At 34.2% G+C, this 72,089-nt stretch overlaps 1 non-coding gene across 1 annotated transcript; it reads left to right on the plus strand.

Annotated features, from left to right (window-relative positions):
• Positions 1–20,321: 20,321 nt before the first annotated feature.
• Positions 20,322–20,395, plus strand: TRNAR-UCG (transfer RNA arginine (anticodon UCG)). Its single transcript has one exon. It is a non-coding gene; the product is annotated as a tRNA-Arg (tRNA).
• Positions 20,396–72,089: the final 51,694 nt, after the last annotated feature.

Raw genomic sequence — 72,089 nt, forward strand, 5'->3', positions numbered from 1 at the left:
GCCGAAGCGTCCAATAAAAACATATTGAGAATCCTAAAGAAGACAGTCAATGATGCCGGTATTGGCATGTTCAATTGAATCCAGCATTATGGGCATATCGAACTAGCATTCGAACCCCTACAGGTGCAACTCCTTATTCATTAGTCTATGGTGCAGAAGCTATCTTACCTATTGAGGTTGAGATACCATCATTACGAGTTTCCCTACATAATCTCATCGATGATGAAGCATACAGAGTATCCCGTCTTCAGGACTTAGAGTTACTTGATGAGAAACGACAAGCTGCATACAATCACCTCAAAGCCTATCAGCAGTGCATGAGTAGAAGTTACAATCACCGAGTTAGATCTCGTACATTTGAGGTAGGTGATCTTGTTCTTCGAGAAAATCCTCGCAACCAACCAAACAGAGAACATCAAGGCAAGTTTGAATCAAACTGGCTGGGCCCATATGTTGTCACTGCTGTATTCGGGTCCGGGGCATATCAGTTGGCTACATCAGAAGGAGAACCGCTTGCAGATCCAATCAATAGCATGCACCTCAAACGGTTTTATACCTAAGGTATACAGAGCATCAGGCTCCCCTACATATCAAGAAAATATCAAAAACATTCAGAAAATGTCCTGAAGAAAATACAAAAACATTCAAAAAAGTAAAGAAAAATCATGCATCCAAACGGTGAACAAACACTCCGGTGGCACCTTGGGTAAGTACGGTGGTGAAAACCTGGCAAACAGGCGCCACTCGTAAAAACAATGGCTCCAGTATCTTTCAGGCTCATTGCGATCACATTCATGCACACACACATCCATCCATCCAAACTATGGCTTGTTATTTGATCTGCAATTAAGAAAGTACTCCACGCGTCTAGCATCCCACCTTTTCATAGTCCGGTCTACAAACTGGGGGCAATACCCTTACCCTCGTGATAGAAGTGGATTCTACATTGTCTTATGATTCATTCAGTTCTTCATTCAAAGCAATCATCAAAATACCAAAAACATTCAAAAATGTCTCAACACAAAATCCAAAAACATTCAAAAATATCTCGCAAAAATACCAAAAACATTCAAAAATGTCTCAACACAAAATACAAAAACATTCAGAAAATGTCTTGAAGAAAATACCAAAAACATTCAAAACAATTCAAAATCCAAAAACATCGGAAAACCCATCAAAAATCACACAAAAACATGGCAACACCTTGTACATATTCATCCGATCAGATGCAAAACAAACATTGACAAACTACTCACACAATGACCATTTACCAATCAAACCAAAACAATCGACATCAACAATCCAAACCTGTCTTTAACCAAGGATGTATCCTTCCTTACCAAAACAAAGACAAGATGACGTTTTCTTTGACACGAAAATTCTGTTAAGCTATCAAATACTTGGTTGATTTGTGAGTACAATCGTTTGTTTATCTGTATCAGAATCTTGCAGCATTGTTTTATATCGTTTGCGCATTATTTCCGATGAAGTTCTGGGGCATGTACTAATGGTGTCTACGTGGGAAGTTCACTAAGCTATGTGATCATAGGCAAAAGTAGTCATAGATCACTACGGCTTGCTGACTACAGCGTATATCTCGACCATATGGGCATGAACCATTACCAAGGATCCTTATTCTTTATTCTTTATGCATATATACTGTTTGTTTACAGGTACAATGCTCATTCTTTGGTTCCTCTTCCTCCAAATTGGATAAAGGTTTTATTTCTTAGTACGGTATGCACTTGTCTCAGGATCTGATCAGCCTAAGGTCAAGGAGGACGATCCAAGTCATGCACAAAAGGAGATAATCCTTGTCTGTTCCGCAAGCAATACTCTGGTCGACTTGACCCTTATATCAAGTCGTTTGTATTAACTTGCTATATTAAAATCCATGAAAGAAATACTCAGGTCATCTTGAATTATTGTGTCAAGATGCTTGTATTCTCTTCCAACATTTTAAAGCTCAATGATGAAAATAGAGCACTATGGATCGTCATTTCACCTCATTTGTTTATATCTTGCATTCCGTTGCATATCACCCATCCGTTCATTCATTCATATGTAGGCTTTTACATGTAAAAATGATTAATAAAAGCTGGTCTTGGATACAATCACGACCGCGTACTCTGATACATCATCAATGCATCATGCAAAGTCTTAAAACAACCTTGCATTCCTCATAATAATATCATCATTGCATTTAGGTGCATCTTGCATTATGTCCATTCATGTCATTTTTAAAACTTAAAACATTGCATATAGTTCATTATTGACATTCGTTTTCATTAAACAAAATCATTTTCATCATTGCACCAATCATAAATAATTAGATTCATTCATGGGACCAAATTGTCTTTGATTGTTTTAAATCATTTACTAAACATTTCATCCAGTGTAAATTATCCATTATCATCTTATCAACTTATTATTACACACATCCATTTATCCATTTAGATACAAAGTGCATGCATTCATTCATTAATAAGCATCTTATTATGTTCATTTTAGAATTCATTTCACATCGCATTCATTATCCTCTTTTTAATTGTATTAAGGTACAGTTATTACGAATATTAGTTATAGTATCATCCCACTTTCATATTTAATGCATTTTAGATTCATAACACCATTTGTTTACAAAACATTGGTTTATACCATCTCATGTAACCCTTTTACATATGCATTCATTTAAAACACATTATCCTAAATAAACACTTGTACTTTACATTTGTTTATCCATCTGCATTCATTTCGACATCATCATATCAACATTTGAACTTAACCTTTTGTTTATCCATATGCATTCACTTAACATTTTGTTTATCCATATTACATTCATCTAAACACATCTAGATGCATATCCATACATAAAATCATTCATCTAACCATTGCATTGACATCATCACATAAATCATCTCATCATTACATCGCAAAAGGAAACATCATACAATCTTGTTCATCCATCAAAAACATAAGCATATATCATCCTAGTATATTTATACATAACATCATTTATTCAACCATTGCATTAAATCATCTCATCATTACATTGCAATAGGAAACATCAAAAATACTGTTCATGCATCAAGCATAAGCATATATCATCATCATGGCATTCCATACATAAAGCATTACCTCACAAATCAAATACATCATATATATATAAACCTGCATTCACCTGTCAGTATCTCACATCATAAATCATCATAAAAACATGCATAAAACGAAACATCTCATCAAATGCATACATGTACACATATACATCTAATTAATAAATCCTCATCATGCATAAACATCCATACATCATCACATGCATATCATCACAAATATGGGATCTCCTCATATATATCATCTCATATATCAGAGTACAATGAAGTTTACAAAATCGGCTACCACAGAGCCATCCAAGATACAGTCCCAAAAATAGACAATGATACAATACATGTATGCAAAAATGCTCTCTCAGATGCCGCTCTGGCCAGATGCTGTACCAGCACCACCCCTACCTACTCCACCACTGGTCCCAGCACCACCTGATCCATCTCTCCGTGGAGGCCTCATCGAACCCCCACTCCCTCCTGCATCTCCTGATCTATCCCGCCTCAAAGGACCCATCACTCCCCCACTGCTCTGCATCCTCTGTGATCGCTCGGATCTCGACTGTCGCATCTGGGTATAACTGAGAGCTCGCTGACTGAATGGAACCACCTGCTCATATAAACCTCGCCAGTACTCTATCTCAGCCTGCGCTCGCCCAAACTGCCTCATAGTCTCCCCTGACGGACCCTGTGCTCCTGCTCGGACTCTCTCCTGCAGCTCCGCCAATCTCTCCACTGCAGTATCTCTCTCCCACAGCACCACTGTCAGCTCTGACTCACGTGCAAATAGCTGCACATCTCTGGCTGCTACCTCCGCCTCTAATCTCTCTACCCGGGTCTGCAAATAACCTATCATGTGCTCCCGCAGATCCCCAGTCACTCCCTCCCCCATGTCCATGGCTGCCGCACCTGTATCACCCCCTCCACTAGGTCCCTCCTCTGCACCACACTCCTCTGCACCACACTCCCCTGCACCACCCTCTCCTGCACCTGTATCCATCGGGATCTCTCTCTCCATCCCCCTCCCACTCAGCTGCACTCCTCCCTGCATCAAAGGTCCCTGTGATATCTGCAGTGGTAACCCCCCTCTCCCTCTCCGCTGTCTCGGCATCCCCATCCCTCCTCCACCTCCTCCACCTCCTCCACCACCTCCTCCTCCCCCACCACCTCCTCCTCCTCCTCCACCTCCTCCACCACCTCCTCCACCATCACCCCCTCCTCTCCGTCCCCGTCCCCTCTCATCCTCAAATGCTGGGATCGGCTCCGCTGGATCTGATATCCGTCGAATCGGGTGCGCCGCCCGATACTGGGTATACTCTGCTGTAACCCCTGCATCAACGACCCTTGGTCGTAGATCCCATGGCCTCGCCTGCAGTGTCCGAAACTCTGCCAATGCCTGATCATACGGTAGCACTGGACCCCATGCATACCGCTCTCGAATAACTCGAGCATACTCTCCCGATCCGCTCGGCAGACCCTGCTGCCGTCCAAACTGCCTCATCACCCGTCCTGGCACCTGTCTCTCTACGTGATAAGAGGTCCTCCCAATGAGGAATCAGGTCATAAAGCAATATGGCAATGCCTCTGCATCATCCTCCCATGGCTCACACTCTAAGTATGGCCGCCAGATCACTGCATCTAGGTCATCCAATGCCCGCCGCCACCACTCTAGCTTCCCCAAGTGGGGCTGGCTCATCATACCACTATACATAAACATATAGGGCTGGTCCACGGCTCGAAATCTCAGACTCACTGGTCGAGTCACTGGTAGATGCTCCCATGCCCACACATGCAGCAGCGTCATGCCTACTGCAAGCGAACCTCTCCCCCGGTACACTACCTCGTGTAACTCCTGGTACATGTGCGCTAGCACGCATGGCCCCCAGGCATATCGAGTCCCCTCTGTCACCATCATCTCAATCACCTGTCCCCATCCGACCGCCAATCCATGTGACCGCCTGTCTAGACACAGAAGCCCTCCCACGATCCCTGACAATACTACTGGAAGGGGCTCATATAGTGTCGCTATATCCTCCCATGCGATCGAGCCATCATCGATGTATACATCCTCATCAAATATTCGCTGACAGGACACCGTCCCCCAAGATCGATCATATGTCACCAGCTGCCCTCGAATCGGAATCTGAAGAATACGCCACACGTCCTCCAAAGTCACCGTCATCTCGCCCTGAGCCAGATGGAACGTGCATGTCTCACTATGCCATCGCTCTGCTAAAGCTGTAATCAGGCCATGATTCATCCGAATCACGGGCATATGCATCACCTCATAGAGCTCAGTCGCCGCAATGCAATCTATCTCTATCTGAGTCAAACGATCTCGCAACCCCTGTGTCGCGGGGTGGCGCTCGCGTAACTGCAACACGTGCAGATCCTCCTGCACATAGACGTTCATCCCAACACCATCAGTTGTTTTGTTATCAAACTTTCTTAAGTTTAAACCTAGACTATCATCAGATACTTTGATCAAGTATCTTCGGGTCTCAACAGGTAAGCAATCATGGCCGCCTAGACTTCAACAAACATTTATCCTAACAAATGACCTAAGTCTCATCGGGCTGCTATGGTTCAAAACAACTCCCACTTCACCTCACCATCCATCCATAGCTAGGCATCAGGAGATTTGTTTTGTCCGAAACTGGGGCATCTTGTTATCCTAAGGCAAAAAGCGCTATTTAATCTACAATAGCGCTCATTCTGAACAATAGCGCTCAAACAGCCCTACAATAGCGCTACAAAAACAAAAGCGCTAAAACCATTCTACAAAAGCGCTATTACAAGCCAATAGCGCTCAATTAACTACACCATAGCGCTAATTCATCAAAAGCGCTAAAACTGCTATACAATAGCGCTACTAAACATCAATAGCGCTCAATTGACCCTACCGTAGCGCTACTTTATCAAAAGCGCTCAAAATTGCCTACAAAAGCGCTAAATACATGCAAAAGCGCTAAAACTATCCTACAAAAGCGCTATTGCGGCACAATAGCGTTAATTCATGGAGCAAAAGCGCTAAAAACCTAGTTCCAACGCTCTTGCTCCGACTTGACTTGAACTTAGCTAAAAACATACCAAAAATGCATAAAAAGTGAGTTTTCGAATTTGCGTACCGCTGGTCCATAGTCGGCTGGGCGCTGGTACCGGCGGACTCGCTCAAATCGGTGCTCGGTGATCGGAAACGGCATCGTCGCTCCTCCTTGCTCTTCCAAATGTCACTGTCAGAGCTATAGTTTTCAACTGGTCGCGGTCACAAATGATCCTACTTTACCCCCTTTCACTCCATTTATACCCCCCGCCGTCACCGTAACTTCGCTCCGCTCATCGCCGTGGTCCCCGTGAACTTCCCGAGCCCCCCATTTCTCCATGTTTCCCCCAATTTCTTCTATTTTTCCCCAGTATACCTAATTTCTTCTATTCCACCACCCTGCCAATTTTCATTCTTTTTCGAGAGATCGCCCGATTTTTCAAAATTTTTCGGCCCATCTCTCGAGGGGGCATACCACCCATTAAATTAACATTTTAATGGGGCATTTCTTCACACCAGTTTTTCTTTCTTTGAAACGATGCGATAAACTGCACCGTCTCAAAGAGGGGCAAATGTAGTCACATAAATCTGTCCATTTTAATTAAATGAATATTTCGTATTTATTTGATTAAAAATCCACTAGCCACCAGTTAATTAAATTAATATTTAATTAATTCATCCCCAAACATTCTTCTATTAATTAAATAAATTATTCAATTTATTTTAATCAATTCATTAAACCAAATACAAATCAATTAAATAAATAAAATCAATTTATTTAATTAAATCCCCCTATTCCTCTTTTAAATAAATTAAATAAAACATTTATTTAAATCATTATCCCCACCCCACTTGCATTTTCCTACAAATGCAACTTGCACACATTTATTGGAATAAATGAATTTTTATTTTAATAAAATCCTATTTTCCCTCACCCACCAAATGCACTTGCAAAATCTAATCCCCTTCTAGATTCTTCTAACCCCTTCCTAATTAGCCTAATCCATCCTCTAATTATTGTCACATTCCTAAGCAAAATGGAGTCACTTCTCAAATGGCCCAAAGTCTTGGATAACCATTGAAGGTTTTCAGCCTTCAACCACCAAAAACCCCAAAGTCTTTGAAAACCATTAAAGACTTCCAACTTTCAACCACTTAATCCCCCAAAGTCTTCAATAACCATTAATGGTTAATTCAACCCTCCCACATGGTTAAAACATTTGTTTGACCCAACCTCTATCCAACCACAAAGGTCTCATCAAGCATTTAATACTTTGACCATGATTATCTCTTAATCATTTGCACAAAGGTTTATCCTTGGATTAACTCCTAATCCAGTGGGTAATCCTAATTTAGGCTTGACCCTTAGCCTTTAGATAACCATGAAGTCTTCTCAGGCATTCAATGCCTCCAACCTCTTCTCTCAACCCAATCCTGTGTTGACACTTGTCACTATTTTATTGGTGTCAATTGTGCACATGGATCCCCAACTTTCAAGCTTGACCTTTGATTAAACCCTTCAATCCTGGCCATCCATTGCTCCATTTTTCCTATAAATAAAGTCCATTCCTTCATAATCCAGATCCTGAAACTTGTGTGCATCTAAGCTATAGACATTTTAGAGAGCATTTTAGCATAAACAATCTAATCTTTTGTCTTTTGGTTAAAATATATCATTTTAGCATTAAGATAGCTTTTCATTTCATGTTTGGAGCTATTCTACAATCTCAATCCTCCATAAGCATCCATAGTGCAAAAAGATGCTGAGAGCTACACTATTTTGGAACTTGGAGAGGAGAGGAACAAGGGAGAAGAAGCTAATCTCATGCTAAGAGACAGTTGGAGATGTCTCATTGTCTTACTTCTTTAGTTAGATTCATTAGTATGTGTTTTTAGTATCTCTCTTGGAATGCCTTCATTTGTGTTTAGTTTTTGATTGATTAACTCTAACATCTTGTGTGTTTTGTGTTGTTTGATCTTAGACTAACCTCGTGCCATTTAGGAGGGCATCAAAGGGTTATGATTTGCAATTCAAGAATGGAAAATGTAAGATCTTGAGTAGCTCTGGAACTGAGATTGCATTAGGTACAAAGACTAAAGATAATATCTTTCACTTGAATACTGGTGGTAAAAGTTACTTGATTGCTCAGATTGATGAAAGTTGGTTCTAGCATAGAAGGATGTGCCATGTGAATTTTGAATACATCGTCAAGATAAGTTCCACTCAAGCAGTAAAAGATCTTCCTAAGATTGTAAAGCCTTCTAATTTTGTATGTAAGGAATGTCAGTTAGGGAAGCAGACAAGAATTTCTTTCAAGAGCAAGCATTTTACTTCTAATGGAATAATGGATCTTGTGCATACTGATCTGTGTGGCCCTTCTAGAGAAAGAAGATCGTAGGGTGATAGGTACTTCATGTTGTTGATTGATGACTATTCAAGGATGACGTGGGTTACTTTCTTTAAGGGAAAAGTTTGAAGCATTAGAGAAGTTCAAGATTTTCAAAGCTATGGTTGAGACAGAGACTGTTCTGAAGCTAAAGTGTTTAAGATCTGACAAAGGTGGTGAATTCACTTCCGATGAGTTCAATTATTTTTGTGAAGAGCATGGGGTGAAGAGACAGTTATCTACTTTGCAGACCCCTCAGCAGAATGGTGTTGTGGAGAGGAGAATAGGACAATTCAAAAAGTTGCTAGGACTATGATGACTGAAGGAAATGTTTCACATATCTACTAGAGAGAAGTTGTGAGTACTATTGTATACACTTTCAACAGGGTGCATATCAAAGGTGATACTGGTAAGACTCCTTATGAGTTGTGGTTTGGTCATGTTCCTACAGTTAGATATTTTAGAATTTTTGGTATTAAATGTTATAGCAAAAGAGATGAAGATCTAGGGAAGTTTGATGCTAGAAGTGATGAAAGAATATTTCTTGGTTATTTTACTAAGAGTAAGGCCTACTGGTGTTATAATAAAATATTACAGAAGATAGTTGAAAGTGCAAATGTGAAGGTTGATGGAGGAAATGAGAGACAAATCATATCTTGCGGATATGATTCAGATGATCAGGATGTCAATGCAAATAAAGGAAAGCAAGTGAAGACCCAAAATCAAGTTCAAATTGCTCCGAAAAAGCCCGAGAATGAAGGAGAAGAAAATGCTAGTGTAGAAGAAAGAGGTCAAGATTGAGAATCATGAAAATCCTAAGACTCCTAGGTATGTAAGGTTAAATCACTCAAAAAATCAGATCATAGGTGATAAGAATTAAGGTGTGATGAGTGGGAGAAGAATTGTTGAGGAGTATTGCATGATTTCTAAGATTGAAGCTAAGAATGTTGATGAAGCTTGTAAAGAGGATAATTGAGTTAAAGAAATGGAAGAAGAGTTGAATCAGATTGAAAAGTATAATACATGGATTCTTGTTCCCAGACGTAAAGACAAAAATGTAATTGGGACTATTTAATGGATGTTTTCAAATAAATTGAATGAGCAAGGTTAAGTTGTTAAGAATAAAGCAAGACTTGTTTGTAAGGGTTATTCTCAGATGGAAGGTATTGATTTTGAGGAGACTTTTTCTCTGATAGCTAGAATTGAAGTTGTTAGATTATTTCTTGCTTATGCTACTTACAAAGATTTCAAAGTGTATCAGATGGATGTCAAGTCAACCTTTCTTGGTGGTGAGCTGGAAGAAGAGGTCTATATTGAGCAACCAAATGGTTTTCAGGTTACAGATCAGAAAGATATGGTCTGTAGGTTGAAGAAAGCACTGTATGGATTGAAGCAAGCTCCAAGAGCTCAGTATGGCAAATTGGATAAGTATTCGATGAAGCTTGAATTCAATAAATGTATTGCTGATAGTAATTTGTACTTCAAGATTGATAATGATAACGTCTTGATTCTTGAAGTTTTTGTTGATGATATTATTTTTTGTGGAAATGATGGTTTGTGCAAGAAGTTTGTTGATGATATACAAAATGAGTTTGAGATGTCTATGATTGGTGAGATGAAATTCTTTTTGGTAATTTCCAGTCATGAAGCAAAATGTAAACCTCTATTTCTAACATACTTTTTTGCATGCCCATCCTCATTTTTTGCATGTTAAATTATTTTTTCCCATTTTTAGTTATTTTTAGATATTATTTTTGCAAATCGAGCACTACATGATAAAAATCTAAAAATCAAGGGCATTCTAGGCATTGTAATAAACAAACTTCAATAAAGTTTCATTATGGGGGGCATAAGCATCTAGTTTGGTTTCATAATAAGTTGTATGAGAGTATAGTCACATGACATGAATTTTGATTCATTCTCCATCTTGATTGTGCATGAGTCATGGTACTTTAGTCTCTCTTCACTTTATCATGTTAGTTAATATGAAACATCTAATTTAAATTGTCAGTTCACTTTTGGACACCTTGGGAATGAAGTAGGTGAATCATGGGTAATATACAAATATACCATGATTATAAAGTCTTTCTTTCAAGGTCTAGAGTGAATGTACAAAAGTAAGTTCAAAAAAAGAGAATCAGAATGAAAGTAAGTGATAATTTTGAGGTCAAGAGAAAATATAAGAAATGAAGTGTGAATGGGGCTAAAATTAGAAAGATTAGTCAATAAATTTAAAGAAAATAGTGCTAATAGGGACGAAACATTGTTCTGGTAATAAGTCAAACTTGAACCATTGATTGGTTGGTCCTATACAAACCAACAACTTAGTGGCAAAGGACTCCAATAGAAAATGGAAGGTCCTAGGTTTGAGTCCTAGTTGATCAATGAAAAACTCAACATGGTATCAAAGCTAAGCTAGGCCAGGAGTCCCAAGAAACTAATGTGGCTTAAGGTGGTGTGTTGGTAATAATAAAAACTATAATGCCCAAAATTTCAAGGCTAGCTTTTATCTATAATGATATTGCTAAATGGTTATCTTGTTAGTATGACTATGGTGATGTTATTATCGTCACTACCATTACAATGGAATTGGTAATACTAACATTGGTGCATATGTTATTTTTTTTTGTTTCTCAATAAAAGGCCGAAGCCAAGAATAGTATTGAAAGAAAGCAGAGACAATACAAAATATCAAAATATTATAAAGGTCTGATACAAAGTCCGACTCTGTCGATAAACTAAGTCAAAATTTCAAAGTTTTTAGAAGATTAAGAAGCTAAAATACTAAAATTAAAGCCATTTCTAATATTAATTCTATCAAAGTAGAGATTTTGATCCATACTCAAAGAAGGACCAAATTCACAAGGGAGCTTAAGGACATGCTCTTTCAAAATTCTAGTGAGGAAGGGCAACCATCTTTGTCTTTGTAGTTGAAGGGTTCTCCTATTCATCTATTTCCAACTCTTATTGTTCCTTTCTCAAGTCTTCACTTCTGAGTCCATCTAGACCTTCCGCATGCTTGTATTTCATAATCCAATCCACCATTTCATTGAAGTAGTCTCCAATTTCCTTGACCAGGAATCCATCAATTGTGAAACCCATTAGCCTCTTCAGAAATTCTAAATTTCTACAAATGGAGAACTTTCTAACTTCAAAACTCTCAGAATCCCAAATCATCAGGATTGGAAACCTAGGAGTCATCTTTCCTGATATCATCCTCATCCTATAATGCATTGGATATAGAATAGTGAGGTTTTTGTCAATAAAATGCTTAACAACAATGTCTAGATCTCCTATAAAGGATTCATTGAAGAGCCGCATAAAGGATTAATCTGTGGGAGTAAATAAGCACCTCCATAAGCCGTTAATCTGAGACCCACCTTAAAAAAAGAATCTTTCTTTTGCTCGCCAACAATCTAAGAAGTGAATCCATTTTGCCTTGCTTGAAAAACTATAAAAATGCTCTTAGAGAATTTTACCATTTTTATAGGAGTCACTTCGATAGGGAATATGGTCTTTTCATATACATTTGCTGGGTATATGAAGCCCAATAGCCACATGGTTGTCTTCCCTAGAAGACTCTTCATTTCATATTTGATATGTTTATATAAATGGCTGTGTGCAGCCCATACAGGATGTATTGTGTAATTGGATACTTGTTAATAAGAATTCTCCCTACATTTCTAGTGGACGTAGCCACTTAGTGGTGAACCACATTAATCTTGTGTCTTGAGTTCTTTGTTGTGTCTATTATTCTTTTTGTTGTTTTGTGCTCATTATTATGTGTTTTCTCTGCTCGTTTCTGAACTAACAATTGGTATCAGAGCCACAATTGGCTTGAGCAGAGATGGGATCCGATTGGATAGTTGATCCTGGATATGGGTGCCCTTACTTTATGTTTGATCCCAAAGATGGCTGCTTTTATGTTATTGACAAATAGGCTAAGGTTTCAGATGATAAGGCCAAAATAGATGATGAAGCCGAATCAATCATCAAAAATTTTCTTGGTAGTCTAGACTTGGTAGAGAGTGATGTCCAAGTGGAGGATGAAACCAAACGTTATTGGTGGGATGGTTGGAAAAAGGAGGAGACTTATCCTAGATATGGGTGCCCTTACTTTGTGTTTGATCTCAGAGGTGGGTGCTTTTATGTTATCAATAAATAGGCTGAAGTTTCAGATGATGAGGCCAAATCAAATGATGAAGCCGAATCAGTCATCAGACAATTTCTTGGCAGTCTAGACTCTGTAGAGAGTGATGTCCAAGTGGAGGATGAAACCAAACGTCATTGGTGGGATGGCTGGAAAAAGGAGGAGACTTCGACTAAAGAAGAAGAGGGTTTGTTGTATTTGCTATTTGAAGAAGATACTGGTTTGTTTCCCTTCCAAGATGAGAAGGATGCCTCCCGAGGTGAGGAGGATGTAGTCTCAAATCTAGCGAATGAGGATGACCCTGAAGAAGAATAGGCAGATTGCAAAAGTGATGATTTATTGCTCTAGATTGTAGAAATAGAGGCGGAGTGGAATGCATTGATTGCAAGTACTGCACAAGTTTCTACACAAAATACAACAAATTCATTCAGTGAGGCAACCGTGAGAATTGGGAGTGATGCTTGTAGGCTATTCACACCTATACAAGAGTTTTATATTTGGGTATTAAAATTTGATAATGGTGATCTTCTAGATATTTTATTACGGGGGAGCACAAAAGCAAGAGAATTTGACGAAGGAGTGTATTATGCATCTGTTGATAGTAGTGTTCTTGATTATGGATTAACAGATGAAGTAGTTAGAGAATATGTTTTTAACTCTGATCTGACTTGGAGAAGATTTCGCACTGTTCATGAACAGAGTTTGGTGATATTAAAATCTTCTCAAGAGCTGGTTGTAGTATGAGCCTTGGAATGGAGATGCAGGTAATGTTACAGGCTGTGCCAGTTAGACTTCACGGGGGAGATTGTTGGGCATATGAAGCCCAACAGTCACATGGCTGTTTGTCTTCCCCAGAAGACTCTTCATTTCATATTTGATATGTTTATATAAATGGCTGTGTGCAACCCATACAGGATGTACTGTGTAATTGGATATTGGTTAATAAGAATTCTCCCTGTGTTTCTAGTGGACGTAGCCACTTAGTGGTGAACCACGTTAGTCTTGTGTCTTGAGTTCTTTGTTGTGTCTATTATTCTTTCTGTTGTTTTGTGTTCATTATTATGTGTTTTCTCTACTTGTTTCTGAACTAACAACATTGCATTTTCATCTAGAGAGATCACCTTTCCTTCTAGCCCACACCACTTCAATTCCATCTGCGGGAAGGGTCACCTTTCCTTCTAGCCCACACCACTCTAGGTTGTCTTAACCCAAGAAGATTTTGCTTTGCAGCCAAGTCAAGTTTTCTGATGGATGTCGATTCATCATTATTTATCTCTCCCTTTACTTGCCAATGCATCAAAACTAGTCTTGTCACTTGCACGACCTTTCATTAAGTTTTATTGTTTCTTGGGGAGACAATCCTATCAAGCCATAAAGAGTTTTTTATATTACCAAGCTCTGTTTGGATATGCCATATACTTCTCCAAGATTGTACTTATTCTAGCTTCCCCCAATTTGAGAAACATATCCGTTGTAGATATCCATCCTTTTTGACAGTTCCATATCCATTGAAGATATCCATCCCTTTCGCTAGACCATTTTAGGAGTTCTTTAATATCTACCTGCAAATAATCTCATCCTCATTAACTATATATGTGGTATCCTTCCCCTAGAACTTTGAATTTGAAATCCAACCCTACTGATTTCTAATAGCTAATAGACAAATTCAAATTCAAAATGAAGGATTGCTTCCTTTCTAGGTTCTCGCCACAAATTTGAAATCCCTTCCATCTGCTCCTAGATTTAAAGCCAAATGATCTGCTATACCATTAGCCTTCCTATATATATGATTAATAGTGGCAGCTTTAAAAGAGTCAATCAAAACTAACGTTCTTCCCAATACTGCATTTAGCTTTCAATTAGGAGTAGATCTCGTTCTCAACACGTTAATGACCACCGCAAAATCTCCTTCAATTTCAATATTTGTAAATTTTAACTCTTTGTAGAGGAGTATTTCTTCCTTCAATTATGCCATGTTATTATTGTCATTCTCTAAATTTTTAGTTGTCTTTCTAATACCTTTCCATCTTTATCATGAATTGCACATCTAGCCCCTGAAATACCCAAGTTTCCCCTAGATGCTCCATCAAAGTTCATTTGGTTTTGGAGGAATCCAAACACTACTCTCTCTCACAATCCTACTCCTTTTACCACCCCTTCCAACAAAAGGTGGTATCTTTAAACCATACCATTTCATTCTAATCTTCCCATCCCAATTTGAAAATTGGACATCCTTAGGTATATGAAAATCAAAACTGTCATTGATAACTTCCACAGCCGCAGCTTCTATCTTGTTAATAAATGAATTCAACTTCATTTTTTTGCAATGGAAAATTCTTCTATTTCTTTCCTTTCATAGTTCCCATAGCAACAATGACGAACTAATAACCCAACTATCACCATAAAGGCTCTTCTTGTTCATTAAAGGCCACTCTTTTAATAAACTTAGAATGTCATTTGGTAGAGCAGTTACCCACCCCAATTTTGCGCATATCCATCTGCAACATTGTTGTGAAAATGGGCAACCCAAAAGGATATGATTTACTGTCCCTTGACCATGTTCACAAAGAGCACATGTAGATGGGCCTTTAAATCCTATTTTCTGAAACCATTCTACAGTTAAAATTCTAACTTGAAGGGCAACCCATGAGAATATCCCTTCTTTTGGAAGACAACTTTTATGGCAGTACAGTTGTATTGGAATTTTAGTTTTTTGAAAGTGTTGTTTTTTGATTATTGAAAATTATAACCATCTTTTAAATTATAACATCTAGACTTTGCCCCCACCCATAACAATTTATCTTGATTGTTTTGAAAAGACAATGGTTTTCCATTTAGAATGTCTTTTAATTGGGATAGATCTTCTTTCAAAATAGGAAGATTATCAAAAGGCTTCCATTCCCAATCTGCAGAAGGTTCATTATCCACAAATTTTACATAATCTCGGACAAAGGATCCTCATTCTTATTCAAAGTGTCCCCTAAGTCTTTATGAGTTAAATACATTATTAATTGTTGGATAACCACCCCAAGAATCCTTCCAGAATAAAGCACTTTGACCGTCTGCAATGTCCCAAGGCAGTTGATCAAAGATAACATCTTTGCATTCTAATAGGAAATTTTGTACTCTTGATCCTTTGAGTGGGTTGACTGCTCTACAGATTCCACCGAGACTTGCATCTTTGAAATATTTGCCCTGAAGAATTCGAACCCATTTAAGATGAGAGTCCCTATACATTTTACACACCAATTTGGCCCCCAAAGCCTTGTTTTGCCATACTTGATTTTTGAGCCCTACACCTCCCACTTCCTTAGGTTTACAAATTTTGTCCCATGCTATCAAATTCAAATTCTTTTTGTCATATACCCCTTCCCAAATTTTTTTTCTGAATTTCTACACTAGATTTGTATTGGCTCCCACATGGATAGAGAAGCAAGAAATAAAATAGATTGGTAATGTTGTTAAAACTGATTTGAATAATATAACTCTCCCTAACCAAGTAAGCCATCTATTTTTCTAGGATGACATCTTCTTTTCCAACTTTTCTCCTATTATATTTCAAAAATTGGTAGTTCTTGTTCTTTTATCTAGTGGGAGACCTAGTAAAACAATTACATCTAGATAAAGCTTCAAGACCCGATGGATTTCCAATGGTTTTTTTCATAAATGTTCGCATATATTGGGTGTTGAGTTAGTGGAGGCTATTGAGTCAACAAGAAATGGAGGGAGGTTCTTCATTACCTTAATCCCAAAGAAGAACTCAAAATGCTTGGATGACTACAAGACAATTTTCCTATGGAGTACCATTTATAAGATATTAGCTAGATCCATGGCTAATAGGTTGAAACAATTTTTGCCATATATCATCTCTAAAGAATAGACAAGGTTTGTGCTAGGGAGATCTATTATTGATGGGGTAATATTAGCCCAAGAAGCAATTCACTCCATTCAACTCTTAATAATCCAATACTATAATCTGATAAGTCCGCACCATATTATTATAATGTTTTTATTGCAACATGATTATGTGTAGCAACCTCAATTGCATTAGATTCTCTACTCGAAAGACTCCATTTCCACTTTCACAAAATGATGGTTCCATTAATTTTTTAATGTCATTATTAGTCTACTTAGTCCATTTCTACTCATAACATCAATCATTAAATGTGTATACCTTTATATTGATTACATTATAGTAGACTCTCGCAAGAATAACATAGACTATGGAAAATGATGTCACAACAATATTAATTATAACTTCTTATTTTAAAAAAACTAATATTTACATCTCTTAGAATAATATATCCTAACCTTAGAATATGAGATCATATTTTTTAACCTCTATTTGAGTGAAGTAGTGATGCCTATAAATTACACCTGAGGAAAAACACAACTATTTTGGTGATACCACCCATGTGTCACGATGTAATGCCTAAAAGTTTAGTAACTAAAAAACCTAATTATTTATTTTATTTTATTTTATTTTATTTTATTTAAGGTGTTGATCTAATCCAGTTATCTCAAACTTGATTGATCCCTTTTTTTGTGAGGATGTGACACAGAAGGGCTTTACCTTTATATATTTACAAAATCCTAACTATAATACTTATACAAGTTCTAGTGTAGATTTAGAATTCTATAATGCCTTTAATAAGGATTGAGTGATAGCTCCGATATCTACTTAAATGATAACAATGAATTTATATTCTAATTCTTACATAAAATTAAAGTAATCTCATTTCTCTATGATTGAAATGGTAAATTACTTATGAACCTTATTTGTAATGATTAAAATTTTGTCATGAAAAATTGGCCTTTTTTTCTTTTATTTATAAATATTCTTTTCTTACAAAATACATTATACGTTTACTCTTTGTAACCATATAAAGATTTTATTTGGTATCTAAGACACTAATTATCTAATAAAAATATAGTATTATAAGATTATAGCATTTTAGATACACCATAGTTCATTTTGTATTTAAAACACTACTAGTAACTTGCCCAAAGCAATAGTTTCAATATTTAAATATTTCATTTATATTTTATCTAAATGAAAAAAAGAAAGGGTGGTATCATTTACATCCATAACAAAATTATCATATTAATAATGCTTCATATTAATATTTAACTTATCTTTATTGGATGATATTATAAAATTTTCACTATCGTTACAAGATGAATAGTCCTAGCACTGATATTCTCATTATAATAATCCTCTTTATAAAAATGTCATTATGCCATCATCAAGGTTGGGTAAAATTAGCATTACTCTTAATGATTCAAAGGTACGAGCCTAAATTATTATTATCATTGTATTTCCTATGCATCTATTCCCTTAACAATCATATTGCACTATCTCCATGTAGGAATATCATGGACATATAAGTGAGTACTAAAATCATTCTCCACAATATCATTGTCATGATGGTATTCTTGACACCGCCACTATCTAATTAGATGGTATTTCTTTTGCCAGACTAATATTAAAACATATTCATGAATAAAATCTAAAGATCAAGTATGATCCAAGTCCTTATCAACCACCATAAAAGAACCTAGGCAATTCCTAATCTCCCTCAAAGTGGACTCAAACCAATATTTTGACGATGGGCTATATAACCTAACCCACATTGGGGTGATGGTAGATTTTTTGTTTAGTGAATCTTGAAACCCAATCCTTGATATAGGTCATAGCCCATGGGCCATCGTTCATAATCCCCTTCTTCTAATGAACATTAACACATTCACTAAGAAAAAAACCTTTAGGCAAGTTCCTAATTTTTACTCGTGGTCCCTAGTTTTCTAAACACCAATTGGAGTTTTTTTTTGAAATAGACCACAAATTCACCCATTTCAAGAAAAAACTTTTTCTTTCAAATGTTGAATTGAGTTTTCTAAATTTGTCATATCTTGCAATTGAATAATCCTTTTTTCATTACCCCTTTTCCCCAAGGGAATTATATTAGCTCTAGTAACAAACCACTAGAGGGAAAATGATCACGATGTTGACCATGGGAATATTTTTATCAGAATACTTTTCTCTTTTAAATTCTAAATTATATATTCTAGGAAGGGTTTTTATGGTAGGATTATCATGTTGAATCCAAGGCCATTTGGGATTAAGTATATTTTTTTACTTTGAAAACCTTCTTGCATAAAATTTGAGTGAAGTTAAAAAATTTTCCTAATTGAATTGATAGGAGGATACTTCCTCTGATCTCCATATAATGGACCACCCTTCAATCCTCATTGATTCAAAAACTTGAGAGACCTATATTCACGGTCATTCCTATTGTGATTAGCCTTGAATTGCTCCACTATTATTGTCAAAATTCTACCATTGATTTTCCTTCTCTTTGCTTGAGGTTTCTTCCACTATTTATGCCACTAGATTCTATTCTCTATCCTTCTTAATGAATTCTTTTTTTTTTTTGAAAATTTTAATCGTTTACATCTCTAGTTTTGATCTCTAAATGATAGATAGTCATGTAACATTTTATTTCAAATTTTATAAATATTTTAATAATTATTATTTTAAATTAAATTTATTAATTATTAAATTTTATATTAATATAATTATTCTTACTCTAAAAAACTAAGAAATATAATTTTTATGTCTAATATTTTTAAAAAATAATAATTATAAATCAAAAGATTATTAAAGGGCTATTTTAATCTTCAAATCGTTTTGTGTGTTCAAGACAAATACTAACTTACTTTTTTTTTTGGAACAATTACTTATGAATTTTGAATCACATGTTGCTAAGTTTTTTAATAAGTGTTCTTACTAATATAATCCAGATATGAATACCATAGGAAAAATAAAATTATGAAAATAAACAATTTATTAAAAAGATATAAAATAAACTAGTAAATTAGGCATTAAGAAATAGATAATCATTTTTCATGTTTTAGTTATAATGAAAATTATTATGTTAAATATATAAGAATTAAAAAGAAAGGGATGGACGTTTTGGAGTTTTGATGTTTCTAAAACTTTCTTAATATTTGGAGAGTGTGTCATAGCATTAGTAGAATTGAAGAATCTAACTTAAGCCTTATTATCTCTTGCACTTCTACAAAGGAGTTGTTTGCACAACCACAACCATTTCTCACCTCCTCCTTAATGGCTACTACAATTAGACACTTCAAGTAATTATCTCTTACCCTAAGTAGTGTTCAAACTTTATTATCGATGTCCTACTCTTTGAATATGATGTATTCATATCTTTTCAAAATTTGGAATGCTTAGGATGGTAGGATGACTCCTAATCCTTACTTAAACGAATTTTTAGCCTTCTAAATAATTCACATATTCTTCCTTTTTTAAAATAGTACTTGTTTAAGTGCTATTTTTACCTTGATATATAAAACACTAAAACAAAATTATATTGTACACAAACCAATTTTTTATTATTATCGAACATTAAAATATATTTAATTAATGTCACATATTAAAGTATACCCCAAAAAAATTAAAAAAATAAAATCAAATAAAAATGAAAACCATAAGGTGAGGAGAAAACTATAAATTAAAAAGCTTGTATGCATTTATGGAATATCGGTGTTATTTTGAATTCTACTGTGATTGTCTATATTCAAGAATTTATAAGACGAAATTTGCAACAAAATTAGTTGACCGCATAGCGCAGTGGATTAGCGCGTTTAACTTCGGATCAAAAGGTCGCGGGTTCGACTCCTACTGTGGTCGGCAAGAAAAGTAAGTGCGTTATATTTCACAATAAACGTCAGGGATGCAAAATTTGTTTTAGCCTGCCAATTGCATTTTCCAGTGTTTTTTCAAATCCATTTTCCATTAATTCTACAAATGAGATCACATTTGTTCGAGGCAATCTGCTTAAAAGTTTCTAAGGCATTTTTAAGTAAAATCATTGTGTACAAATAATGGTAGCGTCATCAACTCAAATTTTTTTAAACCGTTTTGTGAAAAAGATCAGATCACACACTGGCTGGTTGAGACATGGAAATTAAAGAAATTACTGTCATGGAAATTAATATTGAAATCCATATTAATCAGATCTAATAAGAAGCTCAAGAGATCAAACATCAAGATCAACCAAGCCCCTTAGCACTAAAGATGAACTTGATAAACTAATGGTTGTAAGGAAGGATCTGTCACATCAAGTTGCTAAGAATAAGAACGAATTATATCTTCCAACAATGTTGTCACACACTTCAATGATAGTCAAAGTTTGCATTGCAAGATCTATAATTAGAATTGGTCTAAGAGGCCTAGATAGAATAAGAAGCGGGTCCATCAAAATGTGTTGTTGTAACCAAAATCCAATAAGAGAAAGAATTCACAAATGAAGATGGTGTCCCTGAATATTATGAAGATGATGATGTGAACCAACTTGATGCTTATAAAGAGGACGAATTCTTTCATGTGACCAAGACAACCACCATATCTAGTATGAATTTTCAAACCAAAAAATTAATCAACTTGAGGAACTCGTGCAATAGAGGTATAAGAGAGCAAAGCCCGCCAATGAAGACATTAAGGATCTCATTGTGGTAGTTGCTTTGTATGTCTAAAGTGAAACCAATTGAGAAATATGAAATTACTACCCAAAGTCACATTAGAAACAGATTTGCACCTAATGTATCAATTACACATAGAAATAAAGGAAAATAAAAAGAGGATAGTGCAAAAAGGAACATAAATAAGACTATAGGAAGGTCACCACCAAAGAAAATGTGCACATGTCAAATGCTTCTTTGCAAAAGATGGAGTGTCTTAATATACCATCCAAAGGTTGTAGGAAGAAACACCATGCCAAACAAAATAATGAGGATGTTGCATGATGATCCAAACATGACTAGAGGAAGTGGAGAGCTATAGTAAGAGAAAAGGCTATTTCTAGTACTAATGATCAAGTAATGCATGTCAGCCTTGATACTATTAAGTTATAAATGTTCCATTGTCTACTCATTTATTGGGTACCATCCGATTGGAATGGCATTACCTTTGAGCAAATTAAAACTTCAAGTGTCAATGAGAGAATTGCTCGGGTACCCTAAGCATAAAGAGAGGGTCCTATTTATACCAATACCCCAATTATACTCAGTCAATCCAATGATTACCCAAGTGATCTTAAGGATAACACAGAAGTGGAGGCTAATGTCTAGGAAACGCCTAAAGTGTATCTTGGCATGGTGTCTATAGGTAATCAACAAATTGTAGATCCATTTTATACTTCTTTGCTAATAAAGGGATATTCTATAATAGCATTTTGGACTTGAAAGCTTCTAGCAGTGTAATGTACAATTATAAATCATGAACCACTTGGGCTTGGAAGTATTCAACTCTTATGACAAGTGTTACAAAATGGAATCTTGAAAGGTGAATGATAGTGGAATTGTCAATGATATTGAAGTGCAAATTGTCACATGCGTAGATAAGTGATTCTTGTTAGGGATATAATCATAGTTGCTTGCCCAATTAGATGGGGTACGCTGTTGTCAAGAAAGTGGGTATCTTCAATAGGTGCTATCATCTAGATAGACATATTATATCCTACCATGCAATTAGAAGAATGAGAAGTCTGATGGCATGGGGAGAAATATATGTTGAACATTGCAAAAAATATTGATGTTCAAAGCAAAGATGATGTATGTTATCTAGAAACTAAGCTAGGTTATTGTGTTGGATATTATAATAGTAACATTAAAAATCATGTTGATCCTATTATTTCTCCTTGACCTCAATATTTCTAAAATAATGATGTGGAAGTTTTATTGGTGTCATCTGATGGCACAATTGAAATTTCACTTTCAGATTTAACTTTGAATGCACCAATAATGTGGCTAAGTATGAGGCCTTGTTTCTTGGTTTGAGCGTGGTCTCCAAATATGGGGTCAAGTGCATAAAAGTCTACGGTAATTTGAAGCTAGTAATTTCTCAAATAAAAAAGTCATACATTTTCAAAAGATGCTCATATTGTACATGAATATATTATGGGGTACAATTGCAATGTTTGATGTCTTCAACATCAAGTGGTTGGTCAAATATGAAAATATAAAAACTAACTCTATTGTTGTATTGGATTCAAGATTTGATACTTCTTTGGTGGCATCCCATTGTTAGTATCATATGGAAGCTCTCACTAAGCTGAAAATTCCTAATTTTATCTACAATTGGCAAGTATTCAATGATGATATGAAAGAATGAGTTCGTAAACTCCATCACTCACTTTGAGAATTGGCTTATTGATTGGCAACTCATGGTATAGGAGAAAATTGGAAAAGAGGCTTTCTTTAGGAATGAAGTCATTCAATTGAAAATCAATACCATCCAAGAGGCATTCTTTACCTAGAAAAGCTATTTGATAATGATGACTCCTAGATGACAAGAAGTCAATATATCGACAAGGAAGATGTAGGTGTGAACTTAGGAGCTCAAGCATCTCCTAAGACGATCTATCAGGATAATTTTTTTATTGAATTGTTGAAAAGATATATAAAAAATGTTTTCCTTTTTCCTATGACGAGTTGAAGACATACATGTAATATTAACTCCATCATAAAATTCCATTAGTACCTAGTGCAAAGCCTTTTAAAAAAAAAGAAGCAAAGACCCATCAACCCCATTCTAACCCCTCAATTGCAAAAGGAGCTCATAAAGTTCAAGAGTGTGAAATTATCAAGTCGATCAAGCATTCAAAGTGAGTTTCTAACCTTGTCTACATAAGAAAGAAAAATGGAGACATCAATATTTGTGTGGATTTTAGAAATTTGAACATAAAATTCCCCAAGGACATTTATCCACAAAAGCCATAGTACTCACATTACATAATCCAAAATCTCGACTTATCTTAAGGAGAATGCAATCCACAAAATCAATCTACTAAAGTACAAAAATCATCATCCAAATCAACTATCTTAACATAAATATTTCCTTCCTTTTCTAAATCAAATAAATTAACATTGAACAAATCTTCCTTTTACGTTCCTCGATTACGGGAAATCAATGGGCTAAAAGAGTTACAACAAGATGCATCGTCTTTCACTACCTAGGTTAAACATAGTAACACCCTTATTCAACTTCTAGGAACCACTATTCCAACATGCATTCATACAAGACAAGATCTTCGACTAAAATCCTTATCCAAAAGTATACATATCATATTATACAAACATCATAACTTACTCTATCCTAGCATGAAAACACTTATTTTACATCAATATGCATCATAAAAAATATATGGACTTGTCTACTACAACATCCTAAATATACACACTTCCTTGCATTACTAGGGTAACCACAACATACTCTCAAATTAAACTCTAAATTCAATTGTAACTAATATTTTGTACTACCTCTAAGGTACATAAAGCAAACACATTGAATGAATAAAGGTTCATGGTATAAAAATCACATAAACAACAACACCAAAACATCAATCCTAAAGCACAATATAGCCTTATTCAAAAGAGAAAATGAATATAATTACCTACATCCAACCATCTAATGTCTACTTAATTTAATTAGAACCATGTAGGCTTTTCAAACACTTAACGAAACAATAAGTCTGCAAATCATTAATATTTATCTAAAGCTTATCACACAATTAACTAGATCCAGTTCATACTTCTTCCTAATACACCTTATGATTTGGATGATTACAAACCAGTTTTCATCAGAGAAAAATACACTTATTTCCTTAACTAATATCAATACTATTTGATTACCCCATTATGCCTAGATCCACTCTTTGCGGTGTTCTCCCTTAACACACTATCAGAGGTTCAAGTGAACATGTTAGATATAACACTTAACACTTCTTAGTATCATGACCGGGTTGACGATTCAATATTGGCAAAAGACTTTGGGATCATGATAAGATGGCAAAGGTTTGGAGGTATCAATTTGCTTGATGGAAGTTTCAACACATTATTATTTATCAATTTTGACATTATACCACATGAAACGACTTAGACAGAGGAGTAAATTCTCTTCTAAAGTATTTGGATAAAGTGGCCACACCTAATGTTGTGGGTGCCACTTGAGTATTGATGTTGTCATTTATCTTGATGTATCCCTTGTTCGGTTTAAACTTCATAAAAGATTGTTGAGCACTCTCATTCTTATCAACCAGAGCCATTGAAGGAGATTATTGAAATTGACTCACATGAAGCTAATAATTATGAAGCACTGAGAACAAGTACATAAAAGAAGTAAACTCAGAAAAGAGAAGGTTATCCCTAATGTCTTTTTGTAAACTAGCAATAAAAATTCTTTAAAAATCATGATCGGGCATAGGATAAGAAATTTGAGAATACAAATATTTATATCTACCAATAAATCAGTCACTTTTTCTTTAACACCTTGTTTACAATGAATCAAATCAATCAAAGTAATTGTAGGACCAATATTATTGTGAAATTGTTGGATAAAAACATTAGCTAATTGTTGAAATGATGCAATAGAATAAGGATCAAAGAACAATGCTATTGCAAATCTTTACCCCTAAAGGTTCGAGCAAACAATTTAGCCATAGGTCTTTGATCATGAACAAAGTCACTACACAAAGTTTGAAATCTTTTCACATTAGTCAAGGGATCACCTTTTTCATTGTAAAGCTCCAATTGAGGGACTTCCATATATATTTAGGAGGGACAACATAGACAATGTCATCAAATAATGAGCTCGCTATGTAACACCCTGCTTTGCATATAGCTAATACAACCCTAAACTATTACATGTTTTTTCAATTGTTGGCTTTAGAAATAGAATTGAGGATTAAACATGAGATGATTGTATGAAATTATTTGTAGTATTCCCTAGTAAACTTGATGAAAAAAATAATTTAAAAATAATATGACATTATTGTGGCCTAACTATGCTTTTGAATGTGTTTGCTCTGTGCAGGAAAGTAACCGGACTTAGGGAGAAATACATATTTCAAATTAATTTCCTCTATGAAAAGTTATAAGTTCAACTATATTGTTTACTTTGAAGGAAATGAGGATTTACTATTAGATATAGATCTTTTTATGAGGTTTATTATTGTGGGTCCTTAATGAGTATTTTTTAGTCAAATTCCATGTTTTAATTACAAAAATAGACCCCCAAGGTCTATACCCTTGAGGTGGGGGCCTACTGGGCATACAATAAAGACCCTAGGACTTGATTTCACCCTCCAAAAGTCATCATTAAGATGAGTGACGAATTTGGAGGATAGATGAGTTGAGGGTACCTACTCCATCCCCCATACCTCATTTATGAGGGAAGACTTTGGGGAATGGGGTGTCCTAATTGTTGTCCCCTATTAAATGAGCAAAAGACCTCATGAAGGAAGAGGATAGGAAGGTGACAAGTGTCACTTCCACATCCAAGCCTTCCAGTTTAATCTCCCTTATATTGATTTTTAAAGAGGGAACGGGTTGTTACCCATTTCTCCTTTATGCAATAGAAATAGTGAAGTATGCAAGTAAAATGAAATAGTGGAGAGAAAGAAGGAGCCCATGTATATAAAGATGGAGATCAAATGCATAGATTTAGAGAGAGAATTTTTCCTACCCCTCTAATCCTTTTAGTCATTTGTCGCAATGTTGGGGATTGTTTGTAGGGTATTTTGGTTGAGTATGATAAGTGAAAAAATCTATTTAGGTGGTGTTATTATGAGAAAATAAATTTTAGGAATATGGAAAGCTTATAGTTTATGTGAGTAATCTTGATATTATGTTATACTTAATCCTTTGAGTTGTATAAGAAGACCTTGTGATTTTGGGTCTGTATGAAATTTTTGCTCGGGGGTATGGCTAGAGCCCACGAGGCTTCACAATGCCATTAAGGTTGGGAGGAGAGAAAGACTAGATTTTGTGTTTTTCCATTGGCCTTCCTCATTCAAGATCATATGAGTAATTTGGAATAAAGAAGCTTGAGAATCTCATGGTTATTTTCTTCTATTGCATGCCTCCAATTAGAATCCCATTGTTGCTTTTCTTAATATAATAGCTTATTAGTAATTCTATTATGCTTTGGTTGAAGAGTTTATTGTATAATAGAGAAAGCAAACTATGTAAGCTCCTATATTTTGTCTTGAGAGCAAGTTTACCACTAATGCACATTCTTTAATTAATTTACTCAAATATCTATTTGTCATGTCATGGATGCATAGTCTCACTAAACAACAAAGTGATGAACATTGTCATGTAAATATTGAAGCTTTGATGAACGCAGTAATTTAGTATAGTATATTGTCATGAAAAAATATATAAAGTTTTAATTCATTTTGATAACATCTTCCAAATGTGGGTTTAAGTAACTAATGGCATGTTCCCATGCGTCTGCTTAGCTTATTTTTGCTAGCAGTCGTTGCTCAACTTTTTTAGGAAATAATTTTTAGGAAATATCTGTGGAGTTGGTGGCCCCATAAATATTTATTTTTCTGCTTATTTTTTAAGAGAAGTCTTAACATTGGAATTAATAATATTAGTAATATCGACCATAATCTTCTATCATATCGCACTAATATCACCATGCTAAACTTGTAGATAAGACTTGACAGCACCATTTATTGGTGAGACGACATTGTCAACAACTACGACTAAAAAATTGGAGTCTTGTCTTGTAAGTAGAAAGGAAGTACAGAAACTACGACTAATCTTTTCATTGGAATTGTACTCTGGTTGGGCCAGGCATTCGACCATCACCTCACACCAGACTGCATCCGCATTACATAAATCGTAGTTATTTCATTCTGTAGGGAGATGGTCGTTAATTAATGAGGTAATTGCCTCTAGGCATGCAAATCATGCCATCTCACCGTTTCAATTCATGCCCTATCCTATTACGTAGAATTCGCACTGTATTCATTGCTTCTTTTATTATGCCTTCGATATTATTAGTGTCATCATCTATATCATCACCTCGATTTATGTACAAATATAAATGACAGGGGACATTAAGACTGACCTACTGAAGGGAGCCATTCCCTTGTTGGTGAGCCTAATAAATGGGCCTGTCTCCAACATTCTCAACCATTAGATAAGACGTCACCTTCTCTGGTCTTGAGTACAATCATGACCAGGTCAGACCTCCATTTCAAACCTTGCTGTCAGGCATGGCACTGGCGGCGCTGGCTATGCAGGGGAAAATTTGCACCGCACGGCCAGCGCCTTCCTCTATGCATTGCACGACCTGTCAGCAGTCTGCAGTGCCTTTAAACGGAAAACGCCCACTTGCACCCGCCGGAACTTCCAACCGTTCTCGCCGTTGAATTTTGTTTATAATGTTTGATTTTATATTTTAATTTATTTTTAATAATAAGTTGTGTTTAAATTTTTTTTATTTTTTTATTTTTAATATAAATAGGAAGTTTTTAATAAGCATAATTTTTTTTGAATTTATGTATTTAAATTTTTAAATGATAAATTATATTTTTTATTTTCTTTAAATAGCTTTATTTATTTTACTAATTATTATTTTATTAATATTGAAATTAATATAATAGTATTACATAAATATAATTTAAATAATATATTAATTGACATCATTCTTTAAATCAATGAAAATTTCAAATTAATAGTGTTTATAGATAAGATTTAAATGTATCTTTAATAATGTAAACACATATTTTTTAATCCAAAAATATCCATAAAAATAATTTCCTATGATTTTCTTGGTACCTTAGAGAGAATCATCTAACTTGTATGTGTATTATGATGGAGAGGTTCCAACATATTTGAAAGCATTGGTTGAAAAGTAAAATATTTTCATACTTAACATAATAACAAGCTCATTAGTTTATTTGATTATGTGGTAAAATGATAATAATTGAAAAAGTTATTTTTGTTTTACACTAAAAAGAATATTGTTATTCATATAATTTGACGTCATTTTTTGAGATGTTAATTTTTACATTTCTTGTTATTTTAAATATGATGTATCCATATGAAACACAATAGATCAAATGTTGGATGGGAAGTGAGAGACAACATAAACATACCACATGACGATGAAGAGATATAATATACAAATGAAAACTTAAAGCATCATAGAGCTACCACCATGATTGGAAATCAAATCCATTGCAAATGCACATATCATTCATATTAGTTACAATCACAATATATGAAAGCTCACCCAAATGGGAGAAAACCATGGTGTGAGTAGTAAATCACAAAACTTGTACTCTTCTGGAGTATACCTGGTGAGGAGCCATCCATGTTAGGAGATTACAAAGACATTATTAGGTGCCACCCAGTTAAGGGATTTTACAAAAGGGACCTGTTAAAGTCCGCCTGGTTAAGGGATTTATGTTACAATGGTTAGAAGGCAATAAATGAATGATCTGTTGAATTAGCTACTGATAGCTTGATCAGATTTCAATATGAATCACACTTTATTCACACCGGTTGTGTCTTCTCTGCACTGCACTGGTTTTCTTCTTACACCTTGGGCTCTTCACTCAGTCGGTCCTCTGTCCCTCAGCTCTGCACTCTGTCGATCCTCTCACCTTCGGCTCTACACTCTGTCGGTTCTCTGTCTCTAGGCTCAGCTCTTAGTCAATCTACCTCAAACACCCTCAGCTCTACTAAAACCTTTTAGCACTTCCTCTCTCTCTTTTCTTCACTTTGGATCGCCTTACTTTGGATTGCCTTCAACAAGGTCTACTTGTTGCAAATTTCACGATCTAGTCTTTCTGAATGAATACAAAAACACTTTATACATTTTCTGCCGACACTTTCAGGTGATCCCTCAATCAAAGCAATCATAGATTTAGGAAGATTTCAAATTCAAAATCTCCCACTCTTTCTTTGCGCGCCTTACAACATTTTCGCCAAGTGTTCAACAAAATCTGCCACCGCATCTTCCAAAGATAGTAACTTTTGGGTCGTATTCAGTCAATTAAGTGTGAACCAGAAAATTCGCAAGTAATCATGCTTGACTGCATGATAACTGAAGTTGACCTTACCAACATGTGATTTGGCATAGACACAAACTCACCAACTCATCTTTTGCCACCGCAACTGAATAACCGATCACCGCTCTGAGATTTATGGTGAACACCTATCTTCCTTCTGTCATACCGGTGTACCGGTATGCCACTGCACTTCTATATTACCAGTTTATTCTTTGATTGCCAGTTTGTTATGCTAGCATCGAGTTTCTTCCCCTGTTTGCCAATGAGGATTCGATTTGCATACCACCTCAAGTTTTCTTGCCTGAGTCACCTTTTGTGACTTCATCATCATCAGAGTGACCGATCTTCTTGAATGACAGACCAGTTGGCTTAGTCTATCTTTCCTTGAGCTGATTGAACCTTTGGTCATTTGTTACCAATGTTGTTTCCATGTGTTTGTAAGTCATCACCTTTGCTTACTGAATAACACCACTCTACCGATACCACTTCACTGATAAGTGTTAGACATCAATGACAAATCTTAGCACATATACCGGTTCTCTGGATTGACCGGTTTTGTCAATGACCCAACAATTGCAGCTTTAGATGGTCAACAAAGCATTCGAAAAAAATGCAACAATTTTTTGTTGATCTTAATCAAACAATAACAATAATGGACACACTACAAAGTGGAACTGGTAAGTATGAAATGAACTTCAATCAATTAGGAGTCTTTAATTTGAAAATTAATTCGATGTATTTTGCATTTTTTGATGATATTTATATAGATAATCATGATCAACATTTTTTTGGTTATCATGTAGTGTATTATAAAAAAATGTATTAATTTTGTAGTACTTTAACTATATTTTAAAAGTAGATCTTCGAGGGAGTGGATTGTGGAATTAAGATGAAAACATCATTTGTATATTGTACTTTTGAGTTAGACTACTATTGTATATTTTAAAAATTGGCTGACTTTCTTAAGACCACGATGGTCACATTTCTTATTATGTACATAATATGACATTGCAATGATATCTCCTATGCTTACATTTGACAATAAATTCGGTGGTGTGAGCTTTCATATATTGTGATTGTAACTAATATGAATGATATGTGCATTTGCAATGGATTTGATTTCCAATCATGGTGGTAGCTCTATGATGCTTTAAGTTTTCATTTATATATTATATCTCTTCATCGTCATGGTATGTTTATGTTGTCTCTCACTTCCCATCCAACATTTGATCTATTGTGTTTCATATGGATACATCATATTTAAAATAACAAGAAATGTAAAAATTAACATCTCATAAAATGACGTCAAATTATATGAATAACAATATTCTTTTGTGTAAAACAGAAATACCTTTTTCAATTATTATCATTTTACCACATAATCAAATAAAGTAATGAGCTTGTTATTATGTTAAGTATGAAAATATTTTACTTTTCAACCAATGCTTTCAAATATGTTGCAACTTCTCCATCATAATACACATACAAGTTAGATGATTCTCTCTAAGGTACCAAGAAAATCATAGGAAGTTATTTTTATGGATATTTTTGGATAAAAAATATGTGTTTACATTATTAAAGATACATTTAAATCTTATCTATAAACACTATTAATTTGAAATTTTCATTGATTCAAGGAATGATGTCAATTAATATATTATTTAAATTATATTTATGTAATACTATTATATTAATTTCAATATTACTAGAATAAATAAAGCTATTTAAAGAAAAAAAAATAAATTATTATTTAAAAATTTAAATACATAAATTCAAAAAAAATTATGCTTATTAAAAACTTCCTATTTATATTAAAAATAAAAAAATAAAAAAAATTTAAACACATAACTTATTATTAAAAATAAATTAAAATATAAAAATCAAACATTATAAACAAAATTCAACGGTGAGAACTGTTGGAAGTTCCGGAGGGTGCAAGTGGGCGTTTTCCGTTTAAAGGCGCTACAGACTGCTGACAGGCCGTGCAATGCATAGAGGAAGGCGCTGGCCGTGCGGTGCAAATTTTCCCCTGCATAGCCAGCGCCGACACTGGCTATGGGGCTCTTTAAACAGGGACGCGTCTATTCTGACTTTAAAATGGCAGTATCGATTGACTAACATGCGTGTTAGTTGTATGTTTTACACCATCGATTTTGCAATTAACGACTGGGATTGACTAACATGTCGTTATCACGCTGTACGAAAGATCTGTTTTAGAACCAAAATAACTTCAGCCTTTAAACAACACCCCATAGCCTCCCTACGACCTTATGCCTATACAGTGCACCACCCCCTCTCTCTCACTGGAAATGCCCAATTACGGGTGGCAGGACAAAGGTTTTTAAAGTGGAGGGGGCACTGGTCCGCCAACATGTTAGCGGGCACCCCCCACTTTAAAATAATTGTATTTATATTTTCCTTATAAATTTTATTTAATATTTTAAATTTTATTTTATTTAATAAGTTTTTAATAGTTTTTATTTATATTTTATTTATTGTTTATTATATTTTATTTATATATATATATTTTTTGATATATTTTAAATATTGTATTATTTTATATTATATTTATCTAATTTAGAAAATTACTTTAAAATGTTTTTGAGGATTTTAGTTTTTATATGTGAATAAATTTGGTTAATTTAAACATATAAAATTTAAAAAGTCAATTTATTTATTTTATTATGAAATTGATATTTGAAAATTTAAAATATTTTCTATGTTATGTATTTGAATTAGTTTAGTTTTTTTATATTATTTTTAAAACAAATTATCTATGAAAATGTAAGTATTTTTTAATTAAAAAGATTGATATGTGAGAGTGAAGTTAGTTAATTTAAATGTATAAAATTTGAAAATTTAATTTATATTTTTTATTTAGAATTATTTAAACAAAATCAGACAACAATTATTTTATTTGTGAATATTAAATGGTGTAATCTTTCTATCCCTCCATCCCCATCTTTCTCTCTATCTCTCTCTCCTATCTCTATTTCCTTGCATCTATCTGTATCTCTCTCTTTCCCTTTTATCTTTCCAATTAAATCTCTCTGATCTCTCCCTACACTTAAACACACACACCTCTCTCTCTCTCTCTCTCTCTCTCTCTCTCTCTCTCTCTCTCTCTCTCTCTCTCTCTCTCTCTCTCTCTCTCTCTCTCTCTCTCTCTCTCTCTCTCTCTCTCTCTCTCTCTCTCTCTCTCTCTCTCTTCTTTGTGTATTACTTATCTTTATAACCTTCTATATTTCTCTCTTATCCCATCAATTTCTATTTTCCCATATCTCCATCATCCTCTCTATCGATATAAAATTATATGTATATCTATCTACTTCTTATTCACTCCATCTCTTGCTCTCTCTACCTCTCTCTATATCACTTGTTATATCTTTATCTTTCTCTCCACCTCTCCCTCTATTATTGTCTCTCTCTTTCCCTTCTATCTTTCCAACTATATCTCTCTTATCTCTCCCTACATTCAATATATCGATCTCTTTGCTTGTCTTCTATCTTCTCTCTATTTCCCTCTCTCTCCCTATCTCTATCTCCATCTCCATCTCTCTCTCTCTCTCTCTCTCTCTCTCTCTCTCTCTCTCTCTCTCTCTCTCTCTCTCTCTCTCTCTCTCTCTCTCTCTCTCTCTCTCTCCTTTGTGTATTACTTATCTTTATAACCTTCTTTATTTCTCTCTTATCCCCGAGCTATTTCTATTTTCTCATATCTCCATCATCCTCTCTATTGATATAAAATACTCTCTATATCTATCTATCTCTTATTCACTCCATCTCTTGCTCTCTCTACCTCTCTCTATATCACTTGTTATATCTTTATCTTTCTCTCCACCTCTCCCTCTATTATTGTCTCTCTCTTTCCCTTCTATCTTTCCAACTATATCTCTCTTATCTCTCCCTACATTCAATATATCGATCTCTCTGCTTGTCTTCTATCTTCTCTCTATTTCCCTCTCTCTCTCTCTCCCTATCTCTATCTCCATCTCTCTCTCTCTCTCTCTCTCTCTCTCTCTCTCTCTCTCTTCTCTCTCTCTCTCTCTCTCTCTCTCTCTCTCTCTCTCTCTCTCTCTCTCTCTCTCTCCTTTGTGTATTACTTATCTTTATAACCTTCTTTATTTCTCTCTTATCCCCGAGCTATTTCTATTTTCTCATATCTCCATCATCCTCTCTATTGATATAAAATACTCTCTATATCTATCTATCTCTTATTCGTTCCATCTCTTGCTCTCTCTACGTCTCTCTATATCACTTATTATATATTTATCTTTCTCTCTCCACATCTCCCTCTATTATTGTCTCCCTCTTTCTATCTCTATTTCTCCCTCTCACCCCCTCTATCTTTCCCAGGTTATATCTTACCCTCTCTCTCTCTCTCTCTCCCTCTTTTCCTATCACTCCCATGATCTATATCTCTTTGATTCTTCTCTCTTCTGTCTCTATTTCTCTCCCTCACTTTCCCTTAGTGACTATCTATTTATATACATCCACTTTTGTTAAATGTCCTACCAATTTTTCTCATAAATTACATAAATATATACAAAAAATAGACAAATTTTCTTTTAATTGGTCTTCCATACCTATTTGGTGTAACAATTGCACACCAAAGCACAATTTTGCTAATAAATATGATATGGAGGTGCAAAACACATAGTTCATTAGAGGCTTATGCCAATCCAAGCTAATTGTAGATACAAACTTAGATGTGATAGATAGGGGAAAGGACCTAGTAGTTGAGCACCCTAACTTCGTGCTTCTCATAATCCTACATAGAAATTTTAAAAATTACTCCTAATTTTTTACAATGGTTTACTTGGCAAGCCCCCTTCTTATAACTAAGGTTTTAGAGCCACATCATCAATATGATGCATGTGCATCAACATGCTTTTTGACAAGGTGTCCAAAATAACCCCCAAAAAGGTGAGACCAAAAGTCTTGCATAAAATTGTTTGCATTGTAGTTTATTTTAGCACGATTGCAACTTGAATGCGAAGATATAAAAAAAATGAGGATGGTTATATATCACCTAATAATAATGTGCTTAAGATACTTGACATCCATATAAAGTTGATTACCTCATTCTTTCAAAATACTTTATAATCAATTGAAAAATCTACAAAGCTAACAGATATAAATACCAAAAATATACCAAACTATGATAGTGAGGATTAAAAAATATTAAAAAAAATATATAAATATAAATAAAATATATTAAAAAATAAAAAATTATAAATAAAAATATTAAATAAAATTTATGAAATTTTTTTAAAAAAAAATTGAAATTTATTAAATAAAATAACATGCAAAATAAAATGGTAAAAAAATAAATTATAAAAACAAAAAACAAAGACATTAGGATATGTCTTTATGTTTTATATTAAAACATATTGTAAATGAATGATGTTATTAGATATATCTAAATTTCAACTTAGATGTTTCTAATTTTTATAAAAGATCAACAATTTCATTTTTTAAGATTTAAAAATAGATATTAAGTGATAAAAAAGAAATATATGAATAAAAAGAGAAGAATTTATAAAAGTTTTTGAAAGTTTTTAATTTTCTTTTTAACTTAGATGTTTCTAAGTTTACACTCTTCATATCTTATACATGTATTGATGATATTTCTAAATTGAAAATTTAAGAATTCAAAACTTGATATCTTATTTAGAAATGTAAAAACAATATAAGAAGATGTTATTTTTTTATCATTATTTTAAAATAGAAAATTAAATCATATATTGCATGCATATATAAAATTGTATATGTGTAATATTTGGATATTCCTTTTGAGAACAAATGAACTTAGTTATTCATTATTTAAAAAGGAAATAATAATAATAATAATAATAATAATAATAATAATAATAATAATAATAATAATAATAATAATAATAATAATAATAATAATAATAATAATAATAATAATAATAGACTATGTAATTAAGGATTAGAAGAAATTATTTATATACATGTATTGAGAGAACTAAGTGTGTTAGTTGGAATATTTCTATTGTGTACATGAGTAGCAAACTAAGTTCCTCGGTGGGCATCATTACTAATGTTAATATAAATAAAGTATTAATATTAACATTAATAATGATATCAATGAGAATATGTTGATTTGATAGGGGGTTTATTTTTATTAAATGACATTGATATTAAGATTCTTTGCATCAAAATTAAGGGAATGCTATTATGGGTTAGAATGATAATGTTAATGAAATGCTAGTAATTTTTTTTAGTAATAATGAGACTATCATACGTGAAAATAATATTGACAATCTTGCTAGTAGTAACATAAAGTGAATTATGAACACCATAATTATAATGTTAATAACAAACTGTACTAAATAAAAGAAATAATTGTAATACCTTTTTGCGAGTAATGTTAAAGTTACACAAGAGGTAATAATGTTACCATTGAAGTGCGATGCTAGCAAAGGCTAAAATGTAAATGTCAAACACAACATACTACTTGACCTGAGGAGACTACCATGTACACATGCACACCCTTGTTCATTACTTACACTTAGATATCATGATGCGATATGATATGACCTTTTTATACAATGTCTTGTAATGTTAGTAATATTTTTCCATATGTGTGTTAAACAAGTGATTAGTTGAAATCATATAAATGAAACTATTAGTGTATGTTACCTAATGATGTAGATCAAGCGTGAAAATGAGTATTTTAAAAAGAAAAAAAAAATAGATGGGTTTTCTTGATGAAAATTATTGGGCATGACATGCTACATCAAATGTGGGTACATTAAACTTGGATTGGGTAATGGAAGCCAACTATTGTTGTACAGATGAAACAATTTGATCTAAGTTATTGATGGTTGCTTCAGTGGATGGATTGAAATTGGACATATTGGATTGTGATGGAGGAATAACATTATTGTGTGTAGGTGGAGGTTGAGAGTAAGGAGGTGGAACACTATGATATGTGGGTATGGGAGATGATTGGGACACAAGAGGAAGACTCACAAAAGGAGGTATATAAGAATTTTGATTAACAAGGTTGGCCCCTTGACTAACATGTGTAGGATAAATTTTTTGTGTGGAAGTAGTCATGATAGAAGATGTAAATGTAGGAACACTAGGCAAGGATGGAGTCATAAGAATAGAATGATTGATCTGACTAGTGGCTTGATTGTAACCAAGGACTTCGACACAACTTTTTATAGGCATGATATTAGTAGACCAGCATTATGAGAAAGGCCATGCAACAAATTAACACCACTTTTATCAATTTGTAGCATTCTTTTTAATCCTTCAATCAATGGGATAGCTTCACTTTCTGCACAAAAGCGCAAAACAGTGTCACATTTCAAGCCAACTTATCAGCACAAGTGAATTTAAGTAATTCTAACTAAAAATTAATTTTAGTCAAAACATATGATCTATAAAGATTCATTATAGCTATCTTATATATGGGCCACAACTATTCCAATTGGAATTGTCTACTAAATGTATATTTTATACCACTTTGGGTCTAATTACTAACAACTCCAACTCTTACAAATAATATTCTTTTTGAAATGTAAAAATATCCTCTTATAGACCTATAAGTGAATTTTTCAAAATATAAGTCTTTTAGTATTTTAATTATTTTTTATAGTTAATATTTTATTTTTATTGAAAGTAGGTCATCAACACTAAAATATATGGTTGATTATCTTGTAAAGGAAAAATACTAAAATTTATTTAAAATTTTTGAAAAAAATAAATGCACTAGAGAAAAGAGTCTATTTCACGATGATATAATTATTTTCTAATTTGAATAAATAATTAAGAAAAAAGGTGACACCAAACCGAAAGAGTTATATTTCAGTACACACAACTTTTCAAATTTATTGAAAAATATATGTACATAGAAAATAGTTAAAAATACATTTTTGCACTAAAGTTTCAAGTTATCAATATATGCAAAAATATTGAAAAAAAAGGTAAATTTTACTATATAATGTGTGGCGCCTTGTGTAACTTCAATTTTAGTATGTTATCATCAACTAAATTATAGTGTTTACTTTATAAGAAAGTGTATTCAAATAATATTTTAAATTTTAAAAAAAATTACAAACAAAATACACAAAAAAAAGACACATTTTATTAGTTTACATCATTTCAAAATTCAAAATATATATTTCACTTTCTATTGATTCAATTTTAAAAGTTGAATCAGCATTGGCCATTTCCTTTATAAAAGTGTGACGCATCTTTGTGCTTTTATCCTCATCTATTGTTGAAGATTTTCAAATTCATTATCAATCTTCTCCAATTTTTTAATGTTAACCCTAGTTAATGATTCATCCTCATCATGAGAATTATCAAAGGAATGGGGATAAATGACATCATTTGTTGGGTTGGAGGAACCACCAACATTCTCATGAAATAAGCTATCCAAATTAGGCTTCATATCCTTAGTGATTAAACCTTGGGAATCCTTAATTCCACAACTTCTTCTCATGGGAATATTGTAGGTGGGACTAATGATAACAAAACTCATACACAAAGGAGGTAAATTAGAATGCACAAATTGAAGATTGTGATTAAACAATGCAAAATTTTGTAAAAGTGATTGATTAACCAATTAGTTAAGCAATATAATTTGTGAATTTGAAAGATAAATGACTCTAAATAATAGCATGACATTTCATAAAGATCATATTTGAAAATGGATTTGAAAAATTATGCAACCCACAAGTAAATTTTAGAATTATAAATTAGGGTTTTTTATGAATATAACCTCTACATTTATGTAATTCAATTGAAAATGAGATCTATGAGTGCAAATTTGAATTTTAAAATGCATAAGCAATCAGATCAAAGATAATGAATCCAAATTAGACAACCCACAAGTTCAATTTTAGAATTATAAATTAGGTTTTGTGTGAATTTAACCTCTAAATTTTTGTAATTCAATTGGAAATAAAATTTGTAAGTGTAAATTTGAATTTGAAAATGCATAAACAATTAGATATGAGATCACAAATCATAAATTAAGGCGTAAGAAGTCAGGTTCACCAAAATGTAATGGTGAAAATTAGGGTTTCACCATAAAATATAAGAAAACCACTAATTTTTCTTAATTTACCATTACATTAGGGGAGAATCGAGTTTGTGATGCAAGGGCATTAAGAACCTTATAGGCATGCATTATGTCACTTTTTGGTTTTTAGTGTGTTTAGGTGTTTTTGGGTCTAATAAGGTCATTTAAGACCATTTGGGATCATTTTGATCCATTTTGGGAAGTTTGAGGTCAAGTTGTTACAAATTGTGAAAGTTGCACAAAAGTTGTCATGTTGCATCAAAAGTCGTCCAGCAACTTTGTAAAAGTTGTTACAATTGTTGTAATCATTAACATAATGGTTATTTAGTCATTTGGCCAGTTGGATATGATGCAACATGTATAAATTATGTTCTGAAATTGGATTGAAGGGTTGGAGAAGTTGTATGAAGAATTTTTGGCAAATGAAGCTTGGGAATTATGTGCATTTTACACCTTGCAGCATGAAACTTTCAATTTATACGATTTGCACTTTGAGGTACTGACTTGCACTTGTGTGGCTTTGAAATTCTTGTGAATTAAATTCATTTTTCTTTTGGTTTCATTGGATTTCATAGAGTATTGTGCAAGCTATTGCAATTTCTTTGTAGACTGGTAGAAACCCTACCTAGGGTAACCCGTGAGGAAAATAAATGTAGAACTTGGCCATTCATTGATGAAAAACCCCAAAAATGGGTTCAGAGGCCTATAAGGATGCATTTTACCATATTACTAATGTGTAGGTTCCAAAGTTAAGGGTGTAATGTGCTATATTTTGACATTTGATATAAATTTGTATCAGGCTATCAAGACAATACATGTGAGGGTTGTTTTCACCAGTCAAATAATTGGTGCTTCTTGTCATAAGTTGGTGAAGGAAGAGGTGTGGCTCGGGGTCTTACAAACCTAAATCAACTTGTCTTTTTCTCTATGTGATTCTTGGGACAAATTACACAATAGCAAACCTAAAAGGATAACATGTGATTGGTTAGGGCAGCGAATGGGAGATTGAGAAAACCTAATTTAAATTTTGGTTGAATACTCATAGTATTGATGGCATTATAACAGACAATAAGAGATTGTTGGCATTTCAATAAGGATATTGAGAAGGTTTTTGATGATTATGGATATAACTGATTAAGGATGTTTACTGTCTTAATATTATTATTTTGTCATTGATGTCAAGGAATTGATTTTCTGATTCAGTATGATGTTGCCATATCTTAAGAAGTATGATTTGGTGAGTATAAAGATGTCGGTAAAAGAAACAGAAAGAATGTGATGAATAAGGGGAGGAATAAGTTATTCAATGGGAAACTATTACCGAGTTAGACAATGATGAGATCATGATGTTTAGATTGTTTTGATATCCTATATATGTTGTCGATTTTAAGGTTAATACTATACTATGTTACCGAGCAAAGAACCTAGTCGGTAAACCCTAAGGTTATCGCTATCGGTTAATGAAGGTAGAATGTCTACCGAGTGAAGTTTAGTATTTACCGAGTTGCAACCGAGTAATAACAGAATGCATTGAATGAATAAAAACATTATTTAATGAAGGAAGCTGGTGAGCTAGAACTGATTAAATGATTGGTATGTCGTGCATGAAGTTTGTTAAGGATCTATGGCAATGAAAGATCGGCAAGAAGATCTACAGCTCAGATTGAACCACAATACCCTAGCACAAGTTCCAAGAAATGTATGCAAGTTCCAAGGTGGGGTAAAACATTTTCAGATCGAAGGATACATTGAACCTAGTCAAGTTTGAAGATCTGATGGCTATGATTGATCATGGGAAATGTGATCAAGAAGATTCAACGGTTGGCAAATTGTTTATAAATAAGGAACTGTTGATAAACAATGTATGCGGGCAAGTGTAAGCACATGGATGCTACATAGTGATTACCGAGCACTGAAGCTTGAAGATCTGTTTTGATAACAGAGTATAGAGCCCAGTAGAAAGACAAGATAAGTCCTATGATTAGATTGTATTGAGCAAATAAGAATCTGCTTTAGCATTTTTAGATGTGAAGTTGCAGATATATTTTATTACTGTTATTTTGTAAAGTGATAGAAAATCTCTTAACCGAGTGGACTTAACAGTCTTATTTGTAAAACCCTCTAGCAAGGTGACATTCTTATTGAGTGTTTGAAATCCTTTAACAAGGTCACTTCTAACAAAGTGAAGATCCTAACAGATCTGAGGGAAATCCCTTAACCGGGTCACATCTAGCAGTGTGTTTGTAATCTTTAACATGATTTTCTTTTAACCGAGCATACTCTAGAAGAGTATATTTCTTAGTGGGTCCGAAATCCCACAGTGGTTTTTCCCTATTTGGGTTTCCACGTTAAATCTGGTGTTATATGTTTTGTGATCTTATCTGTTTATGAGTTTGCATGCTTTACAGTTTTTTTGATAAGGTTACCGAGGTTGAATCTGTTGATTTTATGGAAGATTAAGTTTGTATGATTCACCCCCCCCTCTCATCTTATTAGCTTGGCATCTGTACTAAACATTTAGTATCAAAACTATCAATTCGTATCAGAGCTTTGGACTCCGGAAGAAAAGTTTAAAGGTACTTGAGGCAAAGATCCAAAGATGTATAAGAGGGATGCATCGAAGCTGAACAAGTCAAGTTTCTCTACATGGCAGAAAAGGATGAAGCTGCACCTATCAGGAGTTGGAGAATATGCTGTATATTATCTAGAGAATGATTTCATTATATCGAGCACCTATCCATTGACAATGGAAGAGATAAAGGCAAAGCAAGAACATATCCAAGCAATGATTGAAATAACATCTCCATTGACCGACTTAGAGTTTAATGATCTAGAAGGCTACAATGATACAAAGGCAATGTGGGATAAGCTCATATCTGTGTATGGTGGAGATGAACATGTTCAAAGAGCAAAAGTGGATAGTCTAAGAGGACAACTTGAATCTATGAGGATGAATGAAGGTGAGAACATAACCCAGTACTGTACAAGATTAAAGGAGATTATCAATCAAATCAAAGGAGCAGGTGGAACTATTGAAGAAAAGGATATAACAAGTAAGTTGTTAAGAGCTCTTCTACCAGCTTATGCAATCCGAGTCTTTGCAATCAATGAATTGAGGTTTGTACCTAATATGCTAGTTTCTTTAGATGCTACTATCGGTAAGCTACATGCATTTGAGTTAGGTAACTTTGATAATAGTGGGTCATCGGTAAATAAAGTTGAGTCTGCATTTAGTTCTTTTCATATTGATGAATCTGATGATTACAATGATAGAATGAGTAAGTACACTGAAGGGGATCACAGTGGAGCAAGTGAGAGATTTCGCAAGAACATAGAAAAAGTGCACAAACTATATGAGGAAATCAAGAAGCAAGAAGAGATTGAAGCACTATTAGCCAAAAGGTTACCAAGAGGCAAAGGTAAGTATAAAGGAAAACTACCTTTGAAATGTTTCAATTGTGATAAGATAGGACATATGGCCTCAAACTGTCTTGACAGAGAATCAAGTGAAAAGAGAGATTACCGAGATGACAGACAGAAAGATAATCATTACAGAGGACACCGAGACTTCAGAAGAAGAGATAGAAAGTCATGCCTAATAGCCAATGAGGAATCAAATGATGATAAATCAGACGAAACTGATATAGAGGAAGTAGTTTATGTGGCTATCAAAGATGGATCAGATGAAGAAAGGTATGAAGAAAAAGCTTTAATATCTCATATAAATACTAATGATTCTTGGATCATAGATAGTGGATGCTCACATCACATGACAGGTGATAAACACAAGTTTGTTATATTAGAAGATTATGATGGAGGCTATGTAAGATTTGGTAATGGTGCACCATGTCCAGTAAGAGGTAAAGGATCTATAACACTTATTGACAATGCAAAATGCAATGATGTTTATTGGGTTGAAGGTTTGAAATACAATTTGTTGAGTGTAGCATAGCTAAACAACGTAGGTTACCGAATAGAATTTCAGAAAGGAATTGTCAAAGTTCATGACAAGCATGAAAAGTTAGTTGCTACCGGGACATAAACAAAATGTAACACATTTCACCTTGACTCAACTCAGAATAAGTGTCTATATGCAAAGATAGATGATACTTGGTTATGGCATAAAAGGTTTTGTCATGTAAATTTTGATAATTTGATCAAAATAAGCAAGAAGCACCGAGTAAGAGGTCTATCAAGTCTTGAGAAACCTAAGAATGCTATGTGCCGAGGATGCCAGATGGGTAAGATGACAAGATCAAGCTTTACAAGTAAGTCCTACACTTCTAAGGGAATTTTAGATCTTGTGCATACTGATCTTTGTGGTCCTATGAAAGTTCAAAGTTATTATGGTGATAAATATTTCATATTATTTGTGGATGATTACTCAAGGATGACGTCAGTTATGTTTTTAAAAGAAAAATCAGAATCTCTTGAAATGTTTAAATGGTACAAGGCAAGAGTTGAAAATGAAACATGAAGACAACTGAAATGTCTTAGATCTGATAGAGGAGGAGAATTCACTTATGATGAATTTAACTTATTCTGCAATGATCATGGTATTAAAAGACAAGTCTCTGCACTGAGAACTCCATAGCAAAATGGGATAGCTGAGAGAAGAAACAGATCTATTGTGGATTGTGCCAGAACCCTGATGATTGAAAAGAAAGTGTCACAAACATTTTGGAGAGAAGCACTAAGCACAACAGTTTACACCTTGAACCAGGTAAACTGAAGAAAGGAACTTTGAAGACACCATATGAAATCTGGTATGACAAGAAACCTAATGTAAGTTATTTTAAAATCTTTGGAAGTAGATGCCATGTTCACAAAGATGACAAAAATGGTAAGTTTGATCAGAAAAGTGAAGAAGGAACATTTCTAGGTTATTCTTCTAGAAGAAAAGCATTTAAATGTCTGATCAAATCATCTAACAAAATAGTAGAAAGTGGAAATGTGAAAATTGATGAATTCGCAAAAAGAAATGATGAAGGAAATTCCAAGGAACTAGAAGATTATGATGAATTTGTCTATGTTCAACCGACAAGTCTTACTGAGAGGACTGTTGAAGGAAATGAAGAGAATATCCAGTTACTGAGTGATGAAGAAGATCATACAGAGCCTACCGAGCCTGTATTAGCCAAGCATGTCAGAAGGAATCATGCATCAAGTCAGATTATAGGAGATAAGAATGATCCAGTAATGACAAGGAACAAACTGAGACAGAACACATGTCTGATATTTGAATTTGAACCGAGGATAGTGAAAGAGGCATTTAACAGTGAAGATTGGATAAATGCTATGATAGAAGAGATTGATCAAATCAAGAAGAATGACATATGGACACTGGTCCCAAGACCGAAGGACAAAAATGTAATCGGTACAAAGTGGATTTTCAGAAACAAGCTGAATGAAAAAGGTGTGGTCATTAGAAATAAAGCAAGACTAGTTTGCAAAGGTTATGCCCAAGAAGAAGGAATTGATTATGGTGAGACTTTTGCACCTGTGGCAAGACTTGAAGGAGTAAGAACATTGTTGGCATATGCTGCTTACAAGAATTTCAAGGTATATCAAATGGATGTCAAATCTGCATTTCTAAGTGGTATATTAGAAGAAGAAGTTTTTATTGAACAACCTGAAGGATTTGTTGAAGACAAGAATAAAGATCAAGTATGTAAATTGAACAAAGCTTTATATGGTCTGAAACAAGCACCTAGAGGATGGTATGAGAGATTGCACTCTTATTTGATCAAGATTGGTTTTATAAGGACAAGTGAAAACAACAATATGTACATGAAGAATGATGAAAATGGAATACTTATCTCAACCATATTTGTTGATGATATTAATTTTATGGAAATGGCTCTTTATGCAAGAACTTTGGAAATGAAATGAGCAAAGAATTTGAGATGTCATTAATCGGTGAGATAAAGTATTTTATAGGTTTACAGCTACTGCAAATGAAAGATGAGATTTTCATTACTCAATCCAAGTATATAAAGGAAATCTTGAAGAAATACAGAATGGAGGATTCAAAACCAGTAAGTACTCCTATGACTACAAACTGTAAATTATCAAAGAATGATGAATCTGTATCTGTTGATGAGACACTTTACCGATCTATGATTGGAAAGTTGCAATATGTTGTTCAGAGCAGGCCAGATATAGCACATGTAGTAGGTATAGCTGCAAGATTTTCTGCAGATCCCAAGGAAACACACATGACATCAATCAAGAGAATTTTCAGATACTTAAAAGGCATTGAAGATTATGGCTTAGTATATCAGAAAGGAAATGACTTTGATTTAAAAGTTTATACTGATGCTGATTGGGTAGGCAACATTGATGACAAGAAAAACACAAGTGGAGGAGCTTTCTTTTTAGGAGAAAGACTAGTAAGTTGGCTTAGCAAGAAACAAGGATGTGTTTCACAGTCAACAACAAAAGCTGAATATGTTGCTGTAGCATTGAATTGTACCAATATAGCATGGATCAAAGAACTATTGGAAGGTATAAATGAGAAAGTTACCGAGCCAGTAACTATATTCTGTGACAATGCTAGTGCCATTAACATTTCAAAGAATCCTGTTATGCATTCTAAGACAAAGTACATCTCTATCAAGTATCATTATCTTAGAGAAGAAGTTCAAGAGAAGAACGTGGTGTTGGAGTATGTTAGCACAAAGGAACAAATAGCAGATATCTTCACCAAGCCACTGCCAAGGGACACTTTTGAGTATCTCAGAAGTCAATTAGGGGTCCTACCCCTATCTTCCATTCACTGACCGAGTTCGGTGAAAGCATCAATTCGATGACTCTACAGAATATCTTTTAGGAGTTGCTGCTGATTTACACACTTTAGGAGGTTTTCTAAAGGTGTGCAGGAAACAATAACAGGGAACAGGAATTGAAGACAAAATGCTCTGACTGAGACTAAGTTGAGACCGAACAGCAAAGGAAATCACTTCATACAGGAATAAATTATGTTTTAGTTTTCTTTTTGGCATTGTTGTCAAAGGGGGAGAAGACTAATGTATGGGGGAGAAGACTAATGATTGGGGGAGAGCATTTTAGAATCTCACAACAATCTAAATCATTTAGGTCAAATCAATTGGTTTTGCCATCAATGCCAAAGGGGGAGATTCTTGGCATTATAACAGACAATAAGAGATTGTTGGCATTTCAATAAGGATATTGAGAAGGTTGTTGATGATTATGGATATAACTGATTAAGGATGTTTACTGTCTTAGTATTATTATTTTGTCATTGATGTCAAGGAATTGATTTTCTGATTCAGTATGATGTTGCCATATCTTAAGAAGTATGATTTGGTGAGTATAAAGATGTCTGTAAAAGAAACAGAAAGAATGTGATGAATAAGGGGAGGAATAAGTTATTCAATGGGAAACTATTACCGAGTTAGACAATGATGAGATCATGATGTTTAGATTGTTTTGATATCCTATATATGTTGTTGATTGTAAGGTTAATACTATACTATGTTACCGAGCAAAGAACCTAGTCGGTAAACCCTAAGGTTATGGCTATCAGTTAATGAAGGCAGAATGTCTACCGAGTGAAGTTTAGTATTTACTGAGTTGCAAGCGAGTAATAACAGAATGCATTGAATGAATAAAAACATTATTTAATGAAGGAAGCTGATGAGCTGGAATTGATTAAATGATTGGTATGCCATGCATGAAGTTTGTTAAGGATCTATGGCAATGAAAGATCGACAGGAAGATCTACAACTCAGATTGAACCACAATACCCTAGCACAAGTTCCAAGAAATGTATGCAAGTTCCAAGGTGGGGTAAAACATTTTAAGATCGAAGGATACATTGAACCTGGTCAAGTTTGAAGATCTGATGGCTATGATTGATCATGGGAAATGTAATCAAGGAGATTCAACGGTTGGAAAATTGTTTATAAATAAGGAACTATTGATAAACAATGTATGTGGGCAAGTGTAAGCACAGGGATGCTACATAGTGATTACCGAGCACTGAAGCTTGAAGACCCGTTTTGATAACAGAGTATAGAGCCCAGTAGAAGGACAAGATAAGTCCTATGATTAGATTGTATTGAGCAAATAAGAATCTGCTTTAGCATTTTTAGATGTGAAGTTGCAGATATATTTTATTACTGTTATTTTGTAAAGTGACAAAAAATATCTTAACCGAGTGGACTTAATAGTCTTATTTGTAAAACCCTCTAGCAAGGTGACATTCTTATTGAGTGTTTGAAATCCTTTAACAAGGTCACTTCTAACAAAGTGAAGATCCTAACAGATCTGAGGGAAATCCCTTAACCGGGTCACATCTTGCAATGTGTTTGTAATCTTTAACAGGATTTGCTTTTAACCGAGCATACTCTAGAAGAAAATATTTCTTAGTGGGTCCGAAATCCCACAGTTGTTTTTCCCTATTTGGTTTTCCACATTAAATCTAGTGTTATATGTTTTGTGATCTTATCTGTTTACGAGTTTGCATGCTTTACAATTTTTCTGATAAGGTTACCGAGGTTGAATCTGTTGATTTTATGGAAGATTAAGTTTGTATGATTCACCCCCCCTCTCATCTTATTAGCTTGGCATCTGTACTAAACATTTAGTATCAGAACTATCAAGTATATGTTAGGGAATAGTCTTATAGGGTTTCAATAACATTGTTCAAGTGTTAGGAAATCAAAATTTCATTGTATGTCTTTGTATTCCTCAAAAGTATAGTCTTGATATGCTTGCCATGAGTGGGGATTTTCTTTCATATGTTAAGTGTACTTGGGAATATGAAGTGGTTTGGTCATATAAGTCATGAATTATGTGAGATGTTCCAAACAAGAGTGTGCCTTGGGAATGTTGAAGTGGTCCTCATTGAAAGTGGTCTAGAAAAAAGTAAGGCCTAGTTCATCTAAGTAGGTGGGAGGGAATTTGTAACACCATGTTCTGAAAACTCTGTTGTTGTTGTTCTCCTTTGCTTCATTTTGATAGATTGAATCCAAATACACCAAAATTATAATAATATTCTATGCCTCCTAAATGGGGATTTTCTGATGCAAGAGCATCCCCAGTTCTTGGCAATCTTTCATTGACCAAAAACATTTCTTTTTCAATTTGTTCCTATTTTGCAATTTCAACATTTTTTTTCTGCATTTTCTTGCATTTGCTCACTAGATCTTGCGGAGCTAGATTTTTCTTGTGGACATGATTATCTTCCTTTTCCGAAAATCGTGGGATGTTGGGATCATTTTTTGACAATTTATCACTTCTGGATTCCGAGATAGTTTTTTGGCTTAGAACCTCGGAATCGCTTGGACCTATCTACTATTAGTGGATCTTATTGATCATTTTCATATATTGCGAAGCTTAGTTCATTGATTCCAATGATCCTTGGCATGTGGCCGACCTTCCCTCTCATTTGCACTTCATCCTTTGGATTTTCTAGAGGATTCTCTTTGGCAGAGGCCGACCTGGTGGTCTTTCACGTTTCATCATGTTCATCATTGTTTGATCCCTCTTGGGCCAATTGGATCTCCTTGAATCATATAAATCATTGTAATTGAGAATTATAAATTATTCTAGAAAATATAGAAGATATATCTTAAGATTTAGAGGTCCGGAGTTGACCGATTCTATAATTGAGCATGTATGTAGTAGGTCAGTGAGCCAAATCTTGTAGTCTGGATGTTAGGTCAGCTATTTGTAATAAGTTTTCATAATCTAATTCTTTTAGTTATTCATTGCCTCCATCATCTTGTCTTGCTTTCGTTGTGTTTACTCTTGCTACATGGTCTAGATAGATCTCATTGAGGTCCCTCCTAGCAGTGACTGCACCAGTTTCCTTCCCTAAGATTGAATTAAATTTGAATATTTAAAGATTAGGTAAAATAGTGAATTATAGAAAAAATTTGATAGAAACAGTAAGCTACAATTGTCATATGAATCCACAAACCTATATCTGAGCAGAAGATGATGATTCAGATCTATCCCTAGAAATTCAACATGATTTGTTGGGACCATGGTGGTTATCCCACTCGTCCTTTGAATTTTCTATTATCAAAAGATGAACCTGTTCATCTCTGTAAATCCTATCAATCCTTTGAAACATAGCTTTGTACCTATTCCTGCACATAGTGAAAAGAGGAAAATTGTTGGGTATAGGGTTTGCCTTAGGTTAGCCCCGGTTTTAGAATTAACCATGAAATTGAATTGAAAATGTAAATGAAGTACTATAGTAAAATAATTTCCTTTTGAGGGAAATGTTGAAAATAAATGAAAACCTAATGATATACCTTTAATGAAGTTTTGTTTGTCTTCACAAGAAATTAGGGTTTCATGTAGAGAGTCTTCATAAAATATAGAACATTAATGTCATCTCCAATACTTAAATCTTAACTTCACTTTTTCTCTAATGCTTGATAGAAGATTTATTGCTTGCTCACTTGAATATGCTAGAGTATAATTGAGATCTTGAATTCATTCAGTGATTTCTTAGGTTTGAAGTGAGAGGGGTAGACCTCCTTTTATACTTGTTGGTCGAAAAAAAATGTAATTTCTGACATAGGCCGACATGGTATCTAGGTTCCGACCCAAATTAGGTTACCGTTACGAGGCCCTGAGATGGGCCCTTTTTTAGGGGACCATGGCACTAGGTGCCATGGTCCTGCAAATCAGGGCTCCAAGACCTTGGGGAGTCAGAAAAGATAGTGAAGAACTATGTTTGATACTTGGCGTGAGTAGAATTAGTGCTTTAATCATGCCTTAGAGGATGAACGCCAAAGTGAGGACAAAATTATCTCCAAGTACAATTTAGGACGCTACAAGATAGTATAGAAAATTATTTCAATCTTTATAGATTAACTACATATTAAGGCATCAATAACCTTAACAGATGTTTATCTATTGATAAAAATGCTTATGAGTATGTCTTTAAATTATAAAATTATTTCTTAAAATGAAAAATTAATAATAATGAGTGAGGTATGTGAGAGATTCCCTTTCATCTACTTAATTTTATAGTACAATTAGATGTATTGATATTTGTGTAATGTTCTTTTGGACTTTTAGGTGTTTGATTTAAATATAATTCTACATTAGTCATGACGTTTTTAGCTTTCCTTTAAAATGTATTTTGTAGCAAATTAAAAGGATATTAAAATTCTTTATTAAACCCTCCAATGTATCTTTAGAAAATAAGTATTTAACAATGCAATATTTCCTTGATTGTTGTGATAAATAGTTTAAGCTCATTAGTTCTAAAGGTAATTAGAATTGATATAATTTTCAATTGCAAGACTAATTTTAAATAGTATGTTAATAAATTTTCTTCCTGTCTCAATGTAGAAACTAATAGATAATTAATTTTAATTATAGTATTTCTCATTCATCAATTTTGTCTTTTAATTGATTAAATTGATTCCTTTAGATAAGATTGTATATTGATATTGAAACAGTAATATTCTTTTCAAACCTTGTATTAATATTCTATAGCATTTATGATACATAGTTGTATTTTCTTTCATGATGTTAGTAAACTTAAATAAAGAGGGGAAACTTAGAAAAACCTAGCAACATTCGGCATAAATAGTGCTTCTAGCTCGCACTTATGGGTAATGTCATCGTGATTGTGGTACTACATCTAATGCCTAATAAAGCTACAATAACAACATTTGTGGCATCATCCCTATAAATTGTCAAGGAGTAATAAGGGGCATCATGGAGTTAAAATTCAAGGGATGGGAAATCCCCCTTGGAACGATAATCTAATAATATAAATTTTAAATAAACTTACATTTGCTAGTAAAACTATAGAAATCCCCATTAGGGTTTGGATGCATGTAGTTATTTTATTTTGTTATGATTCTCTATTTGACACACCGGATAAGGGTGATGTGAACATAGGACTAGGGCCTAGATGGAATTAGGTAAATAAGCATGTGGCCAACATAGAGCCTTTTTTCTTTATGGGATTCCCAACATGGTAGCAACCACAGAGGAATTGTTTGGGACAATGAACCTAGAAAGGTTTGTGTACCCACTGTACATTTTACATCAAACTATATATTAGAAACATAAATTACATAGGCCTTGATCCCATTTGGAAGCAATGTATGTAGGCAGTCTAGGAATGGAGTGTGTCCCTAGTTGTAGGCAATTGGGGACAGGGTTCTAGGAAGGTTAAGCGTTATAAATATTAATAACTCAAGATGAATCACTAAGTGAGGGATTTTGGGTCAAGGATTCCTAACATAAATGATAAGATAAAAGATATTCATGGTATACTCGGAAGGATCTCAGAAAGATCACTTGACTCCTCGAGGCCTTAAGGCTAAATTTTCAGGTTGGTTTCAAGGTTTTATTTATGATTCATACCTCTGAGGACAACAAACTCAATGCACTTCTAGTGGTAAGTGTAGTCCTCAGGGATGTGACTCAGGACTTAGATGGTCCAGATGAGTCATAAGACTCTAGCTAGAGCACATACCTATCTTATGCGCAATGGAGATAGATGCCTACCTCAGTTGGGTAGATGCTTGTCATGAATGAATAGATGCCTAACCCATATGGTTAGATATGATCTCAAATTAGACCAATAGATATCTCTTATGGATAGGAGTACTCAAGTATACCTATGAATGAGTACTTAATAAAATTAAGGAAAAATTAAGAACAACAAAAAAAACTTGGCATTTTTTTTGGGTGTTATGGAAGGGTTATTATAGAAAAAATAACTAAAATTAGGTTTTAACCAACTTTCTAGTTTAGGAATGTTCATCAATTGACATTTGATTAAGAGTGCAAAGGCCAGGTTCAAGTGTACTCCATAATTGTTGCAACATACACTCCTACATATTTGCTACAATTGTGGGACTATCTTGAACTTGATGAGGGATAATTTTGGATCTCATTCTTCAAATCGTTAGTGTTGATCATGCTATATATATATATATATATATATATATATATATATATATATATATATATATATATATATATGAGTGAGACTGCAAACAATAAGGTAAAATTAATTTTGGTAATCAACATACAATTCTTGACGACAAAAAGTGGTTCGTAATATCATGGTGCTCATTGCAAGTTTATATTAATATCATTGTGAAGTTTTGTATAACTTTTTTAAAGAGGAAATTGGACTATTTAATTGAAAATTAATAATAGTATTGGTTGTCAAGTGATTACTTTAAAATTTGTGGCAAATATCTATAGGGGATATTGCAGTAGCATCAAAGCCAGGTTTTTGGCCAACCTTTGTGGTTTCATGAGTGACAAGGAAGTACAACTTGGTTGTTTGGTTGCATTTCTTATGTTGATGAAATAAATAAATGTTCTGATTTTTATATTGGGATGATAAGCTTCCTCCGGGTAGTTGAATCAATTTCAGGCTCCTACTGTTGGAGAGAGATTTCAAATAAAGTGAAATTATAATATCTCTAATATCTCTGAACGCTTCTTCTTGGCTAGATCTGAAAAAAGGAAGTGGGATGATTTGGAGAGTGAGGAGAGTTTCTAATATTTATTCCAGTTCCTAGCCTTTGCTAGTTTCTTTCTTACCTTGCATGGAGATTTATTCTCACCTTGCCCTGCTGGGTTCTTTCTTGTCAATGTCCCAACATCTATTCTTAATGACGGGAGGAATCCTTTTGTCATGACATCTAGTTTTCCTCATTCATGGTGGTGAGAAATCTGGAGTAAATTGCTTGATATATTTTTGTCCTCTATAATGTCTGTCTTGATTAATTCAAATAATAGCTCTTTCCATAATTGGCTCAAACCTTCTTCTGAGGGGAAATCTTTATCCATCAAAAGTCCTAATCAGAGGTGGAGTGAAGATTGGATTCAACAAAAAGTAAATCTTTGTGTTTGGTGTATGAATGTTGGCTGACTACTGGTGTTCCTAAAGGCTTGCAGGAATCGAATTGATTGCTTTGTTTAGAGTCACAAGACTATTAGTGTGGATAAGACTTGTGAATTGGTATGAATCGGAAATAAATTCATAAGCAAATTCTTTGAATCTAGATAAATATTCCTAGTCGCTTATTGGAGTTCAGAAGACAATTGATGCTGTGAACATGCATCCAGTAGTTTCTTTCCATGCACAACCAAAAAACTATTTTTAGTTTTTTATTTGGACAATTAGTTCAATTTTATTTTTAGTGGAATAAAGTATGTGCACTCACATGCACTATTTTATTTTTAGGAGACTATTTATAGTTTTATTTAATTAATTGTTTTTAGAGACTTAATTAATTATTTTTTACTCGAATAATGCATAATGAATGCATGGAATGTAATCAAGAGTGAACTATTTGTTGGAAGAGGTTGCAACCTTTATAAAAAACTGTTGAATTGCAATGTTTAGTATGACCTACAACAATGTAATTGGGTTTTTCAGATTTGAATAAAAGATTTGTGTTTGTGTTAAAAAGATTTCTTTTTTTATGAATTTTCTATAGCGGTTCTCTATTTTTTAGATTCTACAAATGGTATCAAAGCAGGTTGGTTGATTGCATTTGCAGAGTTGAAGAGAGGCGGTGGAGAGATCCCTTAATAAGCTACCACAGGAAAGGATTTGCATAAAGGTGTAGAATATTGAAGCCATAAAAAACAAAGAGAAGTTGCTTCTATCATTGTTTCCAGAAAAAACTCACTACCAACAGAGCAATTCACTGCCAAGAAGTTGTTGCTGCCCAAGTTTGGAAAAATCACTTAAGGTGATACAGTTCATGAAGAAGGTGTAGAAGGCAAAGATCGTGGGTTTGGTATATTGTCGCATATGATTTTATTTTGTTTGTTTTGGAAAGGAGAGAACAAGTTGCACAGGTTAGAGAGGAGTCTTCCTGCCAAAGTCAAGGTCATAGTTTTCTTTTGGAAACAAAAATCATAGTTTGGAAGTTAGTTGTCAAAGGAGTTTCGATTTGTTAATCATCATTGCAAATTTCAAGAGAGATTTTTTTTGCTAAAAAATGTTGAATGAAAGGATAAACCAAGAGTGGGTGTAGAAATTAAAGATATTGAACCAATTTGTTATTACCAAGATTGCAGGATCGCTGCCCAAGTTGAAATTGTAGAAAATTAATTGAAGTCTTTTAAGAAGAAGAGAGAGCAGTTGGGTAAGAATTTTGTTTGTCTTTAATCAATTAAAAAATAAGGTGAATTTAAATTATTTGTGTCAATGGGAAAGACAGGAAAAAAGTTGAAAAAGAAAATGCAAGTTTAATTTGTGAGAAAGATTGTTTGAAAGAAGAATTGGTGAATTAGAAAAAGTCTAATTCAGAATTGATAGAAACAATAAGGGATATGACAAAGGATATTTATGAAAGTTCATGTGACAATGATATTCTTCAAAAAGAATTGGAGAAAGTTAAACAGGAGAATGGAGAATTAAAAGAAAAGTTAAAGTTTTTTTATGAAGTCCAAAAAAAGAATGACAATCTTGAAAAACAGATAAAGTTGTTGGCCAAAGAAAATCTGAGTTTAAGGTTGAAGTCTTCGGTATGCGATGCCGCATGTGATACGAGCGATTTGTGCCCTTCAATCGATATGGATGATATACCAAAAGTTTGTTTAGGTGGAGATGGTCGAGTTGAAGGTAAGGATATGTGTAAATGTCCAAGTGTGGCTCATGATGATAAAGGTTGTTTTGAAAATAATGTTGGTTGGAAGATGATGCATAAAATGGGTTATAAAGGAAGAGGACTAAGAAAGCATGAGCAATGAATAAGAGAGCCCATTGGGCCGATTATGAGACCAAAGAATGAAGGTCTCGGATATTTTAAGAAAGAGAGATTTGATGTTACTAGTGTTACGAGCTCGTGCAAATCGGTTGAAAGAATTCAGTGTTCACATTGTCATAGAGAAGGACATAAAGATGATAAATGTTGGGATCTTCACCCTTGTTCAATTTGTGGGTTGAAGAATAATTGTGAAAATTCATGTTGTAACAAAGAGATGAATGAGAAATGTAAGAAAGGTTGTATACAGATTGATTATGGTTGGATTGATGGATCCTCTTGGCAAAAGTTAATAAATATGTTCAGAAGGTTGTACAAGCCCAAATGTTCGCATGTGAATGGGGAAGTGATCAAACATAGTTTGGATGTTTGAGTCAAGTAGTAGATGACTACTTGCTATGATGGCACATTAAAGTGTCATGAGTCTTCTTTAGAGAAAGGAAGGGAAGGCTTTGTGATCTCTCATGAAGTGAGTTGCAAAGGTTTGGATTTTGTCAGATTGAGTTCCCTTGTACAACAAGGTCACATCAAGTTACAAAGATCTAGTTTGTCAAAGATTCTAGATCAATTTGTGAGTCTCATCATCAAGGGGGAGTATGAAGACATTTCATACTGCGAACATGGATGGAGGTCTAGCTTTAATTTTTGGAACTTTAGTTTCTTTTCATGCACAACCAGAAAACTATTTTTAGTTTTTTATTTGGAGAGTTAGCTCAATTTTGTTTTTAGTGGAATAAAGCATGTGCACTCACATGTACTGTTTTATTTTTAGGAGATTACTTATAGTTTTATTTAGTTAATTATTTTTAGAAACTCAATTAATTATTTTTTATTTGAATAATGCATAATGAATGCATAGAATGTAATCATAAGTGAACTATTTGTTGGAAGAGGCTGCAACCTCTATAAAAAACTGTTGAATTGCAATGTTTAGTATGGCCCACAACAATGTAATTGGGTTTTCCAGATTTGAATAAAATATTTATGTTTGTGTTATTCAAGTCATTATTCCCTAATTTTCTAGCCGATAGTCGTTCTCTAATGGCAATATGGCATGAAGATAATTCCCTTTAGTGGTGATGAAGGCGGCTTGATGTCTTGTGAGAGCTTGTTTCAAAAGATTGGTTAGGAATATAGTTGAGCGTATTTTATTTGATTGTTGGCATGAAGGAAGTCTTATCCAAGGAAATATTATCGATAGAATTATTCATGGTCATTGGCATCAGTTCCCCTTCATTGGCACAAATCTTTTGGCACATGAACATATTTTTAGATACTACTTGGTGTTTCTCTTCTTTGCTGCAATTGGAGTATTTTGGAGAGATCGATTTGATAGGATAACGTACAACATGGAATTCTAGTCTATTGAGCGTAGCATGGTAATACCATCCCTATTAGGTGTAAGTTTCCTGGTTAAATCCATGCCCACCAAATGGGACACTTTGGTGTGCAACTGGAGTGGTGTTGGATTGTAGACCAAATAAGGTGACTTTGGATCACTGCTAGCCAAAAATGAGTTTTTCTAGGAGATTGAGAGGTAGGTTTGGTTGCAGAGATTGTTTCACTTCAACAAAAATATAAGTGATTGTTGCACACTCCTAAAACTTCATGACAGTTGTCGATGGTTTCATATTCATTCTAGAATAGGTGTGACAGATATCTCTGGAAACTTATTTTTGTTTGGTGCATAACCTAGTGATTGCTCGATGAGAGATTAATCAATTGGAGTAGCAATAGTTGAAGGACAAACTGTAGTTTGATTTTACCAAGTGGTGGGCAATATCTGGGTTTTCACATGGTCAAAACAAGATGAAATACAGGGAAGAATATAGACAATTTTCTATGCATATATATTGAGGGGTTTTTGTTTTTTTTCGTTATAGGGTTTTCCACCTTTTCTCTATAATTGCCTACTAGTTAGGGCAGTAATGCTCTATTTATATTTAAGCTAATGAAGGAAGAGCTCTAGTTTTAAATCTCTCCGCCTCTTCCAAATTTTTTTTTGACCTTTCCTCCATAATTTTTGTTCCTACGTTGGTTCTTCTTTTGTAATTTCATGCAATTTTGCATAGCTAATGATAGTTTTTCTTGATTCATTTGTTCCTCTCAATTTTCTCCTATTTTACTGGCAAGTTTTTCCTTTTATTTTTTTTGCTATATCCATACTTCGTAGGTTCGGCTACATTTTTTTCACAATGATAGCATTGATTGGTGATTTTCCCGAATTCAAAATTTATTGCTCACTGAATTATGGCAGTCATTATTTCCTCTGCTACATGTTTCAAATTCTGGTATTAAAGACAATTTCTAGCAATCTTGGAGGCTTTATATTTGCATGTACATGTTCCTTCGTTTGTAATTTCCAGTCATGAAGCAAGATGTAAACATCTATTTCTAACATGCTTTTTTTTTCATCTCCATCCTCTTTTCCTTTTTTAAATTATTTGTGCTACTATATAATAAAATTCCAAAAATCAAGGGGATTTTAAGCATTTTAATAAACAAACTTCAATGAAGTTCTATTATGTGGGGCATAAGCATCTTGTTCGGTTTCATAATAAATTGGATGAGAGTGTAGTCACATGACATGCATTTTGATTCAATCTCCATCTTGATTGTGCATGAGTGATATCTGGCACTCTAGTCTCTCTTCACTTAATCATGTTAGTTAACATGAAACATCTAATTTAAATTATCCACGCTTGGACACAATGGAATTAAATTAGGTCAATCATTGGCAATCTACAAATATACCATGCCTATAAAGTGTTACTTTTGAGGTCAAGGGTGAATGTACAAAAGTGAGTTCAAATAAAGGTGAAGTCAGAATGAAATTAAGTGATAATTTTGTGGAGTGGTCCATGGAAAATATAAGAAAGAAAATGTGAATGGGGCAAAAATTAGAAATGTTAGTTGATAAATTTATAAGGAAATTAGTGTTAATAGAGATGAAACATTTTTTTGGTAATAAGATAAACTCGGACCAGAGATGGGTTGGTCCTATAGAAGCTAGTAGCTTAGTGGCAAAGCATTCCAATAGAAAATAGAAGGTCCTAGGTTTGAGTCCTAGTTGGTCCATGAGAAACTCAACATGGTATCAGAGCTAGGCTAGACTAAGAGCCCCAAACAACTAATATGGCTTAAGGTGGTGTCCCTATACCAAATATGGGCTAGTCCTTATATGGGTCATTATCTTAATGGTAAAGCACTCCAAAAGAAAATGGAAGGTCCAAGGTTTGATTCCTAGCTAGTCCATGAGATGAAAGGCTCAATACAAATATGTATAGTAACTCGACCATTGTGGTGGCCAAATCAAGCACAAGAATGTACCAATTACATTGTTATGTTATTATCTTAAGACATTCTAGCAAGGTGAACACAAAATTAAATTGAAAAATATTAAAAGTACATTAACAATTAATTAATAATTCCATGATGAAAAATACATTGAAAACCATTAATTTGATTAATTTCTAAAAAAACTATTAAATAAATAATGATTTTATAAAAATACCTACAAGGACTTTAATTCCTAATCACTTCTTTTGTATATACATAGACACATGCACGCACATGCGCACATGTGCTCTCTCTCTCTCTCTCTCTCTCAAAACACTATCAATAGAAAACTATTCATGTGGTTGTTGCATATCCTTAATATTCACATCTACCTTAGTAAAAGATAAAATGAGTTCATTTAAAAAATAAATATGTACTAGTTAAAAATAATTTATTATTTAAAAATATTAATTTTGAAAGGCCCATAATGGAAAACATCGAATTGGATCATAATGTGCAAAGGAACTTAAAATTAAATGGGAGATAATTAGAGAACACATGCCTTTTGTTGGATATTGCTGAGAAGTTTGCTGGAATGACGTGTTCTCATTGATGTCAACATATTCTTCTATGTATTCCAGTGTTGCAGTCAGATTAAATAAGTTGGTTTGGCCAGTGTGTTGCAGATGAGCTATTGTGGTTTAATGGGTTTAGAGATACTAATCTCTAGTTGATTTAGCTAAGGTTTTAGTGGCCCGCATAATTATTTGATCGAGCTATTAGGTCCAGTATTGAGACAGGTTATTCAGTTGTTCGTGTTATTCGATATTATGGATTGTGCTCTGCATTGCTATGGAATTGCAATATCTTGGTTTCTGGATTTGGCAAAGTGTAACCTGGGACATTCATATGTGTCCTCAATTCAGATGGTTCATGATTTGGAGGTTTGCAAGTGAATCTTTCAGTTTGACAATCATTTTAGCATATGTTCTTGAGGTTTAATATGATGATGATGATGAAGATTCTAGTATGTGGTGATGTTGCAGTTGTTGTTGTGGTGATTCACGTCGCTTGTGGATATTTTTAGATCATGTTCTATGATCCGTGTTGGTGGTTTGCATTGATAGTTGTGTGTGTTATTGATCATTTTCTTGATCTGGTGATGTTCTTCATGTTATGCAACATTCATGATGATTGTAGCATGTAGCGGATGTTCGAGGCATAATTCTTGGAGGTGTTTCTTGCATACGGTATTGGTTTAGGTCCAAACTATGTCTTATCCAACATTGCTTTGGTCTACATGTATTGTTGTAGCATGTGAGGTTATTATTTTGTAATTTGTGTTAAGGGTTGAGCCGACCTTCAAATATAGGTTGATGATTTGTATAAATATATGTAATATTCATGTGGGAGTTGTATCTACATGTGCCAACATTGATTTGATCTTTCAGTAGCAGAGGAGAAGAGTGAAAGAGTGTGAAGAAGTTTTAAAGATAAGAGTTTGAGTATATATGCTTAACCAAAACTATAACCAGGCATCAAGAAGATACTATTTTATCAGTTCATGATCCTCCAGATGTAATCTAAATGTCTTTGTAAGGTAGTGAGCCTTCCCAAGGGTTGTAGCCTTTCTTTTTTTGTGATTTGAGCAGTGAGCTCTAGGAAGTGTGCCTAAATGAAGGTGCATTCCCCATTGTAATATTTTTATTTACTCCTAACAAGGTATTATCTCATTGTGGGTAGGTTCCAACCCTGGTTTTTCCCTTAACTGGGTTTTCCATGTCAAAAATCTTGGTGTTATGTGTATTATTGATGTGGTGTTAATTTATTCTCTTAGTATTTATTATCATATTTGAATTTAAGTTTGAGTTGTGTAGAGTTTGAGAGAAAATTGATTCACCCCCCCCTCTTAGATTGTTGCATTGTTGCCAACAATTGGTATTAGAGCTAGATCCTTCAGAAGAAGCTTAATCGCTTGAGGCGATCTAGGATGGAAACCTTTTCTTTAAGAAGGATAGTTCGATAGTTGATGGAACAAATTACACTCTATGGAAGAACCAGATGGAATGTCATTTCCGATGTATCGATGAAGACTATTGGAAGATTACTAAGAATGTGTATAATGCTCCTCAGAATTGTCCTACTACTCCAGATGAGATAAAGGAAGTTAAATTCAATATTAGAGCTAAGGAAGTATTGTTGAGTGCCTCAAGTCATATTCTAAGATGACTAATGTGATGGATCTGTAGACTTCTCATGGCATCTGGAAGAATTTGGAGACTTTGTATGGAGGTGACAACCATGTAAAAGTTGCTAAGTTGCAGAGCTTGAAGGGAAAATATGAAATGCTAAAGATAGGCAAAGATGAGAACATTACCTCCGTTATGCAGGAAGTGAATGAGATTGTGTTGAACATCAGATGTGTCGGTGGAGTGTTGGAAGAATCTAAGATTATTGCTAAGGTGTTGAGATCATTGCCTCCTGCTTACAAGCACAAGTCTACTCTTATTGAGGAGATCGGGATTGTGACAGATGTGACTAAAGACATGCTAATTGGAAAGATTATTGCTTTTGAGTTGAGAGAGTTTGGTGAAGCCCCTCCCAAATCTGAATCTACATTCAAAGCTATTGTATTTGGGAAGCAGAAATATGATCTGAGAGAAAGTTCTACTAGGGTATCTAGATATGAGAAGGAGATGAGAGAGATTGAAGAAGAAGAAAGAGAGCTTGAAGAGCTTGAAGCCCTAATTTATTGAAAATTGCCTAAGGGTGCCAGTAAGTATGAAGAAAATTTAAGAGATGAGTGGGTGTTCATTGCTATCAAGGAAGATGATCTGGTGACTGCTGATTCTACTAGTTGCATTTTTGAGGATAAATATTTGGCTACTAAAGTTGAAGAGGAAGATGAATGGGTTATTGATAGTGGTTGCTCTCATCACATGACAGGTGATAAGAGTAAGTTTGTGAGTATGGAAAAGTATGATGGTGGTGTAGTAAGATTTGGAGATGACAAACCTGGTATAATTTGTGGTAGAGGTTCTATTTCTCTTGATCGTAAGCATAACACTGATGATGTCTTGTATGTTAAAGGTCTAAAGCATAATCTTTTGAGTGTTGGACAAATGGTTGATAAGGGTTATGATTTGCAATTCAAGAATGGAAAATGTAAGATCTTGAGTAGCTCTAGAACTGATATTGCATTAGGTACAAAGACTAAAGATAATATCTTTCACTTGAATGCTGGTGGTAAAAGTTACTTGATTGCTCAGATTGATGAAAGTTGGTTATGGCATAGAAGGATGTGTCATGTGAATTTTGAATACATGGTTAAGATAAGTTCCACTCAAGAAGTAAAAGATCTTCCTAAGATTGTAAAGCCTTCTAATCTGGTATGTAAGGAATGTTAGTTAGGGAAGCAGACAAGAGTTTCTTTCAACAGAAAGCATTATACTTCTAATGGGATATTGGATCTTGTGCATACTGATATGTGTGGCCCCTCTAGAGCAAGAAGCTTGCAGGATGATAGGTACTTCATGTTGTTGATTGATGACTATTCAAGGATGATGCGGGTTACTTTCTTTAAGGGAAAGTCTGAAGCATTAGATAAGTTCAAGATTTTCAAAGCTATGGTTGAGACAGAGACTGGTTTGAAGCTAAAGTATTTGAGATCTGACAGAGGTGGTGAATTCACTTCCGGTGAGTTCAATTATTTTTGTGAAGAGCATGGGGTGAAGAGACAGTTATCTACTTTATAGACCCCTCAGTAGAATGGTGTTGTGGAGAAGAAGAATAGGACAATTCAGGAAGCTGCTAGGAGTATGATGAATGAAGGAAATGTTCCACATATCTATTGGAGAGAAGTTGTGAGTACTATTGTATACACTTTCAACAGGGTGCATATCAAAGGTGATACTGGTAAGACTCCTTATGAGTTATGGTTTTGTCATGTTCCTATAGTTAGATATTTTAGAATTTTTGGTAGTAAATGTTATATCAGAAGAGATGAAGATCTAGGGAAGTTTGATGCTAGAAGTGATGAAGGAATGTTTCTTGGTTATTTTACTAAGAGTAAGGCCTACCGGTACTATAATAAAATATTACGGAATATAATTGAAAGTGCAAATGTGAAGGTTGATGGAGTAAATGAGAGACAAATCATATCTTGCGGATATGAATCAGATGATCAGGATGCCAATGCAAATAAAGGAAAGCAAGTGAAGACCCAAAATCAAGTTCAAATTGCTTCAAAAAAGCCTGAGAATGAAGGAGAAGAAAATGCTAGTGCAGAAGAAAGAGGTCAAGATTGAGAATCATGAAAATCCTAAGACTCCTAGGTATGTAAGGTTAAATCATTCAAAAAATCAGATCATAGGTGACAAGAATAAAGGTGTGATGACTAGGAGAAGAATTGCTGAAGAGTATTGCATGATTTCTAAGATTGAACCTAAGAATGTTGATGAAGCTTGTAAAGAGGAAAATTGGGTTAAAGAAATGGAAGAAGAGTTGAATCAAATTGAAAAGAATAATACATGGATTCTTGTTCCTAGACATAAGGACAAAAATGTAATTGGGACTATTTAATGGATGTTTCTGAATAAATTGAATGAGCAAGGTGAAGTTGTTAAGAATAAAGCAAGACTTGTTTTTAAGGGTTATTCTCAGATGGAAGGTATTGATTTTGAGGAGACTTTTGCTCCGATAGCTAAAATTGAAGCCATTAGATTATTTCTTACTTATGCTACTTACAAAGATTTCAAAGTGTATTAGATGGATATCAAGTCAGCCTTTCTTAGTGGTGATATAGAAGAAGAGGTCTACATTGAGCAACCAGATGGTTTTCAGGTTATAGATCAGAAAGATATGGTTTGTAGGTTGAAGAAAGAACTGTATGGATTGAAGCAAGCTCCAAGAGCTCGATATGGCATATTGGATATGTATCCAACGAAGCTTGAATTCAAAACAGGTATTGTTGATAGTAATTTGTACTTCGAGATTGATAATGATAACATCTTGATTCTTGAAGTTTTTGTTGATGATATTAGTTTTGGTGGAAATGATGGTTTGTGCAAGAAGTTTGCTGATGATATGCAAAATGAGGTTGAGATGTCTATGATTGGTGAGATGAAATTCTTTTTGGTAATTTCCAATCATGAAGCAAAATGTAAACCTCTATTTCTAACATGCTTTTTTGCATGCCCATCCTCATTTTTTGCATGCTAAATTATTTTTTCTCATTTTTAATTATTTTTAGATATTATTTGTACAAATCGAGCACTACATGATAAAAATCTAAAAATCAAGGGGATTCTAGGCATTGTAATAAACAAACTTCAATAAAGTTTCATTATGGGGGGCATAAGCATCTAGTTTGGTTTCATAATAAATTGTATGATAGTATAGTCACATGAAATGAATTTTGATTCATTCTCCATCTTGATTGTGCATGAGTCATGGTACTTTAGTCTCTCTTCCCTTTATCATGTTAGTTAATATGAAACATCTAATTTAAATTTAATAATTTAAATTGTGGGTTCACTTTTGTACACCTTGGGACTGGAGTAGGTGAATCATGGGTAATATACATATATACCATGATTATAAAGTCTTTCTTTCAAGGTCAAGAGTGAATGTACAAAAGTAAGTTTAGAAAAAGGAGAATTAGAATGAAAGTAAGTGATAATTTTGAGGTCAAGAGAAAATATAAGAAATGAAGTGTGAATGGGGCTAAAATTAGAAATATTAGTCAATAAATTTAAGGGAAATAGTGTTAATAGGGACGAAACATTGTTTTGGTAATAAGGCAAACTTGAACCATTGATGGGTTGGTCCTATACAAACTAGTAACTTAGTGGCAAAGGAATCCAGAAGAAAATGGAAGGTCCTAGGTTTGAGTCATAGTTGATCAATGAAAAACTCAACATGGTATCAGAGTTAAGCTAGGCTAGGAGTCCCAAGAAACTAATGTTGCTTAAGGTGGTGTGTTGGTAATAAGAAAAACTATAATGCCCAAAATTTCAAGGCTAGCTTTTATCTATAATGATATTGCTTAATGGTTATCTTGTTAGTATGACTATGGTGATGTTATTATCATCACTACCATTACGATGGAATTGATAATACTAACATTGGTACATATCTTTCTTTTTTTTTTTTGTTCTCAATAAAAGGCCAAAGCCAAGAATAGTATTGAAAGAAAGCAGAGACAATACAAAATATCAAAATATTATAAAGGTCTGATACAAAGTCCGACTCTGTCGATAAACTAAGTCAAAATTTCAAAGTTTTCAGAGGATTAAGAAGCTAAAATACTAAAATTAAAGCCATTTCTAATAATAATTCTATCAAAGCAGAGATTTTGATCCATACTCAAAGAAGGACCAAATTCACAGGGGAGCTTAAGGACCTGCTCTTTCAAAATTCTAGTGAGGAAGGGCAACCATCTTTGTCTCTGTAGTTGAAGGGTTCTCCTATTCATCTATTTTCAACTCTTATTGTTCCTTTCTCAAGTCTTCCGTTCCAAGTCCATCTAGACCTTCCGCATGCTTATATTTCATAATCCAATCCACCATTTCATTGAAGTTGTCTCCAATTTCCTTGACCAGGAATCCATCAATTGTGAAACCCATTAGCCTCTTCAGAAATTCTAAATTTCTACGAATGGATAACTTTCTAACTTCAAAACTCTCAGAATCCCAAATCGTCAGGATTGGAAACCTAGGAGTCATCTTTCTTGATATCATCCTCATCCTGTAATGCATTGGATATAAAATAGTGAGGTTTTTGTCAATGCAATGCTTAACAACAATGTCTAGATCTCCTATAAAGGATTCATTGAAGAGCCGCATAAAGGATTAATCTATGGGAGTAAATAGGCACCTCCATGAGCCGTTTATCTGAGACCCACCCTAAAAAAAGAATCTTCCTTCTGCTCGCAAACAATCTAAGCAATGAATCTATTTTGCCTTGCTTCTAAAACTATAAAATTGCTTTGAGAGAATTTTACCATTTTTATAAGAGTTGCTTCGATAGGGAATATGGTCTTTTCATATACATTGCATTTTCATCTAGAGAGATCATAAATGACCTCTTCAATTCCATTTGTGGGAAGGGTCATCATTATTTATCTCTCCCTTTACTTGCCAATGCATCAAAACTTGTCTTGTCACTTGCACGGCCTTTCATTAAGTTTTATTGTTTCTCAGGGAGACAATCCTATCAAGCCATAAAGAGTTTTTTATATGACCAAGCTATATTTGGATATGCCATATACTTCTCCAAGATTTTACTTATTCTAGATTCCCCCAATTTGAGAAACATATCCATTGTAGATATCCATCCTTTTTGACAGTTCCATATCCATTGAAGATATACATCCCTTTCGCCAGACCATTTTAAGAGTTCTTTAATATCTACCTGCAAACAGTCTCATCCACATTAACTATATATGTGGTATCCTTCCCCTAGAATTTTGAATTTGAAATCCAACCCTACATATTTCTAACAGCTAAGAGACAAATTCAAATTCAAAATGAAGGATTGATTCCTTTCTAGGTTCTCGCCACAAATTTGAAATCCCTTCCATCTGCTCCCAGATTTAAAGCCAAATGATCTGCTATACCATTAGCCTCCCTATATATATGATTAATAGTGGTAGCTTTAAAAGAGTGAATCTTCCCAATATTGCATTTAGCTTTCAATTAGGAGTAGATCTTGTTCTCAACGTGTTAATGACCACCCCAAAATCTCCTTCAATTTCAATATTTGTAAATTTTAACTCTTTGTAGAGGAGTATTTCTTCTAGAAGGGCCTTCAATTATGCCATGTTATTAGTGTCATTCTCTAAATTTTTAGTTGTCTTTGCTAATACCTTTCCATCTTTATCATGAATTGCACATCCAGCCTCTGAAATACCCAAGTTTCCCCTAGATGCTCCATCAAAGTTCATTTTGACCCATTCTAGTTTTGGAGGAATCCAAACACTACTCTCTCTCACAATCCTACTCCTTTTACCACCCCTTCCAACAAAAGGTGGTATCTTTAAACCATACCATTTCATTCTAATCTTCCCATCCCAATTAGAAAATTGGACATCCTTAGGTATATGAAAATCAAAATTGTTGTTGATAACTTCCACAACTGCAGCTTCCATCTTGTTAATAAATGAATTCAACTTCATTTTTTTGCAATGGAAAATTCTTCTATTTCTTTCCTTTCATAGTTCCCATAGCAACAGTGACAAACTAATAACCCAAATATTACCATAAAGGCTCTTCTTGTTCATTAAAGGCCACTCTTTGAATAAACTTAGAATGTCATTTGGTAGAGCAGTTACCCACCCCAATTTTGCGCATAGCCATCTCCAACATTGTTGTGAAAATGGGCAACCCAAGAGGATATGATTTACTGTCCCTTCACTATGTTCACAAAGAGCACATCTAGATGGGCCTTCAAATCTTATTTTCTGAAACCATTCTGCAGTTAAAAATCTAACTTGAAGGGCAACCCATGAGAATATCCCTTCTTTTGGAAGACAACTTGTATGCTAGTACAGTTGTATTGGAATTTTAGTTTTTTGAAAGTGTTATTTTTGATAATTGAAAATTATAACCATATTTTAAATTATAACATCCAGACTTTGTCCCCACCCATTCCAACTTATCTTAATTGTTTTGAAAAGACAATGGTTTTCCATTTAGAATGTCTTTTAATTGGGCTAGATCTTCTTTCGAAATAAGAAGGTTATCAAAAGGCTTCCATTCCCAATCTGCAGAAGGTTCTGTAGTCACATAAATCTATCCACTTAATTAAATGAATATTTTGTATTTATTTGATTATTTAACCATCAATCAATAATTAATTAAATTAATATTTAATTAATTCATCTTAACCATCTTTTCCTATTAATTAAATAAATTATTCAATTTATTTGTTTTAATTCACTTAACCAAATTCAGACCATTAATTAAATAAATAAATCATATTTGTTTAATTAAATCTTCTCTCACATTTAAATAAATTAATATTTATTTAAATCCCCCAAAATCCCATCTCTCACATTTAAATAAATTAACATTTATTTAAATCTCCTTTATCCTCCACCCACTTGCATTTTCCTACAAATGCAAGTTGCACAACTATTTTAAATAAATTATTTATTTAAAATCCTATTTATCCTCACCCACTTGAAACCTTTAATGGTTTCCCTTAAAGTCTTCAAACTTAATGGCTTCCTTCTAGAGTCTTCTCAAGCCTTTAATGGTTTCCCTTAAAGTCTTCAAACTTAATGGCTTCCTTCTAGAGTCTTCTTAAGCCTTTAAAGGTTTCCCTTAAAGTCTTCAAGCATTTAATGCTTTATCTTCCTTTTTCTCATTTAAATAAATTAATATTTATTTGAAATGCAAATTACACCATTTAATTGAAATGAATGATTTTATTTTAATTGAAAATCCCAAAATTCCTCCCACTTGCATTCTCCTACAAAATCCACTTGCGTGCCTAAATCCCTTCTAGATTCTTCTAACTCCTAATTAGTCTAATCCTATCCTAATCATTGTCACATTCCTAAATAAAAGGAAATCACTTCTCAAAAACCTCCAAAGTCTTCAATAACCATTAAAGGCTTTATGTCTTCAAATGGTTAACCTCTAAAGTCTTCCAAACCATTAAAAGCTCTTACATAACCATTTATGGTTAACTCACCTTTTACCTTTGGTTAGAGACATTCCTCTAACTTAACCATCCTTTTGACTCATGGGTCTCTTCAAAGCATTTATTTCTCTGACTAAGGTAACCATTTAACCCTTGCACATTCATTTATCCCTTGGATAAACGGAATATCCATTAACCTAACCCTAACCCAACCCCCTAGGGTAACCATCATGTCCCCTCAAGCATTTAATGCTCCTTATCTCTCCTCTCAAGCCTCCTCATGGTGACACTTGTCAACATGGGATTGGGTTGAAAGTCTCACATGGATTGAATATCTTTCAATCCTAACCCTTGTTAAGATTGCTCAATCTTAACCCTTCATTTCCCCATTTCTTCTATAAATAGAACCCTTCTCCTCAAGCAAAGAAGGAAGCATTAGAGTATTGTTGTTATACTAGTATTAGCATAGAGATTTTTCATAGCATCACTATCTACACTTGCATAGCATTTTCTTATCATATTCAACCATCTTGAATCTCCATATGGCATCCATGGCTAGTGCTAAAAGCTGACAACTACACTCATGTGGAACTTGAAGAGGAGAGGAACAAGGGAGGAGCAACTATGAGCATCTCGATTAGCATTTGGAGGAGTATAGTTTATCTATTCTATATTTGTATGCTTTCTATTTCATGCTTAATATCTCTCTTGATATGCCTGCTTAGGATAATCTTCTGTTGCTAACACTAACATTTGTTTCTTGTGCTCTTGTGTGTGTTGCCATCAAACAGATTTTCTAATCCTTTTTGCAAAGCATCATTTGGTGAACCCGATGTGAATCAAAGAGCAATCATTTTGAAGACTACTAACTTTTGAATATTTTAATTGACACATAGGTCATTCTCTTGCACTTTTGTTCTTAGTTTAGCACCTTCGCAAATTGGTACTTTAGCGCTATTGTCTATACTATTGCTCTTTCATGTTAAATAGCGCTTCTGTTTTCACACAGACTAGAGCTATTGTAACAGAGAGTTGTAAGAAAATTCCTTGTAACTGAAAACCAAATTTTTTAGGCTTGTAGAAGCCCACCAAAACATGTGGATTTTTCTAACTAATTATCTTTTGTGCAGGTTTTAACTAACCCCTACAATAAGATTATTTTTAGCAATTTTAGCTTAGGAAATAAATTTGCTCATATTGCTAACTTTGTCTTTCAAGTTAGGATAAAATAAATTCATTTTCTTTTTGGGTTAAAATCAACTACACTTTCATTTGGAGTTTTAAAAAGAACCACATCTTTAGTTTAGAGCTCTAAAAAGAATCACACTTGTTCAAAGTTAAAAAGAATCACAAAAACAAACACACAAAATTATTTTTTGCAAAGTTAGGAACAAATTCTTTTGGTGCTTAAAATCAACAAGGCAAACTTTATTTCTTGCATCAAACTAAAAGTCACAATCAACACTTCATTTTGTGCAAGTTAAAAAGAATCCCCAATTTGTCAAAGTTGTTCTCAAATCGATTTACTTCAAGCAAAACATGCTCTTAATTCAATTGACCAAGATTTCCAATTCCTAGATTACAACACATTTTGCCATTAAAGGATAAAAAGAACACCATGACTGTTGGAGCAACATCTCCAATTAGATAGAACATCATTGCAATGACAAGTTAAAAAGAACAAGTGCATTTCATGTTTGGCACACTTGTGCAAAAAGAGTTTGTCGAGTAGTCCTACTTCTAACACACACTATCCTCTCCCTTGACTTTCATGGTCCTAGGTGCAAGAGAAAAGTGTTAGTAACACTCAAGTTTTATCTTTTCAAGAGAGGCCTGCCAAGAGATCGATCACTCTTGGGAATGACCTCGCATGGTAAATCCTTCGAGCCACTATAGAAATCAGGTGAGAGCGAAAGCTATAGCCTTGGGTATAGCTGTTCCTATAGTGTAACTTGCCAAAAGGACAAATGGGCCCCACCACAAGTTACAAGGCTCTTAAGTGAGTCATTGCAGAATGAACTTATGTCCAAAAACATCGAAAAATACTAAACACCTTTAAGTAGTAGCCCACCCATTCTATTGATTGAGGATATTTGTGATAAATTCAGTGCAAGAGCATAGAAGGTTTTTCTCCCAAGACACTCAACATACATATTTCCTTGAGTAGAAACATAGCTTTTTGAAAGGTTACTTGTAGCCCGATAAAAGTGGTGACTCCCCCATCATAGGGATCATCTATTTGTTATGCTCGTGCAAGACTTAGTATATCACATCCTTACTTGCCACGACGAGATTCATAAGGCATGTAGTACCAAAGTCGAAGAAATATCAAGATGTGGGCTGAACTTATCGCAACTGGCCATTTGACCTTAGGGATAAAGAGTGTTTGAAGTGTTTTCGTTTTGAGTCAAGACCAGTGCAAATTGAGCCGACTTCAGGCTTTGGAAAACACCTAAAAAACATTTAAAGGAAAGGGTCATAAAAAGTCCAAGGATTGGGTTGATCTAGACCCATACTTATTTGTGCCTTTTTGAGGCAACATTCTTGTGTTTATGTGCTTGATTTGTTTTCTTGTCAAAGAAAAATAAAAAATCAATTCCAAAACAAGTATTCATCTAACACAAACATTTTTCAGAAACCAACAAAGGATCAAAATCAGACAGCAAAATTATCAAACTATATGACCATTCTTCACATCTTGAGAAAGAAGAATCTTCATCAACACATTAACTTGAAGAAAAGACCATTGAGCTCAAAGGCTCTTATCAAAAGGAGGAAATTCATCTATCTTAATAGACAAATATTTGTCTCTAATAGAGCTTTTCTACGTCACATGCATCTCTACCTTCAAGGGAAATCAAACGAGTTTGATCAAGAGTCATTAAACTGCCGAACTTTTATGCAATATCGCGCTTTGAGTTATCACAAGAACAAAGGAGGCAAGATCAACCCTGACTTCTTTCTAGACATTTGCATCACATATAACGTAGCTCGGGAAGAACCACCAACTCCCGAAAGAGAAGAAGAAGAATTTGTCCCCTATGTGACACAGAGTTTTTATTGAAGCTAGCATCTCATCCATTCCCACATTCACATCATCAATCCATTTCAACTCTCAAAACAATAATAGGTTCTTGTCCTAAGTTCTATTTCAATATTGCTTGAATCAAACACAAATACATCACTTTTTAGAGTGTCTCGACATCTAGGATAAACTCATCCTAAAGAGGCATTTCTACGGAGGTTAAAACTAGTCTTTGAGTAAATCCTCTCATTACTAGGTAGTTGAATCTATAACACATCTCAGATCCCTCTGAACCTTATCACACCAAACTTTGTCAATCAAACACAACAAGAAAATCAAGAAATAACTTTGGTAACATCTACCTTTAGTGCTAGAGATCCATATGCAAAACACCCCACCAAACATAAATCTCTCATTTCATCAACAACTCATCATCATTTTCACCCAACTTCAACAAAAACTTGTAAACAAAATGGCTCAAACCAGATCTAGAACAAGACAAATAGAAATTGAAGAAGAAGAGGAAGGCAATATCAATGAATTCCAAGAAGCCCTTGGAGGAAACGTAAATGACAAAAATCCAAGTACTCCTACTCCTGCGGCAATAGAAAGGGCACAACACAACCCTCTCTTTAATCGACTGTTTGATGAAATACTTAGGAGCAATGTTGATGCTCACTTTTTAAGACTTGCTCAAGAAGGAGCCAAACTACCGTCTAACTTTGATGTTGCACAACTAAGGCAAGCATTAGAATGACAAAGTCGCAATGAGGAAGAAAGAGGTCGAGATCCCATCAGATACAACCTTCATCAAGGTACTCCACCTCCTCCTCCTCCAAATGAAATAGAGATGTTGAGGCAACAAGTTGAAAATCTCACCCAACAACTTCATAGTGGTGTGAAAACTAATCAATTTTCACTCAATGACATTTGTCCCTATCCCTTTGATAGGAATCTTCATATGCCACCTTTTCCACGAGGGTTTGAAACAACCAAGTTTGAAAAGTATAGAGGAAAAGGAGATCCTCGTGATCATGTTAGAGAATTCCATTCAGCCTGCCTTGAAGTGGCATATGAGGATACGTACCTAATGCGCCTTTTTCCCCAAAGCTTGGGAGGAACAACCACATCATGGTTTTCCCGATTACCAGGTGGCATTAGGACATTTGAAGAACTCATCCAAAAATTCCTGGCACATTACTCACACAACATTGAACGTGATATCACCATGGCTGATCTATGTAACACTAAACAAAAAATAGGTGAACTATTTTCAGTCTTTCTGCAACGATGGCGTCAAATGTCTAGCAGACGTTCTCTTCAGTTACCTGAACAAGAACGAGTGGAAATATTTATTTCCAACTTAAACGAAGAAATGGAATTTCACCTAGATGTAAAAGACATGGATTCTTTCAATGACATGATCACCAAAGTTTTAAAATGTGAGCAGGCTCTCTTCAAGAAAGGACTTATCAAAATCTACAATGAGCCAAAGGATGGCCCTCGTCCCCGCTTCAATAGTGACAAGCCTAACTTTTGGAACAAAAATAAAAATATGGTCAACGATGGTGTTGTGGATGCAAGAACTATCAAAAGTGCACAACATGTGGTTTGATTCGCAGGACAGAATCCCCCACATAAGAATAACACAGTTGCTCCTCTGGATCAAGGCCGTAACACATCTCAAGAGGAACCCAGACAACGTCAACAAAATTTTAAACCAAACTGAACATACACTCCCTTAGGGGAAC

This window comes from Cryptomeria japonica, chromosome 1 (assembly GCF_030272615.1).
Source record: "Cryptomeria japonica chromosome 1, Sugi_1.0, whole genome shotgun sequence".
In the NCBI taxonomy this organism is placed as follows: Eukaryota; Viridiplantae; Streptophyta; class Pinopsida; order Cupressales; family Cupressaceae; genus Cryptomeria; species Cryptomeria japonica.